Source organism: Typha angustifolia, chromosome 10 (genome assembly GCF_048772165.1).
Source record: "Typha angustifolia cultivar Huaian chromosome 10, ASM4877216v1, whole genome shotgun sequence".
NCBI lineage: Eukaryota > Viridiplantae > Streptophyta > Magnoliopsida > Poales > Typhaceae > Typha > Typha angustifolia.
This window is the reverse complement of record NC_133248.1, coordinates 4,366,029-4,438,117: the sequence shown is the minus strand read 5'-3', so window position 1 is coordinate 4,438,117 and position 72,089 is coordinate 4,366,029. Positions and strand designations below refer to the sequence as shown.

General features: G+C 38.4%; 2 protein-coding genes across 4 annotated transcripts; both read left to right on the top strand.

Moving 5' to 3' along the window:
- The first annotated feature begins 1,740 nt into the window (after positions 1 to 1,740).
- Positions 1,741 to 7,939, top strand: LOC140769039 (rab escort protein 1). 2 transcript variants are annotated; one of them, XR_012105834.1, is made up of 9 exons: positions 1,741 to 2,524; positions 2,601 to 2,723; positions 4,115 to 4,214; positions 5,665 to 5,703; positions 6,046 to 6,259; positions 6,368 to 6,443; positions 6,642 to 6,840; positions 7,264 to 7,403; positions 7,672 to 7,939. XR_012105834.1 is itself a non-coding variant. In XM_073109570.1 (9 exons), the coding sequence occupies exons 1-9, from the start codon at positions 1,821 to 1,823 to the stop codon at positions 7,759 to 7,761; spliced, it is 1,626 nt and encodes a 541-aa protein (XP_072965671.1). In that variant the 5' UTR covers positions 1,742 to 1,820; the 3' UTR covers positions 7,762 to 7,939. The 2 variants fall into 2 exon arrangements, 1 of the variants encoding a protein (XP_072965671.1); XM_073109570.1 differs by having other exon boundaries at positions 1,742 to 2,524; positions 7,264 to 7,344.
- Positions 7,940 to 46,238: 38,299 nt separating this feature from the next.
- Positions 46,239 to 71,426, top strand: LOC140768504 (protein BLISTER). 2 transcript variants are annotated; one of them, XM_073108797.1, is made up of 15 exons: positions 46,239 to 46,451; positions 46,522 to 46,938; positions 48,257 to 48,938; positions 49,042 to 49,595; positions 51,637 to 51,756; positions 56,470 to 56,535; positions 60,058 to 60,168; positions 65,003 to 65,079; positions 65,461 to 65,528; positions 65,811 to 65,924; positions 66,157 to 66,249; positions 67,020 to 67,228; positions 68,304 to 68,372; positions 69,981 to 70,136; positions 70,919 to 71,426. In XM_073108797.1, exons 2-15 carry the CDS (start codon positions 46,861 to 46,863, stop codon positions 70,997 to 70,999), a joined length of 2,478 nt encoding a protein of 825 aa, XP_072964898.1. In that variant the 5' UTR covers positions 46,239 to 46,451; positions 46,522 to 46,860; the 3' UTR covers positions 71,000 to 71,426. The 2 variants fall into 2 exon arrangements, with proteins under 2 accessions (XP_072964898.1, XP_072964899.1); XM_073108798.1 differs by lacking the exon at positions 66,157 to 66,249 and having other exon boundaries at positions 46,242 to 46,451; positions 70,919 to 71,425.
- Positions 71,427 to 72,089: the final 663 nt, after the last annotated feature.

Genomic DNA, 72,089 nt, shown 5'->3' with positions numbered 1-72,089 from the left:
AAGTCAGCCCAACCGGTAAATCCTCCACTAGGAATAACCGATCGATACCAATGCAATGTCGTTCCTTCGAGGTGAAAGCTTGCTATCTGGATCTTTGTGCAGCTAACTATCGAGACTTTGGGCTATCCAGCTGTCCCTTGACAATCAAAGTTTTGCTTCACTTGAAACACCTAATCTGTTGGATCACTACCTTAGAATTTTGGAAAGTCCAAGCATGCGGTTCTCCCTTAGCGAAAGAGAATCATTGACACTAACATGTTGCACCTGGACTTGTGGCATGTCGGTTTGGTGTGGTCCCACTACTGGTTCTTTTTGAGGCACCGATCTTCGTTGAGGAGATGACGAGGCCGATCGGTTCATGACATATTTCTTTAAAGCGTTATGATCATTCTGCATTGTGTCAACTCTATCCAGCAATTTTTGGAACCCTAAGTTCATCCGCCAAGCCCATATTCACACCCATGGATGTTGGTTGACTCGGTCCTACCGTCGTCACTCTATAGGAATTGGCCTCACGGTTAGGGTTATCGTGGGATGAGTCTTCCCTTATCCGTGTGCTCTCCATTGGTCCCCTTGTCGATGTCTTATTCCTTATTTCAACTATTAATGGAAGTCTCGCCTGGCTCTAATACCAATGATAGCTACGGAACAATTCCTCTAAAATCTGAATTTATTATAAGAAGCAATCCGCACAAACGAGGGAAAATATTCACCAAATATTCTCCCGTAGTCCAAAAATTACGAAACTAAGTGGAATCGATCCATAACTTCCTGATTTATGTCTTTCACACATTCGAACTGCAACAGGAACGAAATTATGATTTAGTGTGGGTGATGGTGGTGGTGACGGGTGGAATATAGTTATAGATGATAATGAAAATGAGGGTTGATGGGTGATGTTGTTTAAGTGATTCAGATAAAAAGGAAGAAGTGGTTGAGATCTCAAGAAAGAGGGAGGACTCGACAGACAAGAAAGATTAAAAGTTAGAAGAGACCTTGCCAACGGTGTTGACATTAGTATTAAGGTTTAAAGACATGTATTGACATTAGTATTAAGGTTTTAAAAGATTTTAAGTAGTAGACAAATGGACAAGTTCGAATTAGTACAGCTCGAGGAAGAAGGACTAGAGAAGGGGAAGCTTAGTGACGCCGAGCTTGAGGAGGAAGGACTGGAGGAGGCAGAGCTTGGTGCGGCCAAGCTCGAGGAGAGAGGGCCGGAGGAGGTGGAGCTTCGCGTCGTTGAGCTCGAGGAAGGACCGGAGGAGATGGAGCTTAGTGTCACCGAGCTCGAGGAGGGAGGACCGGAGGAGGTGATGTTGGTGACACCACAACCGGAGAGTTGATGGCGTCCGTGATTGGTGATAGCAATGAGGGATTTTAGATGGAGGCGGCTACAGACATTTGGGAATTGGTTGATTTGGGAGATATGAGAGGTCAGAGATCATAGATAAAAGAGGGAAGGGTTTATGAGTTGGATATTTATATAAGCGAATAAACGGATATCTGTTATTTGAATTTGTATCCGATAAATTTAGCTACACACGTATTTGTATTTGAATCCGGATTTTTTTTCTAAAAGGCTATTCGTATCTGGATCCAGATCTGGATATTTTAGTAAATGGCTATCTGTATTTGTATCCGGATCCGAATCGGGTAGCGGGTCGGATTGGGTCTTAAGTCCGACTGGTTTTCACCCCTAGTCGTGGATCGGTCGAGCAGTTGGTCTGGACGCGTGCTACACTTCTACAGAGGTTCCAACCAAAACAGGTGCGGGTGCGCCTGCCTGTCAAACCTAAATCCAAGGCATCCGATCTTTTACCATGGCCGAGACCTCCACCTTGACCACCACCCACGACTACCCCGCCATCGATCCGACTTCCTTTGACCTCATCGTCTCCGGTACCGGATTCCCCGAATCTCTCCTCGCCGCTGCCGCGGCCGCCGCAGGCAAATCTGTTCTCCATGTCGACCCTCACCCCTTCTATGGCTCCCACTTCGCCTCCCTCCCCCTCCCCTCTTTGTCCTCCTTCCTCTCCTCCCCCTCCTACCCTTATCCTTTTCCTTCTCCATCCTCCTCCTCTTCCTACACCGCCGTAGAGCTGCGTCACCACCTCCTCTACTCGGCGATCGAGACCTCCGGATCCCCTCCCGAACCCTGTAGAAACTTCGTAATCGACCTGGCCGGACCAAGGATGTTGTACTGCGCCGATGAGGCTGTGGATCTGCTGCTGAGATCCGGAGCAAGCCACCACGTGGAATTCAAGAGCGTCGATTCCAGCCTCATCTATTGGGAAGGGAGGCTGTGCTTTGTGCCGGACTCGAGGCAAGCCATCTTCAAGGATCGGACGCTCGGGTTGGCCGAGAAGAGCCAGATGATGCGGTTCTTGAAGCTGGTGCAGAATCACATAGCATCGAGTGGAGGGGAAGTGGTGGAGGATGGGGGAGTCAGGATATCAGATGAAGACTTGCAGCTCCCCTTCGTCGATTTCCTCCAGAAACAGCGGCTTCCCCGCAAGATTAGAGCGTAAGAAATCTCTTTCTAAATTCGCTTTATTTTTTGGACCTTAGCTTATTAATTTCTAGTTTATTTTCTCTCTTAGGATTGTCTTGTATGCGATTGCTATGGCAGATTATGACCAAGATAATGCAAACTCTTGTAACAAATTGGTCACCACAAAAGAGGGCATTGAGACTATTGCTCTTTATACCTCATCCATTGGGAGGTAATCTTCAAGTCTCAAATTTCATGGTATTTCTTGATAACGCGCTTTACCCTATATGTTTTTGATTATCTGGAAACCCTTTTTGAGATTATTGGTATGAATAAATTCCTTGTGATGACAGTGTGAAACTTCTGATGCTTATCTCTTAAGCTTTTCCTTTCAGAACATTATGATGACAATATTTCAGGAAATTAATTGTCAATTTCTTCCAACTGTGTTTCATGTTGAGTATGTTCCTTAACTTATTCTGTATTTACTTTGTTAATCAATTAAGCAAACAAAAGGAAATAATGATTATGGATTAGAACCATTAAAGGAACAACCTTCATACCTCAAATACTTGCACAAAAATGGTCAATTGAAGTCCTTTATGCCCTCAAATAATTATACAATCTTCATGACCTCATAGGGTCAAATGCATGACATGTCTAGAGTAGGCATTGGCATTGGTGGTTCATGGGCAGTCTTGCATAGCCTATATATGGCCACAAAATGTAGATGATTTTGTTAGTATCTAGTGGCCTGCATAGGCGGTTGGGCCACCTAGTCAGTATTTGCGGCCCTTGTAGGCTGGTCGGGCACCTTTAGTGTGTTTGTGAGCGACTTTTTATTCTAATAAGCCTCGATTGCACAAGTACTTTATGGAGGAAAAAACATATTCAAAAGCTTTAAGTTCCTAATTACTAATTAATCTCCTCACTAGAGGCTTTATTGAATTATTATGAATATAAGTTTTCAAATTCTTTTTGGTTGTATTATTCACTTATTTGTGTGCATTTGTATATACAATTAAGTATATTTACTCATGAATTGGTTTATTAGTTATATATTTATATCTGTATATTTCTTATATATTTTATTGTTAGGCCGCATAGGCACCACATATGCACCATACAATGCAGATGCTTTCTACAATATTGGTTTGTCTTTGCTTACTTTCATATATCACCTCTTCAATTTTAACTTCCTTTGAAACATCCTCTAATATGAGATTAAGGCAATGTGCAACATATGACGTCCAATACAGTTGTTGCCTTTTTTTTTTTTTTTTTTTGTGTAAGCAATGCTCTAATAGTCATATAATTTGCCATTTTATTAGTGGCCACTTCAATGTCTTTTTTCTTATCAACTTCTACTACATCATCCATCAACCTAAATGTTGCTTGCATCTTTGAGATAGATGGTAGCATTTATACACTTCAAAAATATTGTCCTCTTGTCTAGTAGACTAAGAAATTAATTAACTCTTACTGCCTTTGTACTGATCAAATATACCTAGTATATCAGTAACAAAAAAAATTCCTTTGACAAAGTACCATTACAAAAATTCTAGATAAATTTCTATTGAAATTTTAGTTTCTGCAGTTGCTTACTCATTGATCTTGTGTCAGGTTTACTAATGCTGTAGGTGCATTCATCTATCCTATGTATGGACATGGTGAGCTACCCCAAGCTTTTTGTCGTTGTGCTGCTGTTAAAGGCGCTCTATATGTAAGATTTTACGGACATAAACCACCTTTAGCATAGAGTTTGCAGTCTATATTGGGCAGATGATTTCTTAGATTAAATGAAACGAGAAAAGATTTGGTATGCAAATTTGGGGTGTAAACGAACTAAGCTAGAGCAAGCTAAGCCAACCTTGGCCCATCTCGAAAATACTGCAAGCCAAGCACAAGTCGAGCTTACAAAAGGTGAGATCAAGTTTGGCTCGATTAAACATCAGTCCAAAATGCATGGTATTTCTATTGGATGTGTGAAGCTATAACCAAGGCAGCTCTCTCATTGCTCAGTCTCCAAATTAATACTTTTATATGGATGTGTCGGACAGAGACTTTCAATACTCAAGCTGCTGACATATTGGACTAGATTAAAGATACTAATAGGCCAAAGCATAGATGCTTAGAGAAAGTCCGAGTGTGGCACTAAACAATTTTAGCCTTAAATAATAACCGCAACATTTCTTTTGTTGGTAAAGTACCTATTCTTTACAAATCCAAAGTCTGAACTTAGTTAAGACCATGGTTCGCTGGATTGGCCAATCCCAATCCTAATCCTGATCCAGGCCCAATTAGAGCTCTTTTTGTCTTTCACTCTTTCTTCTCGCTCTCTCTCTTTCTCTCTCTTTTCACTCTTTTTTCTTTTTTTCTTTCATTATTATATAGTCATTGTTTCTCTTATAGAGAGATCTAGCTCCGGCAAACTCCGACAAACTCTGGTATATAATTTTTTAATTTTATTTCTTTATTTTTCTTTCAGTTTTTTTCATTTCTTCCTCTCTCACCATTTTTTCTTCTCTTTTCTTCTTTTTACTTCACCATAGTTTTTCTTTCCTTTGTTTGATTTTCTTTCACTCACTCTCTTTTTAATCTCCTTTTCTTTTTAGTTTTCACTTCACTATAGTTCTTTTTTCTTTATTTTTTTATTTTTTTTATTTTTTCTGAAATTTTAGAAGTTTCTTGCATTTTTAAATAATATTTAAAAAATTGGGATGTAGGCGACCTATATGGCCGATATGGTCAATTCAGCCGATAAGATATCGTTGTTTTGTAAGGCCGATCCCAATTTTTCGAATCTTGATTAAGACAAAATTGCAACTTTAGTATGTCAAATATCTCACCACAAAGCTGAGCTTGAACAAGCTGATATCAGCTTGAGCTCAAAACCTGAGCTTGAACTTGACTCGCTTAATGAGCAAGCGAGCTTGATTGGCTCGCGAGCCATGAGCTTTTTTGGCAGCCCTATGTGCAACCAAACCACAACTGTTATAGTTTAGATAGGTTAGAGGTCTAGGATTCTCTTTTATTGTACTTATTTATCTCTATTCTTCACCAAAGAGTGAATATTCGTTACCGTTTTTTCTTTTATTTATTATTATCGCATGAATTGTTTCTCATTTCTACTGTTGTATGGCACCTGAGCCCATAAATCTTTGCTTGTGCAGGTACTACGTATGCCAGTCATTGCCCTCCTTATTGACAAGGTATGGATGTGCTTGTCACTAGTTTTAGGACTGTACTGCTGCTAATTATCAGTATATTAGTGCTATGAAGCAGTCTTAGGCTATTTATGTTATAAATTGAACCTCCTCAATAGCATCTTTCACTCTCCTGCCTTTAGCTGTGTTTTTATGAAGCCTTCATTTGATTGTGACTCTATTAAAATTACTGTGATATTGATTATCTTCATCAAAAAGCATGGAAATTTACCTTTCTTTAGCAGTCATATCACATATGTTCTTGTTTGTAGTGCTTGAACTTTGTGATTTTTTTTTTTTTTTTGGTATCATAAAGTAATGTAGCATTTTATTATATCGTTGAATCAGGAACACAAGCAGTATACAGGGGTTAGATTGGCATCTGGTCAGGATATCCTGAGCCGCCAGCTGGTAATGGCCCCATCTTATGAAGTTCCATCTTCATTCTCACCTTGTGATGGAACCTCGAACTTGTGCAACCATGTTGCTAGAGGAGTTTGTATAACCAGCAGTTCCATACAAAGGGATTCATCAAACATTATGTTAGTTTTTCCCCCAAAATGTAAGATGTGTCCTTCCATTGACATTTTTCTGTGCTGGAAATTAAGCCGATAAAACTTCATTTTAAGAGATTTTGTTGACCTATAACATTGGCTGTCTTTTGATGTAGCTCTACATTCAGAACAGTTGACAACTATTCGAGCTCTTCAGCTGAGTAGCAATGTAGCAGTGTGTCCCCCTGGATTGTGAGTGCTATTGATCCTTCATAAACATCTCTCAGCTTATAGCACATGATCTCTACCAAAGAATCCATATGTTATTTCACTTTTCTTTTCATTTAGTTTTCTGGTGCATGCGTTGCATGGATGTGGTATCATGGAGAAACATTAATACAGTGCTAATCTGAAATTAAGACCATTACTCATTAATGTTCTCTGTTTCAGGTTTGTGGTTTATCTTTCAATACCATGCACTGATGCCAGTTCAGGGAAGGGGTATATAAAAGCAGCAATGGATGTTCTTTTCACTACTCACACTTCTAATGGTTCTGAATGTAGCTTGGCAACAAATAATGGGGACCAAGAAAGAGAAAACAAGCCAACTCTAATATGGAATTGTTTGTACGTGCAGGAACTTACAAAGGTATATTATTTTCACCATCATACTTTAACATGGAAGCTAGCATATGCAGCCTTTTATTTTTCATGAAAGGCCTACATTATCACATCGATTATTCTGGTTTTTATATTAGAGGTTAAGTTATTTTACGCACATATGGTTTAACTTAATTTTATAAAACTCCAACTTAAGCATTTATCCCCTATGTGATTTGGCCAAATATAATTAAAAAGATAATGGTTACATTTTAGTCACAATCATAAGTGCTTAAGTTGAAAATATATGATGTTTTTGTAAAATTTAGACAAACCACACAGGTTAAAAATACAATTTTCCCTTAATATTGTTATTAGAAATTTTAGACACATTTTATTTTATATTTTTTATTGATTTTTTTTTAACTAATGCAATTTGATATATTTTTACTGAATTTGTGTACTATTGCAGGCTTCATCCGATGCAATATGTTTGTGCCCTATGCCTGATGAGAGTCTTGAATACAAAAATTTACTGGAGTCAACTAGAAAGGTCTGGTAAACTTGGAGGACTGATTTTAAATATGTACTTATTCCTGTGTAAGGACCTAGGTATTTTCTAACCATCACTCTATTCTAAATAGAGGTTTAATAATTATGCTTAGGCATTAGAAACCCACCATAATCTTCTGGTGAAATTCACTCGTAGAAATTTATTATCAATTGGTGGCTTGCTGAATACTTCTTTCTTCATAATTTTGCAAACTGAATCATTGCTGCTTCATTTCTGCGCTTACAGGTCCATTAGCTTACATACTAACTAGATTTTGTTTCCTGATGTTATGGTAGTTATTGATTTTGTTTCCTGATGTTGTGGCAGTTATTCACGAAGATGTATCCTAATGAGGAATTTTTAGCTCAGACTATAACGTCAGAAAATTTGGGGGATGATAATGGTTCATCAGACTGATAACCAAACTTTGGGGCACACAATTGGCAGTTGAAAGTATTTGCCCGGTGCAGAAAGTGCTGTTATATCAAAGTTTGTATAATTGATATGTATTGCTTCTTGACAGACTGAACAGTCGAGAATTATTTGCGATGATAAAAGAGTTGATCGAGCTGCTTTACAGTGTTGATTCTGCTAATTGTTTGCCGAAACGCATATATAGCAAGATATAGATTAAGCTAATAACTGGATCTCGGAGCATCAGAAATTTTATTTCTTTAAACCATTTTTTTCGCCTTCAAAATTAAGGAAATTGACTTATGTTGTCTCATTTGTACCAATTGTAACATGTAAAATCCTGTTCCTTAAAGCAGTGCTCCAGTCCCTCAGAACGTTCGTGAAAGAATTTGTTAGATACTTGAAACAGTTGTTAAAAGGCTCCCACTTCAAGATAGTCATGCAGAACCAGCTAGTTTTACTAATAATATGGTAGCAGAAGAAAATACCTATTGAAGCTTCGGTTGGCATGTAGTTTTTTATTTTACTTTATCTTTTAAAATCCGTAGACAATGTATATATAGTTTACTTTTTGAATTATGTAAATTAAAGTCTTGGATCCACATTTTCAAGTTTTGTCCTCCTTCAGAATGGCTGCCTGTTGAGGGGAGATTGCCGGCTTCTCTGTTGGCCTGAGTATTTCTCGAATTTTAAGAAGGCAAGTCACAATCAAGGCAAACATAATGGGTTATACCCCTAGCAGCCAAGAGGCCCTCGGTAGGCCACCAGGTCTCAACGCCAGCATCAAGAAGCCCTCCATTGGGTTCTCTAATAATCAACTCTGCACTACCACCAGGGAATTGCGTCCAAAGGAGCCAGCCATCCAAGTTGATTTTAATCCCCCATGGCCCATGGGTGGTGGCTCCCGTCGGAACCTAAAAGTGGACTTATAAAAATGGGCCTCCTCCTTCATGCCACAAGCATACTCCTTAGCCAGGCCAACAGCTTGCCTAGCCAAGTTAGTGGGCTCCCCACCAACTTGTTTTGCATTTGTAAATTTTAGATAGGCCAACCATAGCAGCTAGAGTGGCCGAGATGAGTTCATGGCCGCCCTACCCCTAAAATAGGTGATGGGCATTAGCTACAGTAGACCTTGATAGCATGTAGGTAAGCCTTCGTAAGGAGGCGTCTCCAAAACGGTTTCTAAAGGAATAGTCGTGTCCTTGGAGAGGTTGGGATCATTCACAGTATGTTCCACCCCCTTCAATTAGTTATCAAGGTTTTAAAAGACTGTAGGTGTTAGATGGACGGATAAATAAATAAGCAGGTGCATAGGCGGGCGCTCATAATTTAAGATGAATAAATTAATTAAGAAAAAAAAAGCTAAAATTAATAGATACAATCTAAATAATATACTAATGCATTATTAGTAAGTTATTAGAATCTACTAATTCATCAATACGTACAGTGATTTTGATACGAGATGCTAAGGTGGGTCGCCCAAGCGGGACCTAAATGTAGCCTATTTATATTCCACCTAATGTGAGAGCTTCAGCGTTAAGGCAGAAGCTTTTAAAACAATGTTACAAATAAATTGTGTCAGTGCTATTGTATCAAGGACGACCTGCAAATCTAGAAGAGAAAGTGTATCTAAATTTTGGATGCATATCACATGGGACTTATTGGAATAGTCAATTCTAATTATTTAAGATTATAAATGACTTGCATGTTGAAGGCAATATTTCCTTGGGCCTAAGGAATTGATACAGTCTTGTAAATATTGGCTCCAATCGCGATATTGAATTTATTAGGATAAGTCTATTTATCTAGTTGATTTTTCATTTAAAAAAATTAAAAGATTTTTTTGGAGGCGTTTGAACGTAAGGACCACGTTCGAACGGGCCATGCGAACGCCTGTACGCGTTCACAAAAATTGAGAATGCGATCAGGTGCATTCAAATGCATCTCGGCGAAAATTATTAGTTTGTTAGGATTGTTTAACTTAGTTGATGGGTCATAGAGTGAGCCTCTATAAATATGTGGAGAAAATCTTAATTAGAATTTATCTGATAATTAAAAACTACATTGTGCTTTTATCTCCTTCTTTTCTTGCTTTAGCTATTGGCGTCCTCTCTCACCTCCTTTCTTCCACTACCTAAATCTTTCGTCGGCTTCCTCTAATTCCTAATCCCCATCTTCTATAACAACTTCTCCCCCTTCATACCAAGGAATTAATCTAGCACTAATCTAGCCATTGAAGGGCTAACAAGCTAGGGTTTATCTGACCTTCGACAACTGTTCGGTCGATATTCCAAGATCTAGCCATCCAAACCCTACAATTTTGAATTTGTTGAAAAGCTTTTTTCAAGGGCGACAACATATCCAAAATTTAGGAAGATCAAAGAATTAGATTATCCGCAGCTTTCTCCGAAAGACATGTGATACATTTAGTTAGGATCTTTTCTTACTGTATTAGTTGTTTATTTTTATTAAAATAATATTCCTATAGGTTGCATTCGAACGTAAGAGGGGTCACGTTCAAACACCCTTGCGAACGCCTACATCAGATTTGCAAATACAGAGGACGCGAAAAGTGTGTTCGAACACGATCGGGCGAGTTCAAACGCCGCGTTCGAATGCCTACATCGCGTTCGCACATATAGAGCACGTCTTTTGTGTGTTCGAACGCGATCGGGCGTGTTTGAACACGATCAGCGGGATTGCACTAGGATTAGGGTTACTTATTATTATTAGGGCTTTTGGCTAGCCTTTATAAATGTGTGGATGGCAGCCAAATTCATTATACTATTGGATTATTAATTTTTTGCCTCCTATCTTCTCTCTATTCTTTCTCCCTCCTCCCTCTTCACTATCATTCTACCTTTACCGTTGGAAAGGTCTCTCCTAACTTCTAATCTCCCTCGTCTGTCAAGTCCTCCCTCTTCTTTGGGATCTCGACCACTTCCTCCCCTTCGTCTACAGTACTTAACTACATCCACCTTCATCTCCATAATCATCCATAACCCTAACATCCACTCCACCCATCACTACCACCATTAGCCGCGCTATTTCATGTTTTCATCCTAGTTGTAGATTAGGGAGTTATAAATCTAATGCACTTAGTTTCGTAATTTTTTGACTATAGGAGAATATTTGATGAATATTTTTCCACGATTGCGCGGACTGATTCCTATAATAAACCCAGTTTTTAAGGAATCGTTTTATAGCTGTCTTTTGGTACCGTAACCCATCAATTTGGTATCATAGCCAAGCGAACCTCAGACCTCCATTAATGGTGGAAACAAGGAAGATGGCATCAACAAGGAGACCAATGGAGAGCACACCGATAAGGGAAGACTCAACCCACGATAACCCTAATCATGAGGCTGATTCCTTTGGAGCGATCACGGTAGGACCGAGTCAACCAACGTCTATGGGTGTGAATATGGGCTTGGCGGATGATCTTAGGGGAATGTTCCAAACATTGCTGCATAGAGTTGATGCAATGCAAAAGGATCATAATGATTTAAAATAATATGTCATGAACCAATCGGTTTCGTCATCTCCTCGACGACGATTGGTGCCTCAAGAAGGACCAACAGTGGGACCTCATCGAACCGATACCCCACAGGTCTAAGTGCGACATGTGAGTGTCAATGATCCCCTCTTACCCATGCTGATACATATTGTTAGGATCTTTTCTTATTGCATTAATTGTTTATTTTTATTAAAATAAAATTTCTGTAGGTCATGTTCGAACGCAGGGGGGGTCGCGGTCGAACGCCCTTACGAATGCCTGCATTAGGTTGGCAAATACAAAGGATGCGAAAAGTGCATTCGAACACGGTCGGCCGAGTTCGAACACCGCGTTCGAACACTTGCATTGCGTTCGCACATACAAAGAACGTCTTTTGTGCGTTCGAATGCGATCGGGCACGTTTGAACACGATCGTCGGGAATCCTCTAGAATTAGGGTTACTTATTATTATTAGGACTTGTTGGCTAGCATCTATAAGTATGTGGATGGTAGCGAACTTCATCATGAAATTGGATTATTGATTAATTGCCTCCTATCTTCTCTTTATATTCTCTCCCTCCTCCCTCTTCACTATCCTTCCACCTCTACCGTTGGCAAGGTTTCTCTTAACTTCTAACCTCCCTCGTCTATCGAGTCACCCCTCTTTTTTTGGATCTTGACCACTTCATTCCCTTCGTCTACATCCCTTAACAACATCCACTGTCCTCCTTCATCTCTATACCCATCCATAACCCTAACATCCACTCCGCCCGTCACCACCAACACCACCCATGTTATTTCATATTTTTGTCCCAGTTGCAGTTCGAATCTGTGAAGGGCTTAAATACAAAAGTTGTAGAACAGGAAGTTAAAAATTTAATCTACTTAGTTTTGTAATTTTCTGACTAAAGTAGAATATTTAAAGAATATTTTTCTACGATTGCACAGATTGCTTTCTACCATAAATTCAGATCATAAAGGAATTGTTCTGTAACCTATCTTTAGGTACCGTAACCCATCAATATGGTATCAGAGCCAGGCGAACCTCAGACCTCCATTAATGGTGGAAACAAGGAAGATGACATCAATAAGGAGACCAATGGAGAGTACACCGACAAGGGAAGACTCAACCCACGATAACCCTAACAGTGACGCCGATTCCTTTGGAGCGACCACGATAGGACCGAGTCAACCAATGTCCATGGGTGTGAATATGGGCTTGGCAGATGAACTTAGGGGCATGTTTTAAACATTGCTGCATAAAGTTGATGCAATTCAAAATGATCATAATGATTTAAAGGAATATGTCATGAACTGATTAGCTTCATCATCTCCTCGACGACGATTGATGCATCAAGAAGGACCACACGCTTAGACTTTCTAAAATTCCAAGGCGGTGATCCAACGGATTGAGTCCTTATAGTGGAATAATATTTTGATTGTTAAGGGACAGCGGAGGACATAAAGGTCCAGATGGCAAGCTTTCACATCCAAGGAACGGCATTGCATTGGTATAGATCGGTTATTCATAGTGGAGGATTTACTAGATGGGCTAACTTTTGTAGGAGGATTACACGCAAATTTGGGACAGCGGCATATGAAGATTTGTTACCACAATAAACAAAAAGGTTCAGAGGACAATCGTATTGGAGTACCAAGCTGAATTTGAAAGAATTAATAGTCATTGTCAGCCACCTTGGCTTGAATCGACATTGATGAGCACATTCATTTCAGGGTTACGAGATGAGATACAGGCACTCTTGAGGAGGCTTTTGAGAAGGCCATGAAGATGGACCAAAAACATAAGGCTCTCAATATGGCAACGAAAATAACTTGGGGCAACCGAGATGGGCGGTTTGTGCCTAGAACGCTAGTAGAAAATTCTGCGGGTTCAAAGATAGCGGCTGTTAGTACTAGACCACGACAACCTTTGTGACCTTCTTCCGATGTTAGAGGAGGCACTAGACCCGCCCCCCCCCCCCCCCCCCCCCCTGTTCGAATTCTCACACCTGCCTAGGTGGAGGAGCGAAGAGCGAATGGCCTTTGTTTTCGATGCAATGAACGTTTCACCCCCGATCATCGGTGTTCCAAACCGATCGAGAGTGTAATGCTCATCGATGGTCTCGAGGATGACGATGAGGTTGTTGGTGATGGAGAGTGTTCAGAGGTTTTTGAGGAGGGCGCGGAGGAAGATATCCAAGCTGAAATATCGATGCATGCATATTCGGGTACTTCTGCGCCGAGGACATTACGGGTAGACGGACTCGTTAGAAAGCATTGTGTGCACATCTTCATCGATTCCGGAAGTACACACAACTTTCTAGATGAGAGGTTAGTGAGATTGGGTTTGGATGCTAAATAGACCACGAGGTTTGACGTTGCTATTGGAGATGGCATGATGCTTAAGGTGGAGAGCGTGTGTCGCCGGGTCGGTATACAGGTGCAAGGACACGACATCATTGTGGTTACAAAGCTTGGGATCCATCACTTTTGATTTTTGAAACATGTGGATGCAATTTAAGCAAGGAAACAAAGATGTGCGGCTTAATGGCGTTCGATTTCTGCCGATTCCTGTGATGCAGCCGATGGTGGGGCTGCCATGTGCGAGTTATTTGGCTTATCTTCTACAGTTAGGACCAGCAAAAGATGAGCATTAAATGAGTTTAGATAATACCATCGAGTTGTCTAATTTATTAGACAAATTTGCTGGAATGTTTGAGGAACCGATCAAATAAGTCCTCTATTTTGTTACCGCATGCAGAATTGGGTGCTGCAGCTCCTACGCCAATATCCGACGCATTACATTCCACAATAAACTCTTTGGTGAAATTCGGTAGCACTAAAATGGGTGCTGCAGTCATTGCTATTTTTAGTTTTTCAAAAGCTATAGTGGCTTCATCCGTCCATCTAAAAGAATCCTTCTTCAATAAAGAAGTGAGAGGAGTAGCGATCTTGCCATACCCGGCGATGAATCGGCGATAATATCCCGTCAGCTCCAAAAATTCTCTCAATCCGGTGTTAGTAGTAGGAATAGGCCAAGCGGTCATGCATGCAACTTTTTGAGGATCCGCCGCTACACTATCAGCTGAAATGATTTGGCCTAAATACTCCACTTGTGGTACTCTCCATAGGCACTTAAACTTCTTGATCTTCAATTGGTTTTGCGTCAATAAATTCAGCACGTCCTCCAAATACCGCCAATGCTCCAATTCAGTCCTGCTATATACCAAAATGTTATAAAAAAATACCAAGACATACCTTCGTAATAGAGGCTGAAATATATCATTCATGAGGCCTTGAAAGATAGTTGAGCATTGATGAGACTAAAAGGCATCACCCAGAACTCGTAATACCCGTCCGGAGTCCGAAATGCAGTTTTGTGCACATCCGCAAGGTGAACTCTAATTTGATGATATCCAGCCCTCAAGTCAAGTTTGTTGAATATAGTTGCCCCTGCAAGCTCGTCCAGTAGCTACTCTATAACCGGAATAAAATACTGGTCTTTAATGGTAATAGTGTTTAGTGCCCGATAGTCGACATAAAAACGTCATGTTCCGTCCTTTTTTTGCACCAATAGTATAGAGGATGAGTATGAATTATGACTTGGTTGAATGAGGCCTTGCTCCAATATTTCGGCAACCATCTTTGAGATAACTTCTTTTTGCACATATGGATACCAATATGGCTTTACGTTTGTTGGTGCAGCCCTAGGTACAATCTCCATGGATGGTTCGTGTTCTCCTCGGTGGCAACTCTTGTGGCTCCTCAAATAGTTCGGAAAAGTTATCTAATAAATTAGACAATTCAATAGTAGTACTTGAACTCATTTGAGGCTTATCTCCATTGGATCACCGCCTCGGAATTTTAGAAAGTCTAAGCGTGCGGTTCTCCCCCGAATAGCATTGTTGGGTTCACGAAATATTCTTGGTTCATATCTAAACCTTTGTGCAGGTTGATCACCTTCTCTAAATCCTCGAGCATGTCCATCACCATCTCCATAGGGATCAATCTCATCCTCATAATGCCAATCCTCCTCATCGACGAAGCGCACCAGTGCCGCACACCTCTTGGGTTCCACCACCGCCGGTCTTGGGTTTTGTATCGGAGGTGGAGGATAATGTGTAGGCATAGATAAGAGGGGATCATTGACACTTATATGACGCACCTGGACTTGTGGGGTATCGGTTCGATAAGGTCCCACAGCTAGTCCTTCTTGAAACTTCGATCGTCGTCGAGGAGATGATGAACCCAATCGATTTACGACATATTCCTTGAATTCATTGTGATCCTTTTGTATGTTATCAACTCTATGCAACAATGTTTGGAACATGCCCCTAAGTTCATCCATATTCACACCCATGGACGTTGGTTGACTCAGTCCTGCCATGGTCGCTCTAAAGGAGTTGGTCTCACGATTAGGATCATCATGCATTGAGTCGTCCCTTTTCGGTGTGCTCTCCATAGGTCTCCTTGTTGATGTCATTTTCCTTGTTAAAACCATTAATACAGGTCTGAGGTTTGCCTGCTCTGATACCAATTGATAAGCTCTGATATCACTTTGATTAACTCTAATACCAAATTGATGGGCTCTGACCAAATTGATGGGGTTCTTGTACAAAAATATCGGCTACGGAACAATTCTTTAATATCTGAATTTATTGTAGGAAGTAGTCCATACAACTGTGGAAAAATATTTGTTAGATATTATCTAATAGTCAGAAAATTATGAAACTAATTGATTTAGATCCATAACTTCCTGATCTACAACTTTTATATTTATGCCTTTCATAGATTCGAACTGTAGCAGGGATAAAAATATGGAATAACGTGGGTGATGGTGGTGGTGATGGGTGGAGTAGATGATAGGTTATGGATGGATATGGAGATGAAGGTGAATTATGGATGTGATTAAAGAAAGTAGACGAAGGGAACGAAGTGGTTGAGATCCCAAAGAAGAAGAGTGGCTCGACAGTCGAGGGAGATTAAAATTTAAAAGAAACCTTGCCAACGGTAGAGGTGAAAGGATGGTAAAGAGGGAGGAGAGAGAAGTCTAGATAGAAGATATGAGGCAAGAATCCAATAATCCAATAGCATTATCATCATCATACTTCAATTAGGGTTTCCTCCACATATATATAGAGGCTCACCCTAAGGACTCAATTAGGGTTTCCTCCACATATATATAGAGGCTCACCCTAAGGACTCATCAACCGAATTAAACAACTCTAACAAACCAACTAAACCAGTCTTCCTTATCTTCTCCGATTAACACTTGGATTAAGCTTTCGTTTTGTCGCAGATAGATTCCTAATATAGAGAAGTTATGAATATCATAGTTGTAGATATGGAGGTTGGTGACCTTATCCAACTAGTTGATATGTGTAGAATATTCTACGAATATTTTCCTAAAACTGCGTAGAGCTGGATTTAGCTAATTAAATAAAATCCTAACTAAGTGTATCAGGAGCACTCGCGATATCTTCAGACAGTACTTGGCTTATTACGGCAATACAAATTAAAGGCTAAGGACTCCAAATATTCATAGGGGCAGCAAAGGGTCAACTACCTGAGCCACATCCTATCTAAAGATGGCGTGAAAGCTGACCCTAAGAAGATCCAAAGCATGGTGAAATAGCCACTACCCAAGACTACCAAGGAGCTACGCGGCTTCCTCGGCTGAACTAGCTACTATCATCAGTTTGTAGCAAACTATGGCAAGGTTGAGGCTCCCCTCACGACCTTACTGCAAAAGGGTGCATTCATATGGATGGACAAAGCAAAGGAAGCAATCGAAGCCATGAAGAAGGTGATGATCTCATCCCCGGTCTTTGTTTTAGTAGATTTTATCAAACCATTCACCATTGAGTGCGACGTGTCCGGAGTCAGCATTGGAGCAGTTTTGTTACAAGAGGGCAAACTTGTGGATTACATGAGCAAGGCTTTTTCTGAGTGTTCACAACTACTATTCACTTATGAAACGAGATGCTCATTATCATCCATGCTATCACCAAGTGGAGGCCTTATCTTATCGGGTGAAGCTTCACGATCCGCACCGATCAAAGAAGTTTGCCATACTTCCTTAGGTAGTGCATACACACATCAGCCCAGCTAAGGTAGGTGTCCAAGATACTTAGATATGACTACGAGTTGGTGTACAAGAAGGGGACCGAAAATAGCGTTGCCAATACCTTATCAAGGCACTCGAATCCAGCCGAGTTGGCAGCGATTTCAGCGCCAGTTTTTCCTCTTTTCTAGTAGATGTGGGAGGCCTACAAGAAGAATTTGGATAGCATGAGGATGTTGGACGACCTTGCTGCAGATCCTAGCTGTATGCAAGGAGTTGTGGTGAAGGACAGACTCTTAGTGGACCAAGGCAAGATAATTGTTCCAGCTAGCTGCCACTTCCATGACACCCCTATGGCTAGACATGAGAGGGTGTTGCATACCTATAAACAGCTAAGCTAGAGTTGCACATGAGCTAGAATGAAGGAGGATGTACATGCCTACGTCAAGGCTTGCGAGGTGTGTCAAAGAATGAAGACGGAATTGGCAAAACCTGTCGGCTTTCTAGAACTACTTCCGATTCCAATGAAGGTTTAGGAGGATATCTCCATGGATTTCATTGACGGTCTACCCAAGGACAGAGGACATTCTATTATCACGGTGGTGGTGGATCGCCTCAACAAGTATGCACATTTTCCAGCCTTGGCCCACCCTTACACGGTAAGGAAGGTCGCGGAGGTTTATGTGCGCGACATGGCCAAGATGCATGGTATGCCAAAGTCGATTGTTTCATATCGTGATCCTATATTTTGGCAGGAATTTTTTACTCTCTAAGGGACTACCTTTCGTATGAATTCAGCCTATCACCCTCAGACGGACGGCCAGTCCCGAGGTGCAAAACTAATGCTTAGAGCAATATTTGTGGTGCTTTGTCAGTGAGCGATCGTGGCAGTGGATATCTTATTTGCCATGGGTAAAATAGTCATACAACACGGCCTTTCACTCGGCCATTGGCATGACCCTGTTTGAGATTGTCTTTGGTCAGCCGCCTTCGACCTTGCGTACATACTTGTCATTAGCCCAAGCTGACCAAATTGAGGTGAATGCAGTTTTGCAAGATCGTGATGAGGCATTGAGGAGACTCAAGATACACCTAGCAGCTGCCCAAAACCGAATGAAGCAAGTCTATGACCAACAACACCAAGCGAAGTCCTTCTCGATTAGGGATTGGGTCTATATCAAGCTCCAACGATATCGACAAAGCTCGGTTAAACCCATTCCTAATCAAAAGTTGGCTCCAAAATTTTATGGACCTTATCAAGTGACCAAGAGGATTGGATCTGTGGCATACCATCTAGACTTACTTGAGGAAGTGAGGATACATCTAGTTTTTCACGTCTCAAGCTTTAAGGCTTGAGTTTCCTTTGCCAAGCCGATTGGAGCTGTTCCACCCGAGCCAATAAGGGTTGATCCCGATGAGTCAGAAGCCAAACTGAGTACTCCTATTCCAATTCGGATCCTAACCAGATGACGCACTTGAGTCCAGGATGAGTGGGTGACTGAGATTTTGGTGGAGTGGAGTGAACAAACAATGGACGAGGCGACTTGGATGCCCGAATTCGACTTCTTGGACCGCTATCCAAAGCTGACACCTTGAGGGCAAGGTGAACGGAAGCGTGGTGGAGTGATACGACTCGTCCATATTGGCTCCACTTACGACATTGGGTTCATTGGGATGAGCATATTTATCTAGTTAAGATTTTACTTAAAAAAATAAAAGGATTTTTTCGAAGGGGCATTCGAACGCATGGACCACGTTCGAATGGGCCATACGAACGCCTACACGCGTTAACAAAAATAGAGAACGTGATTTGTGCGTTTAAACGGGCTCGGGTCATTCAAATGCGATCATTTAAACGCCTGCACACACTCGCAATGATAGAGAACTATAATTCTGCATTCGAACACGATTGAGCGGGTTCGAACACATCTCGACGAAAATTGTTGATTTGTTAGGGTTGTTTAACTTAGTTGATGCGTCCCTAGGGTGAGCCTTTATAAATATATGGAGGAAACCCTAATTGGAGTTTATCTGATAATTGAAAACGGTATTGTGCCTTTATCTCATTCTCTTCTTGCTCTAGCTATTGACGCCCTCTCTACCTCCTTCCTTTCGTCACCCAAGTCTTTGGTCGACTTCCTCTAACTCCTAATCCCCCTCTTTTACAATACTTTCCCCCCTTTCACACCAAGGAATTAACCTAGCACCAATCTAGCCATTGAAGGATGATACGATCTCCCCATTAGGCTAAAGCTCGATCTATCCCGATTTTCAGATTCGCAAATACATCAGGTTCGCACATACATCAAGTTAATTCCTTGGTGTGAAAGGGCGAACATGTGAACGCCTACATTAGGTTCGCAAATACAAAGGACACGAAAAGTGCATTCAAACACGATCACGTGCGTTCGAATGCTTGCATCACGTTCGCACATATAGAAAACGTCTTTTGAGCGTTTGAACGCGATCGGGTGCATTCGAACACGATCGGCGGGATTGCACTAGGATTAGGCTTAGTTATTGTATTAGGGCTTGTTGGCTAGCCTCTATAAAGGTGTCGATGACAGCCAAATTCATAATGCTATTGGATTATTGATTTTTTGCCTCCTCATCTATCGAGTCTTTTCTTTTCTTTGGGATCTCGACCACTTCTTCCCCTTCGTCTATATCCCTTAACCACATCCACCATCCACCTTCATCTCCATTATCATCCATAATCCTAACATCCACTCCATCCGTCACCACCACCCTCACCCGTTCGTGTTTTCGTCTTAGTTATAGTTTGAATCTGCGAAGGGAATAAATACAAACATTGTAGAACAGGTAGCTGTGGATCTAATCCACTTAGTTTCATAATTTTCTGACTACAGGAGAATATTCAGTGAATATTTTCTCACGATTGCACGGATTAATTCCTGTAATAAACCCAGATCTTGAAGAAATCGTTCCGTAGCCTACCTTTTGGTACCGTTTCTCATCATAATGGGGTGACACCAGTGAGTAAGTGGAGATGGAAGGATTACGAAGAATGGAAGGAGTTAGGGCAAGGTGATAGAGAGATTGGAAGAAGGGGGAGGAGTGAGTGGTTGGTCGAGGGAGGTTAAAAGCGGCGACACCGGAGAACAAGAGAATGAGAGAGAGGAAGATGAAAGAGACTAGGGCAAAACTCAATTAATTCAATAATGATTCCATAGTCCCTAAGGGACTAGGGTGAGTAGCTGGTCAAGGGAGGTTAGAAGCGACGCCGTTGGCAAACGAGAGAACGAGAGAGAAAAAGATGAAGGCGACTAAGGCAAAACTCAATTCATTCAATAATGATTCCATGGTTGCCATCCACACCTTTAGAGGCTAACCAAATAATTCAAAAATGCCAATTATTAACCCTAGAAATAGTGGTCGTCGATCGCGTTCGAACGCACATTTTGCTTTCTCTGTATTTGCAAACCTGATGCAGGCATTCACAAACGCGTTCAAACGCACTCCACCCGCGTTCAAATGCAACATACAGAAAATATTTATTTTTTATAAAATAAACACTAAAATAAGAATAAAAGACACCCCTAAAGTGTATCCATATTCGGGACGACATCGGTGAAGTCCGAATCATATTAATCCACGACGCTTCTGCTACCTTATCCTTAAGGTGACTCGAGTCAAACTTGCTGTGTTCGGTGGGTCATCCTTAGTCGAGCTTGGATACTTGTACTCCTATTGGACCAAGGTGGGATTTGACTGAGGATGATCCACCGAACACAGCAAGTTTGACTCGAGTCACCTTGAGGACAAGGTGTATGGAAGCATGGTGGATTGATATGATCCAGGTGAGCTGGGTCAGTCTAAAAGATGGGCTTTAGGCCAATTGAACCACTCAAAGGGTATTGGGCTGGACTCAATACAGTTATCTACTCTATTTGCTTATTTACTTATTGCATTTACTTTAGTTTAGTCCCATATTGGATAATGAGCTAAGACCACTTGTATCTCCCTCTTATAAATAGGAGGGCTGATCTTCACTTGAGAATCATGGATAAAATATTATGAAACTTCTAGCTTAAGCCCACTTCTTCCTCTTCTATCATTCTAGGACTTGACTCATCATGGTTTTGTCCCTCTCCTCTGTATTCGACTAGTCGTTCCCTCTTGACCTTAAAAGCCGACTCCCTTCCTCATCTTCTCTGCCTTGCGCAACACCCCGATCTACCCACACTATCTCATTCATCTCCTCCATGTCCTAAGGTCTTCCCCACGCCCATACGCCTTCCACCATCCATCGACAACCTCCATCCCATCGATCTGTAGGTTCCACCTTTCACGTCCATCTCGCAACCATCTGACCTTCAGTAAATATTTTCACCATAATGGGCTAAGACCACTTGTATCTCCCTCCATAATCATCCTCCATCTAACCAAGAATAGATGGTTGGATTCGATACGTTCTACGAACACCGCAATCCGTGATCGTATCAAAGGGCTAACAAGCTAGGGTTTATCTGACCTTCAGCTACTATTCAGCCAATATCTCAAGATCTAGCCATCCAAATCTTGTAATCTTGAATTTATTGAAAAGGTCTTTCAAGGGCAATAACTTATCCAAAATTCAAGAAAATCCAATGGCTAGATTATCTACAACTTTCTTCGAAAGTCACGTCCCTAAGCTAGTCCAAAATTGTTTCAAATCGGATCAAGCTGGTTCGTAACAAAAACTCTATGGAGTATCTGATGGATTCTCGTACCAAAGATAGGCTACGCAATGATTCCTTTAAGATCTGGATGAATTACAGGAATCAATCTGCGCAACGGTGGGAAAATATTCGTCAAATATTCTCCGATAGTTAGAAAATTACGAAACTAATTGGGTTAGATCCATAACTTCATGATCTACAACTTTCTTATACACTCTTCAAAGATTCAAACTGCAACTGGGACAAAAATATGAAAGTTGTATATCAGGAAGTTATAGATCTAACCCAATTGGTTTCGTAATTTTCAGACTACCGGATAATATTTGACGAATATACGATTGCACGGACTGATTATTGTAATACATCGAGATTTAAAATGAATTATTGCGTAGCCTATCTTTGGTATGAGAATCCATCAATTTGGTATCAGAGTAGGCGAACATCAGACCTCCATTAATGGTTGAAACGAGAAAGATGACATCAACAAGGAGACCTATGAAGAGCACACCGATAAGGGAAGACTCAATCCACGATGACTATAACTGTGAGGCCAATTCCTTTGGAGCGACCACGACCAAATCGAGTCAACCAACATCCATGGGTGCGAATATGGATGAACTTAAGGGTATGTTCCAAACATTGTTGCATAGAGTTGACACAATGCAAAAGGATTACAATGAATTTAAAGAAGATGTCGTGAATCGATTAGGTTCATCATCTTCTCGACGACGATCAGAGTTTCAAAAAGGACCAGCGATGGGACCTCATCGAACCGATACCCCATAGGTCCAGGTGCGTCATATGAGTGGCAATGATCCTCTCTTACCTATGCCTACACATCATCCCCCACCTTCGTTATAAAACCTAAGACCGGTAGTGGCAGAACCCGAGAGGCGTGCAGCATTGGGGCAATTTGTCGATGAGGAAGATTGGCACTTTGAGAATAAGGTTGATCCTTATGGAGATGGTGATGGGCGTGCTCGAGGATTTAGAGAAGGTAATCAACATACACAAAAGTTTAGACCTGAACCAAAGATCTTTCGCGAACCAGACAACGCTATTCGGGGGAGAACCGCATGCTTGGACTTTCCAAAATTCCAAGGCGATGATCCAACGGATTGGGTGTTTCAACTTGAACAATATTTTGATTGTTAAGGTACAGCGGAAGATGCAAAAGTCCAGATGGCAAGCTTTCACCTCCAAGGAACTGCATTACATTGGTATAGATCGATTATTCGTGGTGGTGGATTTACCGGATGGGTTGATTTTTGTAGGAAGATTACATGCAAATTTGGGACAGCGGCATATAAAGATTTTGCTACCACATTAAGTAAAATGGTTTAGAGGACGACTGTATTGGAGTACCATCCCTCATGCTATTGGTGTAAAAACGGGACGGGACATGGCATTTTTGTGTCGACTATTGGGCACTAAATGCTATTACTGTCAAAAACCAGTATCTTATTCCGGTTATCAAGGAGTTGCTAGATGAGCTTATAGGGAAGACTATATTTAGTAAGCTTAATTTGAGGGCCAGGTATCATCAAATTAGAGTTCACCCGGCGGATGGAGTGCATTCGAACGCGGATGGAGTGCGTTCAAATACGCTTGTGAACGCCTACATCAAGTTCGCAAATATAAAGAACACAAAATATGTGTTCAAACGCAATTAGACACGTTCGAACACGATCGGCGAAAATCTACTATTTTAGGGCTAATAATTGTCATTTTTGAATTGTTTCGTTAGCCTCTAAAGGTTTGGATGGCAACCATGGAATCATTATTGATGAATTGAGTATTTTGTCTTGTCTCCTTCGTCTTCCTCTCTCCTGTTCTCTCGATCCCCGGCCCACTCCTCCCCCTTCTTCCAATCTATCCCACACTTGCCCTAGCCATTCCATCACCCATAATTCTTTCACCGCCACTTATTCACCGGTGCCACCCCATTAACGTCGATCCACCACCAACTACCATCATCAAGGATCTCGTGCCTCTATCTATGGATCCTAAGACAGCCTTCGTGACGTTCGTCCACTAATCGAACGATATCTCGAGATCCTAACGTCCGATTCGCTTGAAACTTGATTTGCTGGAAATCTTTTTTCTAAGGCTACAAAATATCAAAATATTAGGTCAATCCAACAGCGACATCTTTTGAGATCTATTTCTAAAATTCTATGTCAGATTTTGTCCAGATCTGAAAATCGAGAGTAGATCGAACCTTAGCCTAAAGGGGAGATTGTATCAGGATTTCATAAGGGTCTTCTGCTGGTATGTGGTTATTTCATTATCTTTTTTATGGTTGACAGATTGAGCAAGTATATGCATTTTTCAACATTGTCACATCCATTTTCAGCCAAGTCGGTGGCTGAAATTTTTGTTAGAGATATTGCTCAGTTACATGGCATGCCACGCACAATTATCTCGGATCGTGATCGTGTATGATATGATTCAGACTTTACCGATGTCGTCTTGAGCATAGATACACATTAGGGGTGTCTTTATTTCTTGTTTTAATGTTTAATTTCTAAGAAAAAAAAGTATTCTATAAGTCGCGTTCGAACACGAGTGGAGTGCGTTCGAACGCGGTTGTGAATGCCTGCGTCACGTCCAGAGAGTGTGAATTGTGCGTTCGAACGCGCTGTGAATGCCTGCATCGCGTTCGCAAATCCAGAGAAGTGGGCAATAGGTGCGTTCGGACACGCGTTCAAACGCCTGCATCGCGTTCGCAAATCTAGACAAGAGCAAACTCAGTGTGTTCGAACACGATCGGGTGCGTTCGAACACGGTCGACGAAAATGTACTGTTTAGGGTTAATTTTGAATTGTTTGGTTAGCCTCTAAAGGATATGGATGGTAACCAAAGAGTCATTATTGATGAATTGAGTTTTTAACTTGTCTCCTTCGTCTTCTTCGTTCTCGTTCTCTTGATCCCCGGCGACGCCACTTCTAACCTCCCTCGACCGGCCAATCACCCTAGTCCTTAGGGGTGGCCCTCTCCTTCCCCTTCTTCCAATCTATCCAATAGTTGTCCTAACCCTTCCATCAACCATAACCCTTCCACCACCACTTTTCACCGATGCCACCCCATTAACGCCGGTCCACTACCAACCACCATCATCTAGGATCTCATTGCCTCCATCCACGGATCCTGATCAGACCCCCCTGATGTGCATCCACTAATCGGACGATATATCGAGATCCCTACATCCGATTTGCCTAAAACTTGATTTGTTGGAAAGCTCTTTTCTGGGACTACAACATATCAAAATTTCTCATCGATTTGATGGCAGCATATTTTGAGATCTATTTATAAAGTTTCATGCCAGATCCAATCCAGATCTGAGAATCAGAAGAGATCAAACCTTAGCCAAAAGGGGAGATCGTATCAATGTATTTATGAGCGACTTTTGGATGAAGTTTTTTAGATTGTAGAGGACTCGATTGAACTTTAGTTCTGCCTACCATCCATAGACGGATGGCCAATCCGAGGTGGTTAATCGAGGCGTTGAGCAATATTCGAGGTGCTTTGTTGGAGAGATACCGAGACGATGATTGGAGTTGTTACCATGGGCGGAGTGGTCTTACAACACCGCCTACCATAGTAGCATTGGCACGACTCCATTTAAGGTGGTGTATGGACGCACGGCTCCGATGTTATGCGCTTATAATCCAGTGACATCTGCAGACCGAACGAAGATGGACTTAGCGTTGATAGATAGAGACGCCACATTGAGGAGGTTGCGTGCTCATCTTAAACTTACTCAAAACTGTATGAAGCAAGTTTATGATCATAGCCATAGGGAGTAGGAGTTCGACATCGGCAATTAGGTGTTTGTGAGGGTGAAACCGTATCGACATGTGACCTTACGTTCGATGCATAACCAAAAGTTAGCACATCACTACTTTGGTCTGTTTCGGGTGTTAGAGCGTATTGGTCCAGTTGCATATCATTTGGAGCTACCGGATGGGTCAAGAGTACATCATGTCTTCCATGTTTCATTACTGAGGGAGTGCATTGAAGATCATGAGATCGTGGGATCAGTTCTACCAGAGCCATTGGAGGAGATAGAGATCGTAGAGTCAATTTATGTACTTGTTAAACGCCGACGACGACATAGTACCAGATTGGAGATGGAGATTTTAGTTGAGTGACTCGGCAAGCCATCCGATAAGGCGACATGGGAGTTGGAGACTGATATCTTGGAGCGTTTCCCTGATTTTTCACCTTGAGGACAACGTGGGGGAAGCGTGGTGAGCTAATACACTTAGTTAGAATCTTTTCTTATTGCATTAATTGTTTATTTTTATAAAAATAAAATTTCTGTAGGTTGCATTCGAACGTAGGAAGAGTCGCATTCAAACGCCTTTGTGAATGACTACATCAGGTTCGCAAATACAGGGAACGCATATTGTGCGTTTGAACACGGTCTGGCGAGTTCAAATGCTCGCGTTCAAACGCCTGCATCGCGTTCACACAAACAGAGATGGATCTTTTGGGTTTCATATTATTTTAGGACTTGTTGGCTAGCCTCTATAAATATGTGGATGGCCTATTAGAAATTGAATCTACCCTATCTAAACCTGCGCAAATAGCTCAACCTAACTGTAACACCCTCGCTCGATGGCCACATGTCCACATGGCATGCACATAGCACGCGATAGGACTGGCAGGGCTGTCACACACTAGATACACCTAAGCTCACATCATCCAAATCAAGATAAATTATGCTATCATTCAAATAAACATGTTAATATATTAATATTCAAATCCATAAAAATTATTCTAGACTAGTACATAATCTAATAGGACCCAACTTGTACAATATTTTTTATTACACAAAACACGATCTAATACAATAGAACACAAAAATATACATGGGTACAACTCAATTTCTAAAATAAGGTAACTTTTATACTATCTTACATCTAGCTCACCCTATCTTTTCTCTATAATGTCTCTTCATGATATCTCAAATCACTATTAGGTGCTTTATATCTAGGGGGTTAAAAAAGAAAATAAAGTGAGTCACGAGCTAAAAACTCAGTAAATAGATCTTACCCCCAAGTTAGTGATGCCAAATAGAAAGAAAATCATGTATTGGATAATATGAATAAAAAAGGAGCATAATGTCATATATGAGCATGTATATATGTATCTTTAATAATATATATATATATATATATATGAAATTAATATTATATCATGAATGGGCATATTATATCTTCAACCAAAAATATAACATCACTCAATATAACAACATATAATATATAACAATCATGATCAAGTGATAATACTCTCATTTGTAACAATGCATGATGCGTCAACCACTCGATTATCATATATGTTAGAGTCAAATACAGACTCTCACTATCTTAGTCAACAGTCTCAACTCTAAATATCATCTATCATACTAGACCACAGCACTCGGCTCCAAACATGATACATGTCATGTCATCATGCCACAAACTCAAAGCATACCCTATCATACGTTAAGTGTATCTTTGAAGATAATTATACCCTATCACACACTGATGGGTTCTTGTACCAAAGATAGGATACATAACGATTCCTTCAAAATCTAGATGTATTACAGGAACCAGTCTGCGCAATTATGGGAAAATGTTTGTCAGATATTCTCTGATAGCCAGTAAATTACAAAACCAAGTGGATTAGATTCATAACTTCTTAATATATAACTTTCATATTTATGCCTTTCGTAGATTCGAACTACAGCTAGGATGAAAATATGATATAATATGGGTGATGGTGGTGGTGACGGGTGGAGTGGATATTAGGGTTATGGATTGGTATGGAGATGAAGGTGGATGGTGGATGTGATTAAGGGATATAGACGAAGGGAACGAACTGGTTGATACACTTAGTTAGGATCTTTTCTTATTGCATTAGTTGTTTATTTTTATTAAAATAAAATTCATGTAGGTCGCGTTCGAACGTAGGAGAGGTCGCAATCGAATGCCTGCATCAGGTTCACAAATAAAGAAATTGTTTCGTAGCCGACCTTTTAGTACAAGAACCCATCAATTTGGTATTAGAACCAGGCGAATCTCAGACCTTTATTAATGGTGGAAATAAGAAAGATGACATCAACAAGGAGACCAATAGAGAGCACATCGATAATGGAAGACTTAATCCACGATGACCCTAACCGTGATGCCGATTCCTTTGGAGCGTCATGGCAAAACCCCCGATGTTTGTCCACTAATCGGATAATATCTTGAGATCCTAATATCTGATTCGCCTTAAACTTGATTTGTTGGAAAGCAATTTTCTGGGGCTACAACATATCAAAATATCACATCAATCCGATGGCGACATCTTTCGGGATCTATTTCTAAAGTTTCATGTCAAATCTTATTCAAAGCTGAAAATCGAAGTAGATCGAGCCTTAGCCAAAATGGGAGATCGTATCAAGCTAGTATCAGAGCCACCGTTCCTCGAACACGCGCTTCCTATGATGACAACCAGAGCCATGGCTGCACGGCAAGACGAGGAAGAAGAGATTCTCCCAATAAAGGAGAGGGAAACGGTTGTGGGGACTTCCACCCACGGAACCGCCCAACCAAATTGGAATACAGAAGAGCCTAGCGTTCAAGCCATGTTGGGGTCTCTTTTCGAACAAATGGCCATCAACAACTAGATGATGATAGAGATGATGCAAGAATTACGGGCAACAAGGGAAGTCATGGTGAACGGGAATGCACCATTGACCCCACGATGCGAGTCCACTCCCATGAACCCGCCGCCACCGATTCAGAATCTGCAACGACAAGAGCCGCTGCTGCCACCACCCTTTGGGCAGAGACAAGCAAGGATGGTTCCACCAGGCCCAGTTGTAGGTGAACCCATCCGACGAGTGAACCACTATGGAGATCACCTTGGAGATCTAGATCTGTGGGCGGGGCAATACGAACCGGAACCACAGTGAGTTAATCAAAATCGAAAGAGAGATCATCAACCATTCATGGTGCATCCTCCTCCGATTAGACAAGGACTTGGATATGATCCTGATCGAGACAACAGCATCCAACATGTATTGGGTTTTCTGATCAGATGGTAAGTAGTCTTATCCCTTAGACGTCTTTCTCAAATTAAGTTATATTATATATTATGTACATGCATGTTTTAGCCTCCAGTATAATTATATGACTTTATCTAGAGATGATTACAGTCGAGCATATTTTTTTTTATGCATATAGTTAAGTTGATCTTGGATATGAGTATAATGATAATAAATAGAGATGATGACAGATGATTATACTGTTATAATTTTATGTCTAATTAATCTGTAGCATGAGTATGTAGGTAATAGATTAGCATGGTTATACATGTGTTGGCTACATGGTTAGAGACTATATTGCATTATTTTTTCTCTTGATTCCTATGTCACATAAATTCCTGTTATGCATTGACTTATTATCGTACTTGATATATGCATATGATATGTCATTTAGAAGGAAAGCATGAAATGTGATTGATAGGATAGTTGATAGAAAACGTGAGGATACCCGAGTGGGCGCGAAGGTTAGGACGTGCCTAGAGATGATTGATCGCTCGACATAGTCACGATCATGTTGGTCTTACGTCTGAGGTCGTTAGTCTGTGTGCGCAGTAGACATTCGGACACATACCATTCGCTAGGGCATATGTGGTGAGTTATCCTCACAAGGTTTCTATCAACTAGAAGGGTGCTCGGTTTGGATGGATGTTGATACCCTAGTGGGTGGCGGGGTATGGTTATATTTGAAATACTCTTACAGGTGGCGGAGTATGTTCTAAGCCTTCGGACATAATGTTGAGATCGGGTACCGGGTGTTGACTGTGCATAGTGGTCTAGTATAATAATATACAAAGATGATATTAATGACTGAGATGTTGAGAAATGCATATGATTTCATTTTTATCTGATTATTTGATTATCAAGTGGTCAATATATATCATATATGGTTATATTTGATATCATAGTATGGTCGTAGTCGACATGCATCACGTGTCATATTTGAGAGAGAGTTATGATGATAATATGACATGGAGATTTGTTTATTCACTGTCGAAAATTATATACTTTTATCAGTTATGACATATTATTTACCTTTCATTTATGTATTATTGAGAACACATTGATATACTCATTCATGAAATGATGCTTTTTCTGATTCATATTATCCAGTACATGATTTACTTATGACTCTCTTTATTTCTTTTCTAATCCTCTCAAATATGTGGTACGTGATAGCGACTTGAGATATCCCGAGAAGATATTTTAGATTGATGAGGTGAGCTATAGGTGCGTGACAGTATAGATGATAGTTTGTATAGAAATTGAGTTGTATCGTTGTTTGTTATATTTGTACATTATTGTATTAGACGATAATTTGTATAGTACATGTCAGATTATAGTGCACTCGGGTATCAGTTGTTTAGTTATATCTTAATAGTTTGTTGTGGCCTATGTGGGTCCTACCAGATTAGGTAGTGATCTAGTGTATATTATTGTGGACTTAGATATCATATGTTAACAGATTTATTTGGTTAATAATATGATTTATTTAGTGTTGTATTATGTGAGCATAAATATGTTAGCATGTATTATTTGATGATATCATGATTATATGTGCATAGAGGTGTATCTGTGCGTGACGGGCCTCGCCTATCCTGTCGTGTGCGCGCGTGCCGTGAGAACGCATGGCGGTGGGCGTGCACATGCCTATGCCGGGCGGGGGCGTTATAGAGATTATCAAATCGGAGGCCAACCCAAACTCACTAGTTGGAACTTCTCCGATAACCTCCACGGTCAACTCAGATCTGATCAAGATATTCATGGACATGATGGAGACACAACGAGCCATGCAAGCATCAATGGAAGCTATGCTTGAGTCCTCTTAGGCTCACCAAGGGGTATGACAGCAGCCAAGTTACCAACTTGAGTCCAGGCTGCACCACCGATGGAATCACATTTTCGACAAAGGACACTGCCTCCACCATTCCGTACTAGGTAGGAGGAAGATCATGATGACTTTATGGGTGGTTACGCCAGGAGACCCTTGCTGCCTACGCCAGCCAAAAGGCGCAACGTACCACTGCTGACTTTTCACCGCGACTGAGCACTAGATCCACCTCACCATGATGATGATGACAAATGTGTGGATTATGAAGAACCAACGACCCCTCGATATCATCCTAGGGATGCTAGATTAAACCCAAGGGAAAGAAGACCCAACCGACATGAAGAAGAAGAATGCGAAGTCCGTGTGGGGACTGTTCGCCTCAACTTTCCATAATTTAATGGAGACGATCCACTCGATTAGGTCTATCAAGCAGAACAATTTTTCAAGTTCCAGCAAACACCTAATGCATAAAAGGTGTTATTAGCATCATTCCACCTCGAAGAGATCGCCATCCGTTGGTACCAAGCGACAAACCGAGCTCAGTCTTATCAAACGTGGGAAGAATTTATCGACGCCATTTGCATTCGTTTTGGACCTTTCGAATACAAAGACTTTCAAGCCGCCCTCACCAAACTGACCCAAAAGACTACAGTGAGGGCATACGAGGTTGTCCGAACGTGTAAGCAATAGAGTACGAGATTGAACAAATTCCCAACTTAGGAGCAGGTTTGTTAGCAGCCTTCGGCGAGACATCCAAGCTGAGGTGAAGACAGTTAGACCAGCTACCCTTCTCAAAGCTTTCTCTACTACCCAGGTGATGGAGGAGAAGAGAGCTTCGGAACACATCAAGGAGCAGCTGGACAGAACCGGAGGCAAAGGATGCACACTGGTAGCCTACAGCAACACCCATTGTGCCGATTGGCTTATTGCGTACAGCGGGTATTTGCCCCCTTCCATGGATGATTCCAAAGGTGAGGGGACCTCCAAGAGCCACGTTGGGACACAAATGTGCTCGACCGACGGCAACGGTGATGGTGTTAGATGACGTGGATGCAGATGATGTTGCTAAACTGAAGAAGGAGGTTTTAGATTGATAGGTTACGGAACGATTCCTTCAAGATCTGAATTTATTACAGAAAGCAGTCCACGCAATTGAGAAAAAATATTCACCAAATATTCTCCTGTAGTCAGAAAATTACAAAACCAAGTGAGATCAATCCATAACTCCCTAATCTACGTTTTTCTTACACCCTTCACAGATTCAAACTACAACTAGGACAACAACACAATATAATGCGGATGATGGTAGTGATGACGGGTGGAGTGGATGTTAGGGTTCTGGATAATAATGGAGATGAGGGTGGATAATTTATGTTGTTTAAGGGATAAAGATGAAGAGAAGAAGTGATCAAGATCCCAAAGAAGAGGTAGGACTTGACAGACGAGGGAGATTAGAAGGTGCGAGAGACTTTGCCAACGAAAGAGGTAGTGGTGAAAAGGAAGAAGGAGATTAGGATAGAGAGACTAGAGAGAAGATAAAGAGGCAACAAAACTAATATTCCAATAGCATTATGATTTTAGCTGCTATCCACACCTTTATAGAAGCTAATCAACAAGCCAAAATAATAATTATTAATCCTAATTCTAGTGGACTCCCGCCAATCGCGTTCGAACGCATAAAAGGTGCTCTCTATTGATGCGAACATGATGCAGATGTTCGAACGCAGCGTTCAAACGTGCCCGACCGCGTTCAAACGCATATTTTGTGTTCTTTATTTTTGCAAACTTAATGTAGGCGTTCGCAAAGGCGTTCGAACGTGCCCCCAACAGCGTTCAAACGCGTTCAAACGCGACCTACAAAAAATTTATTTTAATAAAAACAAATAACTAATGAAATAAGAGAAGACTATAACTAAATGTATTATAGATGAAGAGATTGCTGACCAAAGACCTCTTAAAAGCAGCGAAGAAGTCTAAGCCGAAATATCATTCCATGCTTATGTCGGATCCACCAACGACTACTCTCAAGGTTGATAGCACCGTTAAGGGCTATGTTGTGCAGATACTCATCGACACTGGAAGCACCCATAACTTTGTTGATGAGAGGCTGGTCCAGAGGATGGGCTTGACACCGTAGCCAATCTTAGGCTTCGACATGATGATTGGAGACGGCACGACCCTTCGAGTAAATAACGTGTGTCGACGAGTAACCTTGAAGGTCCAAGAATATGCCTTGGAATTGGATCTTCACCCATTGGCTCTTCGTGGAGCGGATGTCGTGTTAGGTACTCAATAGCTCTATGGCTTGGGTCCCGTTACAAAAGATAATACTAGGACAAAATGGTTATTTGCTAAACTTGATAACTAATAAAGGTTCTAATAAAAATAACGAGGTAAATAAAATTTAGGGATAATTCATTTTCCACAATGATCCCTTAAATTTTTTTTTTGAACTATTAGAATTACCTCACTCCTTGACGTTGTTAATAGAATCTATGAATTGACCAAATTACTCCTCCATTTATAATGATAGAATAGTTAAAATGGTTTAGCTAATATTAAATATTTTAATTTTTTTAAATTTCCTTCATTACCCCTAATTTCGATTTCTCATTCGAACTATTTCTCCCATCTTCCTTCCCTTCATCGTCTTCCTATCCAAACCTACGACATTTGGAGAGATAGAGAAAGGAGGGCGACAGCGAGCTCGGAGAGGAGTGTGACGGTGATGCTGAGCTCGGAGAGGAGGGCAATGGGCGATGGTGACGCCATCTTCCACACCCATCGTATCACCTCCTCCACCAGTCATCACCTTTGCCCGCCATCCTGCCACTCCAAGCACAGTTGCAGAAGCTCGCCTATGTGCTCCACCTTATCGTGCCACCTCACCACTAGCCAATCGTGCCACGAGTTGGAGATTCCTTCTCTTCTCTCCTTGGCTGCATCGAGACAATTGTTTAGATCTCTATGACTTCACCTTTCTCTCTTCTTCCCTAATCTAGAGTGCAGGTCTATTTTTTGCCCATATGAAGGAGCTTCCGCTAGATTCTTGCAAACTAGATGTGCTAGAGGATTTTTGAACCATTAGTAACCCATTAGACATCAAAGAGTCCCTAATTGGAACAAAATTTTGGTGATTTGCATCAATCTATCAGGCTCCCTATCTTAGCCTTAGCGCACGAGATTTCCCATCCTCCTAAGGAGCCCTCCGCTACTTTCTTCCTTCAACAACAATTCTAGAGTGTGCAGTAATGGAATGGCATCAGCTTTTTTATGCCTCCAAACAAAACTTTCAATGTCACTACTATCTACATCTTCTATATTGCTTTGTCCTCTATGATATCACTATTGTGTTGCAGCAATCCATTAAGCAATCCATTAAGAAAGTGGTTGGGCTAAAATTTTGGTTTTTATTGTTGGATCTGGAGTAGGAATAAGGAGGGAATAGGAAATAATGGCAATGGATTATGGATTCTAACAAGAAATTGAAGGAATTGATAGTAATGGTAGTGGATTACGGATTCTAACAAGAAATTAAAGGAATTAATAGTAATGGTAGTGGATTGTGGATTATTATATGTTATGAACCAGATCTGGACTAATCTGGATGTAAGAAAATTATAAAATTTTGGGTGATGGTAGCCTCATGAGATAGAGTTATAATGGTTTTGATTTCACGTTAATCGGATATTTAGATGAAAAGATATAATTAAAATAGTGGAACAAAGTTAGAATATAACAAAACGGTAGATATCTGATATTACGGCGGTCGTCGGAGGGTGACAGATGGCCAAGGGTGGTGGTGGATAGTCATAGGGTAGGATGGTTGCTAGAAGTGATAGTGGCTATGGGTTGGAGTGATAAGGATCTGATACCAAATTGATAGGCTTTGATACCAAATTTATAGGCTCTCATACCAATTGATGGGATCTGAAACCAAAAATAATTCTTTAAGATCTAAATTTATTACAAGAATCAGTCTGCACTACCGTGGAAAAATATTCATCAGATATTTTCGGTAGTCAAAAAATTACGAAACTAATTGAGTTGGATCCATAACTTCTTGATCTACAACTTTTGTATTTATGTCCTTCACAGATTTGAACTGTAGCAGGGACAAAAACATGGAATAATGTGGGTGATGGTGGTGATAACGGGTGGAGTGGATGTTAGGGTTATGGATGGGTATAAAGATGAGGGTGGATTGTGGAAGTGATTAAGGATAGTAGACGAAGGGAATGAAGTGGTCGAGATCCCAAAGAAGAGGGGTGACTCAACAAATGAGGGAGATTAGAAGCGAGGAGAAACCTTGGCAACGGTAGATGTGAAAGGATGGTGAAGAGGGAGGAGGGAGAAGTCTAAAAAGAAGATAGGAGGCAAGAAATCAATAATTCAATAGTATAATGAAGTTGGATGCCTTCCACATATTTATAAAGGCTAGCCAACAAGTCTTAAAACAATATGAAACCCTAATTCTAGAGTATTCCCGTCGATCACGTTCGAACGCGCCCGATCGCATTTGAATGCACTCAAAAAGCCCCATATCTAGATATGCGAACGCGATACAAGCGTTCGAACTTTCCCGACCATGTTTGAACACACAATATGCGTTCTTTGTATTTGTGAACCTGATGTAGGCGTTCACAAGGGCGTTCGAACGCGACCTACAGGAATTTTATTTTAATAAAAATAAATACCTAATACAATAAAAAAAATATCATAACTAAGTGGATCAGCCCACCACGCATCCCTCACCTTGCCCTCAAGGTGAAAAGTCAGGGAAACGCTCCAAGATATTAGTCTCTAACTCTCATGTCGCCTCATCAGATGGCTTGCTAAGCCACTCAACTAGAATCTCCATCTCCAATTTGGTACCATGTCATCGTCGGCGTCTAGCAAGTACTCGAACTGGTTTTATGATCTCTATCTCCTCTAATGGCTCCGGTAGAACCGATCCAACAATCTCATGATCTCTAATGCGCTCTCTTAACAATGAAACATAGAAGACAGAATGCACTCTCGACCCCTCCGGCAGCTTCAAACGATATGCAACCGGACCAATACGCTCCAACACTCGAAATGAACCAAAGTAGCAATGTGCTAACTTTTGGTTTCACATTGGACGTAAGGTCACCTATCGATACAATTGCACCCTCACAAACACCCAACTGCTGATGCCGAACTTCTGCTCCCTATGGCTATGATTATAAACTTGATTCATGCGGTTTTGAGCAAGTTTAAGATAAGCACGCAACCTCCTCAATGTGGCGTTTCTATCCATCAATGCTAAGTCCACCTCCGTCCGATCTGCAGATGCCACTGGATCATAAGCACGTAGCGTCGAAGCCGCGCGTCCATACACCACCTCAAATGGAGTCATGCCAATGCTGCTATGATAGGCGGTGTTATAAGACCACTCCGCCCACGGTAAGAACTCCAACCATCGTCTCAGCATCTCTCTAACAAAGCACCTCAAATACTACTCAATACCTCGATTAACCACCTCGGTTTGGTCGTCCAAAAATCGCTCATAAATACACGATCATGATCCAAGACAATTGTGCGTGGCATGTCATATAATCGAGCAAAATCTCTAACAAAAATTTCAGCTACCGACTTGGCAGAAAATGAATATGACAATGTCGAAAAGTACGCATATTTACTTAATCTGTCAACCACCACAAAGATAACAAAATAACCACGTACCAACGGAAGACCCTCTATGAAGTCCACAGAAATGTCCTCTCAAATACGGTTTGGTATAGGTAAAGGGTGTAGTAATCCGGTCGGTTTTAATATAGTTGCTTTAGCCCTTTGATAAACTTCACAAGCACAGACAAAACTCCTCACATCCCGTCTCAATTCTGGCCACGTGCAACTCTAAGATATCCTCCTATATGTCCTCAAGACACCCTCATAACCAGCCTCTGGAGTTTGGTGCAAGTGCTCCAATAATTTCTACCGCAATTCTTCATTTGCGGACACTCAAATGCATCCGCGGTCCAGCAGCAAACTGCCTCGATTCTCCAACTCACGATGGCGCTCCGGATCATCCATCACCACCTACAACAATCTCAAAATATCTAGGTCAGATGTACATGCATACCTCAGCTCGTCAAAGAAGGGAAAGGTAGGAGATAAATAGGCTGCAAGCTCGGTGGTATTGGGTTAGTGCGATAGTGCATCCGCCACTCTATTTTTCGTTTCCTTCTTGTATTGAATTTCATAATCATACCCCAGCAATTTTATTACCCATCGCTGCTGCGTCGGAGTGTATATGCGCTGTCCCATAAAGTATGGAAGGCTCCTTTGATCGGTTTGGATAATGAATCATTTACTGATCAAATAAGGCCTCCACTTTGTCACCGCATACAGAATTGCTAATATCTCCCTCTCATAAGTCGATAATTGCTGAGATTTTTATGATAAAGCTTTACTAAGATAGATAATGGGACGTCCTTCTTGCATTAGTACAGCTCCTATGCCAACACCTGATGCATCACATTCAACAATGAATTCCTTTGTGAAGTCTGGTAGCACTAAAACGGATGCCGTCGTTATTGTTGTTTTCAATTTTTCAAAGGCTGAAGTGGCTTCATCCGTCCATCTAAAAGAGTCTTTCCTCAACAAAGAAGTGAGAAGAGCATTGATCTTGCCATATCCGGCAATGAAGCGTCGATAATATCTAGTCAGCTCTAAAAATCCTCTCAATCTAGTGGTAGTAGTATGAATAGGCCAAGCGATCATACATGCAACTTTTTGAGGATCCGCCGCTACACCATCCGCTGAAATGATGTGGCCTAAATACTCCACCTTTGGTACTCCCCATAGGCACTTGGACTTCTTGATCTTCAATTGGTTTTGCTCCAACAAATTCAGCACGTCTTCCAAATACCGCCAATGCTCCAATTCAGTCCTGCTATACACTAAAATATCATCAAAAAATACCAAGACATACCTTCGCAAGAGAGGCCGAAATATATCATTCATGAGGCCTTGAAAGGTAGCTGGAGCATTAGTGAGACCAAATGGCATCACTCGGAACTCATAATGCCCGTTCGGAGTCTGAAATGCAGTTTTATGCACATCCGCCAGGTGAACTCTAATTTGATGATACTCGGCTTTCAAGTCAAGCTTACTAAATATAGTCACCCCTGCAAGCTCATCCAATAACTCCTCGATAACTGGAATGGGATATCAGTCCTTGACGATAATAGCGTTTAGTGCTCGATAGTCGACACTAAAACACTATGTCCCGTCCTTTTTTCGCACCAAAAGCATTGGGGATGAGTATGAGCTGTGACTTAGTTGTATGAGGCCTTGCTCCAACATCTCAACTATCATCTTTGAGATAACTTCATTTTGCACATATGGATATCGATATGGCCTCACGTTCGCCAGTGTAGTCCCGAGTACAATCTCTATGTGATGGTCTGCCGCCCTCCTCGATAGCAACTCCTGTGGCTCCTCAAACAGTCCAGAAAAGTTATCTAATAAATTAGAAAATTCAATAGTAATACCTAAACTCGTTGGAGGCTCATCTCTTGCTAGTCCTAACTGTAGAAGATAGGTCAAATCATATACACAAGGCAGCCTCACCATAGGCTACATCGCAAGAATCGACGCTCTAGGTGCAAACCGCCCATCTCGGTTGCCCCAATTGGTTTTCGTTGCCATCTTTAGAGCCCTATGCTTTTGTTCCATCCTCACGACCTTCTCAAAGGCCTCCTCAAGAGTAGTAGGACATAGAGCACGAATATCTGCTTGTATCTCCTCTTGCAGCACTGAAATAAATGTATTCATCAATGTACGTTCGGGCCACGGTGGCTTACAACGACTACTAACTCTTTCAAACTCAGCTTGGTACTCTAATACGATAGTCCTCTAAACCATTTTGCTTAATATGGCAGCAAAATCTTCATATGTCGTTGTCCTAAATCTGCGTGTAATTCTTCTATAAAAATTAGCCTATCCGGTAAATCCACCACCACGAATAACCAATCTATACCAATGCAATGTCGTTCCTTGGAGGTGAAAGCTTACCATCTGGACTTTTGCATCTTCCCTTGTACGTTGACAATCAAAATATTGTTCAACTTAAAATATTCAATCCGTTGGATCACCGTCTTGGAATTTTAGAAAGTCCAAGCGTGCGGTTCTCCCCCGAATAGCATTATCGGGTTCGCGAAAGATCATTGGTTTATGTCTAAACCTTTGTGCAGGTTGATCACCCTCTTTAAATCCTCGAGCACGTCCATCACCATCTCCATAGGGATCAACCTCATCCTCAAAGTGCCAATCCTCCTCATCGACGAAGCGCACCGGTGCTGCACGCTTCTTGAGTTCCACCACCGCCGGTCTTGGGTTTTATAATGGAGGTGGAGGATGATGTGAAGGCATAGGTAAGAAGGGATTATTGACACTCATATGATGCACTTGGATCTATGGGTATCGGTTCGATGAGGTCTCATTGCTGGTCTTTCTTGAAACTCCGATCGTTGTCAAGGAGATGACGAACCCAATCGATTCACGACATATTCCTTGAATTCATTGTGATCCTTTTGCATGTTGTCAACTCGACGCAACAATGTTTGGAATATGCCCTTAGTTCATCCATATTCGAATCCATGGACGTTGGTTGACTTAGTTCTGCCATGGTCGCTCCAAAGGAATCGGCCTCACGGTTAGGATCATCGTGTATTGAGTCCTCCCTTATTGGTGCGCTCTCTATAGGTCTCCTTGTTGATGTCATCTTCCTTATTTCAACCATTAATGGAGGTCTGAGGTTCGCCTACTCTAATACCAATTTGATAAGGCTCTAATACCAAATTGACAGGCTCTGATACCAATTGATGGGATCTGAAACTAAAGATAGGCTACGAAATAATTCTTTAAGATCTGAATTTATTATAGGAATTAGTCCGCACAACCATGAGAAAATATTCATCAGATATTCTCCGGTAGTCAGACAATTATGAAACCAATTGAACGCACAATATGCATTCTCTGTGTTTACAAGGGCGTTCGAACGTGACCCCACCTGCGTTCGAACGCGACCTACAGAAATTTTATTTTAATAAAAATAAACACCTAATGTAAAAAGATCCTAACTATGTGTATCATAGAGATAGAATTTGAGTTTCTAACTTAGATATACTCCTGCGAAAATAAAAACTATCTAATAGCTACGATAAAAATGGTAAATGCAAGAATAAGAAAATAACTAAACTCAATTGATTCGCAATGCTTATATGCTTAGATAAATAAAACCTAGCCCCTTTATATATAGAGTTCAGATATAATGAGTCCTACTCAGACTTAGCCCTAAAGGCTTATATCATTCAAATTAGGTTTTGCCTTAGAAGCTTACATGAGTTAATTAAACTTGTCTTAGAGGTTTATATGACTTAATTAAACTTATCTTAGTGACTTATATGACTTAACTAAGCTTGCATTTAAGGGTTTACATCAAAGATAAACATGACTTAGCTAAATCAGCCTTTTTTATCCTTCTCAGAATGTTTCTTTATTATGTCACAAATAGAGTCCTAATTTAGAAAAATCTTGAATATGAAAGTTGTAGATCATGACATCTTCAATCTTCTCCAAGTGGTCTTATAATATTCGATCAACTAATAAATATCTACAGAATATTTTCCTATAACTATGCAAAAGTTAACGAACTTAGCTAGTTAAATAAACTCTAACCTACTTAGACCCTAACTAAACTACATAAGCAGAATAAATAAGATAAGTAGACTCGATCTATTGAGCTCAATGTCCTTATGATGTGATGTGATGTGATCTGACCCGAATTATATCATATAAGAAATTGAAGGAATTAATAGTAATAGAAGGATGAGAGGTGAGAGAAGAACGCGAAGGAAAAATGAGATAAGAGACGCATAGTGGCCAGCGCCGGATGAGAGAGGAGGAGGAAAATGAGGGAGTTGAGGATAAAGGTATTCTCTAAGAGGAGGAGGAAGAAGAGGTCGACAATATTCTCTAAGGGTTTTTTTGGTCATTATAAAAGTTAATTTTACGTTGTCACATACATATAAGGGTATTCTAGTAATTTAGTTGTCATATGACCAGCACATGATAATTTATGGACGAGAATGGATAACGAAACTCTAACGAAATGGGTCTAATAGGATATTTTTAATAGTTTAGGGGGTCAATATGTACCACAAAAATAGTTCAGAAGGCCATTATGGAAATTAGTGATAATTTAGGGGATGAAAAAAAAAATTTATCCCTAAACTTATCGCATTCTTAACAAGTTAACACTGATTTGATAGCAGTTTTTGAGAGAAAAAAAAGACATTTACACAAAATAGCCTTTCATCTAGAGGATTAAGGGTCATTAGTAGAAAAGATTATTAAATTTTGATAATAATAAGATTAGATTTTGAAATTAAATAATTTACTTTTTATACAAGATGCATACCTTTTATAATAAGATACATAATATTATTAGAAGACGCACACAAAAGTTGATTTTTATTATTTCAAAAATCAAACTTTTTTTTGGGTTATTTGCACGAAAAAGTAACTCGGTTTTCGATTTAGCGAGGCAGGGTCAATTTTAGTTTTCCTTGCACTTGAGGTTTTTTCTTATTTTTCTTCTAATTTTGTCATTTCTATCATTTAGTACATCATTAAATATTGATGGGATACTATAAGAGAGATAAATGGCTCCGTACTCATCTTCTTCTTCATCTTCTTGATTTTTTACTTCATATGTTGGCGTTAACTCTTCTTCTTCTTATTTTTCTTCTTCTTCTTCTAGTGCTAATCATTTTCTATCTCTTAATTCTTTTCTTTCTATTCAAGTTTCTCTAATCGCTCTTCAATTAACAAATAAGATATTAATAGTAGATAGTTGTTGTAACACCCAAATCCTAAACATGTGCATGGCATGAGCCCACACGGCACGTGGGTAGCATCTGACAATTTGGTTAGTTACTGACAATCAAATAAACCTGTATCAACATCATAATTTTATCCACGACATCTAAACTAAAAATAACTTAAGTCTAACTATCAACAGCGTACAAGTAACCCTACTTGGGCCCTACACAGGCCATAGCACATCATCAAGAGCTTTTCACAACTATATATACACAAAGGTGATATATACATAATTATACAAGTACAAAATCACATGTTAAAATATAAGACAAAGATACAGACACACGTTGGAGGATATCCACTAATACATCAGATAAGATAACTCATTTAGTGTATAACACTAACCACACTCTATCCTTCACCCACTGGCAAGACTTCTAAACAAGAATCCTGCTCCACTCGTTCACTTAGGTTTTTGGAAAGTGGAAAATAAAGAGAGTCATGAGCTAAAGGTAAAGTAAATAGACCTTACCCCGAATTAGTAAAGTCAAATAGAGAGTAAATCATGTACTGGATAATATGAATCAAAAAGCAGTATAATGCTATATATAAGCATATATATAAGTATCCTCAATGACATATATATAAATGAAATCAATTCTCATGAATGAGCATATTATATCCTCAATCAAAAATATATCTCATAATGAAATTACAATATAACATCACCAAATATAACAACATATGATGTATAACAATCATAATCCAATGATACTAGTCACATTAATGATGATGCATGATGCATGCCAATCACTAGAAAATTGTATATGTCCGAGCTAGATATAATCCACATATCTCTCACTATCACAATCATCCATCATGTTGGACTACGGTACCCGACCCCAAACTCGATACATATTATGCCACAGCTCAAAGCATACTATGTCATACGCTAAGAGTATCTCTAGAGATAAATCATACCCTGCCATACGCTAAGGGTATCTCAGAAGTAAGCAATCATACCCTGTCATACGCTAATGGTATATCAATGATAGTTGTACCCTGTCATATACTAAGAGTACAACCATCAGCCATCACCATACTCTGCCATATGTTAAGAGTATGTTCAGTACCAGTCCGGACTAGATATTGTTCCAACCATCACATCACATACATAAGTGTTTTCATGATTTCCTATACGTAATAGATTATATGCATATATCTAGTACTACAATAGATCATGCAACTAAGGAATTTAGGTGGTAAGAAGCCAAGAGAAAAATGATGTAATGCCGGCTCCAACCATGTATCTGACACATACATACTCCTGCTAGTCTATCACATACATATTCATGATAGAGATCATCTCGACATAAAATCATAATAGTATAATCATCTCCAATCATCTCTATATATCTTATATCCCAGATCAGTTTAATCAAATACATGATAAAATATGCTTGACTAAAATCATCTCTATATAAAGTTATATAATCATGTTGGAGGCCAAAACATGTAAGTATATAATATATAATATATCCTAATTTGAGAAAGGCGTCTAGGGAATAAGACTACTCACCACCACAATTTTTACCAACAACCACTCGTTCACGCTGTTACGACAACGATCAAGCCTCGATAGCTAAGTCCATGGGTCTTGAACAGGGGGGGTCGAGATCTAAAATTATTTATAACAAATAATGTTAGTCTTTCTATTAATTAAAATTAACCCGGCTAAAAGATAATTTCTTGTTGTAATCATGTACTCTTCATTTCTATATTTGTTTTGTTATTTATTAACCATAATTATATTATTTAATAGTGTATTTAAAACATAATTATCTATCTATTATTCTCTTTGATAGTTAAGAAAAATAAGAATTAAGTTACTACAAATAATTACGCAAGAATATACGTACATAACCCTAATAATTACTATTACCTATCTAGGATTAAGGTATTTTGCTAAACATGATATAATTAGATTTAGTTCATATAAATTAAATACATTAAATTAACTAAACTAATTAAATAATTAATAATATAATCAAATATAATTAGTAATCAATAATATGCACATATAATATATATTAAAACTATACACAGTGCTGGGCCGGCCCAGCACCTCACTACAGTATTACCCGAGAGGAGAAAGAAGGGAAGGAGGAGGAGAAGAAGAAGAAGGAAGAAGAAGAAAGAAGAAGAGGGTTGGGCCATAGAGGAGAGGTACGGCCGCTGGTGGCCACTCAGCGATCAGCCTCTTGCTAATGGTTCAAACCTCCGATAGTCTCGAGAGGAAGCTGACAAAGAGAGAGATATAGAGAGAGGAGAGAGAGAGAAAGAGAGAAGGAGAGAGAGAGGCTCATCGGTGGATAGAAGGGCCGACGACGGCTCATCCCAGCGATTAATGACCATTGGTGCACTAGAGGGAGAGAGAAAGAGAGAGTTAGAGAGAATGCGGGGAAGTGAAAGAGAGAAAAAATATTAGAGAGAGAGATAGAGAGAATGTCACGCAGTGGCGGCGGAGTGGCTGGTGGGCTGGGTCCCACCTCCACGCGTCGTCGTGGCGTGGAGGAGAGTGGCTCGATGGAGCTGTGTGGCACCTCCACCGTTGCCACAGCATGCAGGGCATGCTGGGCACGAGGCAGGCCATAGCGTGGCCGGTCGCATCGTGCTCAGCAAGTTTTTTTTTTTTAACCCTACTTGGGTTATTACAGTTGTAATATAATTAGGATTAGGTAAATAACCAAAAACATAAATTTGCATGATTATTTTTGTTTTTGTGTAAATTTGAATGGTTAAATATGTAAGAGATTATTTTTCCAAAATTATGTAGAATTAGAATTTCGTAGTTTAAGTATGAAATTCATAGTTTAAGTACGAAATTTATAGTTTAAGTCTAAATATAAAAGTTCTAGATCATGATATTGTAGATTTTATCCAATTAATTCCATAATTTTTGGACATCAGATGTAGGAGTGTAAACGGTCGATCCTGAGCGAGCCGACTCTGACTCAGGCTCAGCTCGAAATGAATTTTGAGCCTTAGAATTGAGTTCAAGCTCAGCTCAACTCAACTTGAGCCAAGCCCAAGCCAAGCTCTAGTCTGAAATGAGCCAATTATCAAGCCTCATTCAAATTGAGTTGGATCAAGCTAGACTAAGTTAGATTGAGCCCAAGCCGAGCACCACGACTGTTTGAGGAAGACAGGGTGGCCGGTAGCTTGAGGAGGAGGTCGGCAATGTGGCATCACCGCTTTTCGAAACGTCGATCCAATCATCCTCATCCCCCCCCTCCTCTATTGCCATTATCACCTTGGTAGCGAGCCAGTTCCGAAACGGATCCATCTCAATGGGCAAATTGAGGAGCTCCTACATCCTTGTCACCACTAGTGTGGCCCGATCGGCGCTGCCTTCGTTGTTGGAATTTCCTTCAAGCTTGGTGAAGAAGGACGAGGCGGTCGGCACCGCGATGGCTTGAGGAGGATAAGCTCACGAGCACGAGTGTCAAAGGAAGAAGATGGGGTAGAGCTTGGCGAAAAACTGAAGGAGGAGGCGGTCGACACCGCGGTAGCTTGAGGAGTACGAGCTGATGAGCCCGAAGGAAAAGGAGGTAGGCTAGGGATTTGGGAATGGGGTTTTGTAAGAACCCTTTTATACTAAGCCTATCGAGCCGGTTTCGACAGCTTAGGCTCGGCTCATCTCTAATAAACCGAGCCGAACTCGAGCTGCTGAGTAGAGCTCGAGCTACTCTTTATTTTGACAGCCCTAATCAAATGATTATCTTTTGAAATTGTGCAGAACTGAAAATTTATAGTTTTAGTACGAAATTTATACTTAAGCTATGAATTTTACACTTAAACTACATAATTTTGATTTTGCATGTTTTTGGAAAAATAATCTCTTACATATTTAACCATTGATTTACATAGAAACAAAAATAATTATATAGATTTATGTTTGGTTATTTAATTAATCCTAATTATATCACAGCTATCTTATATTAATATCTTATTTTATTAATTAAAGAGCGATTAAAATACTTGTATAGATAAAAAAATTAAGAGAAAAAGGAGCAGCAACAATAGTAGAAAAAGAAGAAAAATTAACAACAGCATATGAAATAGAAGATGAAGAAAATAATAAAGAAGAAGATGAAGAAAATGATAAAAGAAGAAGATGAGTACGAAGTCATTTTTCTTTCTCTTATGGTGTCTAAATAATAGAAAAAGTAAAGTCATAAGAAAAATAAGAAAAAAAATTTTAAGTGTAAGAAAAATTGAAACTAACTCTATCTTGCTTAATTGAAAATCAAGTGAGTTTTGGATGCAAATATATATTCAAATGCCCGGCAACCAACCGGGCCAGCAAATACGAACGTGTCTGATTGGTGGCGTATGGACGCAGGCTTTCCTCGAATCGACCGGAGTCCATAACGATGGGATCCACTGGGCTGGCTTTCGTGACGGTTCAACTTCGACACAATCGACCGCTTCCAACCCAACCGGACAAGTAACAGCAGAAAGAAAAATTGAAAAAGAAGGAAAGGAGAGAGAAAGGAAAAGAGGGAAGAGAGAAGGAGATCTAGAATTAGGGGTGTTCGTCCTCCCCTCCCCTCTTCTCGTCGCCGCCCTCCACGGGCTCCGCCACCACCTGCTCCCCTCCGCCGTCGAGTTCCTCCCTCAACCAGGTACTCTTTTAGGATTGTTGAAAACAAATTAAATAATGGTAAAAATCTGTAAAATCATTTGTCTACCTAGATTTGGCTGGCGAGTGCTTGCCGGGATGATGCCACGTTACTCCCGATGGTTGCTGTCTGTGGATTGATAGCCTTGTGGTTCTCTGGCATGAAGAGAGAGAAGACGATCTGGAAATATGGAATGGATCGTCGTGCTCTCGTAAATCCCTCGCAAAATTAGAGCTTTTCCTCGTACCCTCTTTTACAAGATCTCGGTTTTTGATCCTTCGCTTCGAGTACTTGCTTTTTCTTCCATTCGTTTATTTCTCCAGAGATCGAATCTTGTCACCCTTCGCTTTGCTGATTCCCTCGCCGAATTTGAGATTTTTAAGAGGGGCATTCGTCGAGGCTAGATTTGGGTATGGCTTCGGCGCAGGTTTTGCCCAATTCGGTGGCGTCTTCACGCAAGCAGGGTCATCTTGAAGCAGGGAAGAAGCGGGTACCATCTCAATCTCTTTTCCATTTGTTGTTCATCTCTAGAATTAATTTTTACATGGGACATTCCGAATTAATTCCTTCGGATGCAAATCTGTGTGTCTTTGTGGATCTTTTGGTGTTTCCCGAAAAGGGTTGGCGGGCTAGGTTTCATTTAACATTTGTAGGAGAAGAATAGTAGAAAGACATAATTTGTTTGAATGGTATGATAGACTTTTTTTTTCAGGAAAGTTGCACAATCTGTGGATGTAATTTAGTACACAATTTTAAGGGGATAGTTCTCTGTACTTCATCTAGGACTTGCCATATATTCAGCATGACCAAATGTGAATTTTGTACCCCACTACAGCTTCACTAGGAAGTTGCTATTTCCAATGTTGCATATGGTCCATTGACAGCTGCCAGGAAAATGCGTCCCTTTGGACCTTGGCATGGTCAACCAATAGAATGAGTTTGCAAGTAAGAATCTTATTGTCCCACATCATTGGCAGATATAAGCAAGTTAAGTTTGAAATATACCTAAATAAATATTACCAACTTGGATATTTTAGTTTTGATTTTTCGTGACTTCAAAATGAAACTCTCTGTTCTTGCATTAGTTTTCTTGAAACTTATGATATGATCTTTATTATGCTACAATTTCATACAATTACCTTAAAGTAAATCTGATAAGATTTTGTATTTCTCCTTTTATTCTTGATTCTGTTATGCTTTCCTTTTGACTTATTATGTACCCCTTTACTAACTCCTCATATTAAACATTGGCTTGTTGGGTGATGTGGATAATAATAAATAGAAAGTATTATCCTATTCAAGAAAAATGATTTTTGTGAGGATGACTCACCATGTTTCTTATATCTACCTTTTGATATTTATAGTTCACTAATACTTAAATATTAAGTTGGATATGTATTATTTGAATTATATATACTAGTTTAATTGTTTTATTGCTATACCGTATCTATACCAGCATATGAGGTTTCCTGATTGCTTGCTTACGAGGGGTGCTTCTCAAAACATTGGCTGTTTGTTGTGGCATTCTAGTTTGTTGTTTAAACATTTTTATTGATCATTTATTCTTTTAGCTCTAATATTGCTGTTGTATAAAATACTTTTTGTTTGTGCATGCATCCATGCCATGCATATTACTTGAAGCATAATTATGTTAGCTAAGTTTCTGGCGTATTTTTGAATGTTGCTGTAGAATGTGCATCTTTGCATAAACAGGGAGTGGCGACTTTCCTACAATTTCTTGATCATCTTGCTTTTAATTTTGGCAATTGTGAAGGAACCCCTGAATTTTATGTGCTTAATGCTTTCAGTTGGAGGAGTTCCGTAAGAAGAAAGCTGCTAAAAAGGCTTCATCTGCAGGACAATTACCATCAGCTGATGCGGACCATTATGAGAAACTCTCTCAAAATAATGGTAACATGGTTGATGGACCTACATCTACTATTGATTCTGACATTGTTATGAGCCCTCCAGTGCCCATCGGCCCTGATGAAAGGAACTTTATTGATTCTTCTCAAAACATTGAATTTCGTTCCTTTGGTGGGACATCTGCTACTTCTACTGCACAGTTTACCAGAAATTTTGAATCTTATGATGATTCATTACAAGAAGTTGAGAAGAATGAGGTGCATAAATTACATGGAAATTCAGGCTTCTCTAACGTGGCTAATGGTTATTATGACAATTGGAGAGAAAACAATGAATTTATTCCTAGTATGGGAAACAATTTTGGTTCACCTTCTAAAGATCAATATCTTGCTATTGATATGGTTCATTCAAAAACAAGCATCGATGAAAACATCAGCACTTCAGGTTTCCCTACCACTGAAGTCCTGCCAGATGGAAACAGAAATTCTTCAACAATTTATTTGAGCGCGTCTGATCCATCTAGGTCATATCACAACAGCAAACTTCCTGAGAAGTTAGAAAGTAATTCTATGCAAAATAGAGTTGGGATTGACAGTTCTTCTGCTCAAACATCTGGCAATGAAGGTAATGCCACATTCTAATTTTCTTGGTGTGGAGTTTTGATGATACAGTACTTAATTTAACTATTTATGTGGTTTTGTTTCTATGGTTCAACTGTCATATGAAGACTCTGCATCTGTACTGGATAACTCCAAGCTTGGTGGCAGCTTGAGCTATGGAAATACTTCAGGTACTGTTAAAGGAGGAGCGGAGATCGCTAATGCCATCAATCGCCACTTGAAAGTTAATAGTGAACATTGGCAAGCATCAGAGCCTTCATCTACAGATTTTAGTGCTACGTTTAAGGGCTCTTCTAATGTAGTCTCTTCAATTAGTTATGGAACTACTTCAGATCGATCTCGCCCATCTTTTCTTGACTCTCTTGGTGTTAACAAAGTATCTAAATCTCAAATGCCATACAAAGAGGCTAGAAAAGCTAATTCAGTATCATCATTTGACAATTCAAAGGACGAGGAATTATTTTCCCAGTGGCAGCCATCTTTAGAAAACAACTCTGTGGATCACTCCAACTTGCGAATTCTAGATATTAATAGTGAAAAGGAATCATTTATGAATTCCACAATTCCTCTGAGGAATGACCAGGGAGTGAAGCATAACATGGAATCATACCAGAACTTTCCACCTCACGGCCAAGATGAAGATTTTGCAGCCCTAGAGCAGGTGATCATATGTGGTACTTTATTTTCTCTCTTTTTCACTTTGATACCTTACTTGTTTCAATTGGATATTCTATGTCCTTGTGCAGCATGTATATTCAATTTGAGAATGGCATTAAGAAATAGGAATAGATAATAATACATATAATATTTTTGGTGATATTTTCATTTCTTACCACTTTCTCTCTATCCCTAAAGGCTGACAAAACTTGGCTTAAGAGGAAACCAGTCAGGTGTTCTCAAAGATGAACAGAAGATCCAACTAAATCTTGTTTTCAAAACTCAAAAAGTAGTAAATGACATATCATAGAAGTGCATTTATTTATAATAGACAAAAGAATGCTTGAGAGTTCATTTATGAATAACATGAATTTTAGGGATTGTATGATTTACTTTGTTTAATCAACTATGATACATGAAAGTTCAATGTAAGGTTATAGCTATAATAAGTTCCATGCCAACCATGGGCATGTTAGAGATAAAGTTAGTCAACCTATCCGAAGATGGGTAAGTTTTCTTCTTAACGATCTTATCTTTCTTTGGCTGATACATCTTTGACATCTAGTTTTATTCTAGTTGATTCTGAGACAAAGAAATACATGTCTACAACTGTTGCATAAAATAACTACTTCCTACTAACAAAATGGGGTTGGGTGTTCAAGGGGCAGGGCCGGGGTAGATATGGTGCATTCTGGAATTTCCATTAATCAAGCCAATTCTCTGTGTCTTCTTTTGTATCCAAATCAAAGCATCTTTCCACTAAATGAAACATGCAGTTTACCAATCTATGTAAAGCCACAAAGAGGGAAAGTGTACGATGCATCACCAAATATTGGGATGTTTGGTTGATTAGTATTCGATAGACTTGGTACAGTATGGAGGACGACTGTAAGTGCCAGTTAGAGACAAGGCATGAAGGTGAGGAAAGGAGGGAATAAGGTATAAAGATGAGACAAGTGGTTTGAATAGTATCATGAAACTATAAGGTTGTTACATAGGCATAATAAAACTAAAAAATATATAGAGAATTAGGAAGATATAAATATATAATGTGATTATTGCCAATTAAACCAGACACATTGGTAGTACTTCAATGCTGATGCTTGCCAATTTTTTTTTTTTTCTGAGGTATGACTATCAGTATGATAGTTTTGTTGGGTCCCTTGTTTGACGAGCAACTTACTCTTTGATCATTGACCAATTTTGCTACCTAAGGCTACTAAATATTAATTCTTTGTTTGAACTTTAAACCAATTCTAAGGAATCTACTTTTGCATGACTTGTTCTTCTGTTATATGAACACATACGCATATGCATACAAACAAAAATGTGTATATAGTTTGTATATATGTACTTGTATGTGTCTATATTAATGAACAAACCAGACATGGCTGAAGAAGGCCTAGGCAACTAGTTGTGTTTGTACAGTCAGAGTGAGTGTGTTCATTATTGAACTGAGGCAGTGGCTCACTCTAGTAGATGGCAATTGAGAAAGAACCAAGCTTCAGTATATGGAGATAGTTCACATGCTTGTCAACTGGAGTTATGATTCAATATTGCTCATATCCTATCAAATGTTAATTAATTTGTTGGAAGTCAGTTGTCTTTGTTGTTGCTTTTGGTAGAAAGAAGAAATACCTTTCTAGCCGCTGCATTCTTTGAGGTATGAACCAATGTAATCTGCATGTAATTGATTTGAGCCAAATAGCAGTATATTGGTGGCCTTTAATAATTGTTTGGTGTAACATAAATAAGTTTTTCATAGGTTCTGGTTCTAATTAATGAATCAGATCATTCTCTTTTGTTAAGTACTTTACTGTACTTGCCCTCTGTGTATTAATTTGAGCCAAGCAACCAATATATATTTGGCCTTGAACAATAATGTGGTGTCACATAAATAAGTTTTTTTTTTACATTGGTTGTGCTTCTAATTAATGAATCAGATTTCTCTTTTTATTAATTGTACTTGTCCTTTATTTGTATCATATTTGCTGCATGATGAATTGTTAAGAATCATTCACATATACTCATATTGTTTATGTCAGCACATTGAGGATTTAACACAAGAAAAGTTCTCTCTGCAACGAGCACTTGACAAATCTCAAATGTTAGCTCAGAATTTAGCTGCTGAAAATTCTTCTCTGACTGAAAGTTATAATCAGCAGGTACGTCCTCTACTTATTTAGCAATACATCCTCCAAGTTAGAATGCCAAAGTTGCTTTATTTCACAATTATTTTAATATTAACACCTGATTATTGCCAATTAAACCTGACATATGGGTAGTACTTCACTGCTGATCTGTTTTGTTGTTTATGATTGATGTGAGATAGATGCTTTTTTACATGATTCTTGGTAAATGAGATAGTGATTGAGAGGACCTAGACAATGGTTAAGATGGCCAACGTTTTTGTTAAATTATACTATTCGATTTCGATAAAAAAGTAACATAATCCCTTAGTTGGAGAGGGTCGACATGAGAATTGAGAGGCCCTATACAACTAAGGGGATTAAATATTACATTTTTATTGAAATTGAGTAGTGATTGGGAACAACCATACATTTATTTTGCTAAACCAAGGAAAGAGATAAAATATTATTGTTATTTCTGAGTCATGTACAATTGTCTATCTCATGGGAGTATAATGGAAAATGCTCATATAAGAGATGATGTCTACACACACATCCATCAATCACTATGTTTATCTTATTCAAAGAGGGAGTCTTTAACTTTTAATATGAAGATGTGTAAATTAAGCTAACAAAAACAAATATTTTTGAATCTGTACTTACAAGAGGGAGTCTCTCTCTTTCTTACCCTTGATGACCACCCTTTCTTTGCGATGCCCTCTCTTTATCCCTCTCTTCGTCACTCTATTTTCCTTGCTGCAGCTATACATGATCATCCGGCCAGCCCACCCAAACCTGGCCCAAACTTGCCGACTTTAATTGGGCTTAGTGGCACGGGCTAGGGTAATCTCACTCAACCCAGCCCACTATGCTCCCTCATAGCTCAGCTTGTTATGCTCATCCATTCCTATGGTTTTTAAGTCCAATATCGGATGTTTAATTTATTGGAGGCCACCATATACATATTTTTCTATGAAAGCTAACTAAAATATTTTCATTGGCGGCTTATTACATTCGGCCCGCTACAGTATAATATTTTTGGTAAACCGGCCCGTTACCTATCGATCTATTGTGCTCGGTTTGAACCCGATATCTTACAGGCTAATGGGTGGTAATATACTATAACATTCTAGCCTAGCCCGAGTGATTGGTAGATCAGGTTGCGAATGGAGGTTTAGCCCAGTTGACCTAAAAAGCCTAGCCCTAGCTCGACCCGGCTTGCCCAATGATCATTTCTGGTTATAGTAGCTTTTCAATGACTACAACAAAGTAAGAGAGAAAAAATGGATGGAGAGAGGAGATAAGAGAAATAGGATAGACAGAGTGCAATAAGAGAAGAGAAGGAGAAAGTGAAAGAGGAGAGAAGAGAGAGTGTTGGCTAAGTGGCTATACTTGAGAGAAGGGTAAGAGAGTAACGAGTTGGAGAATAATCCAGAGGAAAAGGAAAATTGTTTTATTTTTTTAGTTTTCAGTCTTTTTGAGAAAGATGGGAAATCTTATTGACTTCACATAGAATAATTTATATTATCCTAATTCTTAATTTTTTAATTTTTAGGATTTTCCTATATTTCATAAAATTTATCTAATTAAAAACTAGTTCGATATTGAAGAGGGAGATATGGCTAGACGCGATCATCGGGTGGCCGAATCGGGTTCGGGTCAACTGGGCTTAAATATTTGTTCATGGTCCGACCCACTAATCATTCTAGCCGAGCTAGGTTCGGGCCAGGCTAGAATATTTTAGCTTGTATTGCTCACTAGTTCATTAAATATTGGGCTTGGATTGGGTATAATGAGTCTAACATAATAGGTTAAATATAAAAAATATTATATCTTATTGGACCGAGTTTAATGGGCTTATATGAAGACATATCTTTCAGAATATACTTATATATTAATATATAATTTACTAAATATCTAATGTGGGAGTAAAAAAATTATAGGAATATGCATGCATTATAAATTGAGCCATAGATGAGAGTAGTGGATCAGGCTTTCATACCGGGTTGAGCGAGCAAAAGCTTAGCCCATGCTGCAAATTACCATTTTGGACTTGGGTCTGGCTGGGCCTAAATCGGGCTCGGGCTGAATTTGGGCGGGTTGGGCCTAATGATCATGTCTAAATACGATTGATACTGCTAATCCGTATTATCTTTTCGAGCAACCGATCTAAATCTCGATCCTAATTTTCAAAACATTGTTTAGTAAGGACAACCTAATACATATGTAAGCCAATAATCCTTAATGATGCAAGTATAAGGGTCAATAATCTATCTGGAAGCCCACTCAATGGTTTCAGCAATAAAGATGTAATAAACAGTGGAATCAAAAGTTTTGGATAGTTTCAGAATTTCCAGTTTTGATTTTACACTTGTAATCTATAAGGATTGCAAAAAGAGGCCTATTAGATGGTTTAATAAGGAGATATTGGATCTAAGAAAGCTGACTTGTAGATGGGCTGTTGTGGGATTGCTTGTGGTTGGATATTGGTTTGGTGCAAAAGTTTAATATAGGGTTTTGAGGACATTAGATCTGTGAACAAGGTTTAACAAACTATTGCAGGCAGAGTTTTGTTGTGTTTTGCATTAGTTCCAGAATTTCAGCTTGCAGAGATTGGAGAGAAAAGGGTGGGTTATACGCTTTTGGGTGCTTGGCTGAGGGCTGTTCAGGCTTTGAATGCGGGAGTTGCATATTCAGTGGTTCAATTGATGTAGATATGCTGGTTTAAATAGTTTTGGGAGAAGTTGAACAGGATTTAGGAGGATCAGGGTAGACTAATTTTGTGCCAGACTACCAGGGATGCTGATTCACTTAAGGAAACATCTGCTGTGACCAGAGAACAGCAGCGAAGAGACAAAAGAAAGAGAGGAATGGAATATTAAATTGAGAAAGGATAAACAAGATCATCCTGGGAGAGTGAGAGGCTTGCTTGGCAGTGCTTCACGTGAAGAAGGAGAAGAAGAAGCCCCTTTCCCATGATGTTTTCACAGAAACAAAGTCTCCTGTACAGAGGCGCTAACTTAGCTTATTTATAGGGAAGAACATTTTTGGATGATCAGTCCTTGACATGAACCCGATCTTAACATATCCAAATCAATTAAAATTTGTTTCAAACTTAAGTTTTTTTTTATCCAAACTGAAAAAATTAAGAAAATAAGGCCAATACAAATTTGATAAGCTAAAGGTCACTTCAGATCCAAAAGGAATTGACTTGATCTCTGAACACTAAATTAGTTTCTTCTATATTTGCCTGGCATGCCATTCAAGTCATCACTCATCCATAGACTGAAGTGCTCTTTCTAACATCAAACATAGATATAGAAGTCATCATAATGCATTCTTTGGTTTCCATCTATCGAGATACTAAATAACTTTGGTATAGTAGATGCTCTTGTGCATTTAGATGTGTGATATTGGTCAGTTGTCTGGCATTGTTGTCATTTACTTACTATCAGCATGAAGATCCTCTTTGGCTGGTCTACATGTTTATAGAACATCAGTGAAGTGCGTACACTTGCTCGTATAATCACAAAGTTTGCATTCATTTTAGGCTGTTTCTTTAGTTCTTTCTTGGTCCATGCACTGACAATGTAGAGACATGGGTTTGTTCAATTCTGTTGATTTCACATTTGTTGCTAAAAGTGTAATCTCAAGTTCTCAACATAGTGTAAGTCTGGTTATATACGAGTCATGCTTATGATTCCTGCATGTTCATGTCCTGTTACCCCCGTTCATTCCTTATTCTGAAATATAACCTCTTATTTTAGAATAACTGTTAAACATTATAATAATTTTATTATATAATATAAATACTATTCATTAAAATTACATATTTTACACATATTAACTCAGTTACTAATTTATTTTTATTATCTATCCTATGAATCTATTTTGTATCAAATTAAAAAATATTTATCATAATCTCATGAAAGACAATAATTTTTTTCTATCTTTTTTTTTTACTTTATATCATATCAAAGATAATTATTACACACTTATTTTAAAATACTAATGAACATGGATGGTCATACCGGTGGCATACCGGCACATGGCACGAGGGGTGCCGTACAGCACCTCTCCTAATAGTTCCGCCGCTCGCCGTCGAGCTACCCGTTGTCGATCACCGTCGCCGTCGCTGATCTTCGTCGCCACTCTCCGTCGCCCGAGGGAGAAGATGAGATCGAGAGAGAGAGATATAAGGTTATCGGTCGAGCGGCGACGGCGATCGGTAACGGTAGGTGAGCGGCGGTCGGCGACGATGAAGGTGAGTATCTCGTTTTTTTTTCTTCTCCTCTTACGGGCCATCGTTGCTGGTGAACATATGAATAATTATTTTTAGAATAAAAGCTTATTCTGAAAATAACAAATAGTAATACATATTTTAGAATTACCCTTATTTCAATAGTGAAAGAAGCCTTAGTGTTTAGTCTAATATTTCATTTGTATTATTCAGAATTGCAGCATATCCTTTTCGATCTCAAATATTTTCTTTATGCTGCATGATGGCTTGTGTACTTCATATATACATTTGTGTGTTGCAACATGAATAAAAACTTATCAGAATGGTTTTTCCATCTGCATGGAAAGAGATCTGATGAGATTTGGCAAAATGCTTCCGTGGTTGTGATATTTATAGGAAACTTAGTTTTTAGTTTTGATTGCATTAAGTTATGAGTATCATTTAAAGGCTTCAGTTTCTAATTTATATGTGAATTATTCTCATATTTGATTTTTGGTTTGTGATCTCAGGGAAAAGTTATCAATCAGTTAAAATCTGACATGGAGAAGTTACAGGAGGAAATCAAGGCTCAATTTGTTAGTCCCTTTCCTTAGCATTCTGCACTTTTCTCTTATATGTAATGAAATTACATCTATAAATACTTGCTTCTAATATATCTTTTCTGAATGGGACATGTGCTATTGTTTTTAAAGAAAATGAGTAAAGAAAAGAAAAGAAAGAACCAATTTGTGATTTAGAAGTTGGAGGTGCCAAGATTTAAGAAGGCATGGCAATATCATAATCTTTAGAGAGTGCAAGGAGAAGCATCATGGTATTAAAGAATTAAGAACATTCTTGAAAATAGGCTGGTAGAGAATGAAAATGATATAGATTTGAAGTGTCCTTTTCAACTATTACAAATGCAATATGTATTGTCAGATTTTTATGTGCTAACTATACCAAATTGCTTGAGTAAGAGTCTCGATTCATTTTATGGGTTAATTTCATATTTTTCTAATTTTCTTGTTTTATAGGCTTTTGATGCCTATTTATAGACTTGTAATCTGGTGAACTTGATAGTTGAAAACCCTACTCCATTATTCTCTGTTGTCTTCTCCTTCTAAGTTCATAGCATTCTGAATGAGTCTGATCGGAAGAATTCCCTTCATCCCCTTCATTCATATGAGCAATATCAAAGCCTAGGTCCTTATTGGTGGTGTCTTTAATGCTCACTTTTAACAGAAGAAGAAGAAGAAGAGTGATTCTCATGTTAATGTAGAGGATGATGTGAAGAATCAATTCTTAAAAATTAGAGCATCTGAGTAGCAAACCTCTGACCTCACAGCTATATGGTAGCTCAACGTAATCTTCTTGTTTGAGTGGTGGGATTAAGGAGTCTTTGTCGAGGTAATAAATTAAGTTGGATGATGAAAACGATGTAGCAAATGATGATGTGCTAAAACAGCATCAAACTATGATTGAGGATTTATGGAGTAACTACAGCAGATTCAGAAGCCTGTGTGGAACCCATGCACTTGGATAATAACTAGCGAATCTTGGTGCTATCTTGGATCCTAGTTACCACAAAAGTTTTATTTTGATGAATCTGGTATGTAAGCTAGGGCTGTTGATAGCTCCATATCCAGGTTGATTCAATACAAGATAGAAAAGTATGCTCTGCTCCTTTTTCATTGTTGATTCAAATAGGAGATGAATCACTGAAGAAGGGGAGCTGTAATCCAGTTGAATCATTGGACTGACTCGAACAAATAAGCAGACTACAATCCACACAAGGTATACATGAGCTTTGATCTAGGAGGGTTAAGGGGACCAATTTGAGCACCAATCTATATGAATCAAGAGAGGCTAGATCATTGTGGAGTTATTTGGCCATATTGGTATGACAGATAATATTCAGGAGCAAGATTGACAGCATTCGAGTGGAAGCCACATGCCTAAATTTTACAGGTTGTAACCAAGTTTCTAAGTATCGGTTTTGGAATCAAGATCGGGTGCTTAAAAAAACGATATGTATTGGTGGTATCGGCTGTATTGGCCTTCTGTTTCATACTATTCGGAGTGGGGATCGACTAAATCAGTCATATCGGCTGATCCATTTTGGCAATACTGATCCGCCGATACTTGAATCTGTGATCATAACTTTTGGGATCTCTGGTCATGATGATTCAAAAACCTATTTGGATTGCTTGATGAGCCTTACAACGTTTGACTACCTTTTGCTTGGCAAAACCATGAAATGAGGTCATTTGAGATTGTTTTGGGCTTTTGGCCTTTCAAATTGCTGTGACAAACTTATATTTATTAAACTTCAAAGAATTAGGTGTCCCGGAAGGATTAAAAGATGATGTAAGAGTCCATAGCTATCTCCTAGATTAATATCATATTTGTCTGGTTTTCATTAATTCTTTTGAGCAGAGGAATCTACCCGGCTTGGGGAACCTCTACACTTATTTATGGACCTTTAATATGTTGTATTTGATAGAAGAAAGGTAGTGTAAATAGAAGAGGAAAGAAAGGTAGTGTAAATAGAAGAAAGGGTTGAAAGTTGAAACCGTACTTTTTCACCATTATTCTCGTCTTTTTTTTTTTCCAATTTGTAGCATTCTTGTGTGGTAAACTGAAAGAATTTATGTCCTCTCCATTCGCATCATAAACATGTGCAGAAATGCAAATATTTGGCAGTCCTTTAGTTGGCTTTAAGTAATTTGATTGCCTAATATTTATTTTTGGATGAAATAGCTAGTTTTGACTTGAGAAAGGCCTTTTTCTTATGATAGGCAAAAAGAAGGTTTCCAGGTGCTTGTCATGATGGAGGCTATATAGATGCCGATAGAGGTCTATTATTCTATAATATACCATAGTCTGTAAACATACAAATTTTGATAGTAGTCAATTCTTGAAGTAGTTTTAATTTATCATTTTCACATCTCATAGTGACACTCAAGGATAATATTTAGGTTTCTATACATGTTTTTAGTTTGAATGTATATATTAAAACCTACATGAGAGTCTTTTATCCTTAGATAATGTTGTCATTGATCTATATTATTAAAAATATAGTAATAGTTAAATAGGAACATGATTAAATATATAATATGATTGATATGTTTTTTAATTGACAATAGTTCAATAATTAAAATCAAAACTTAGTTGGATGTAGTTAATCGTATTTATATTAATTTTGTCCCAATTTGAATGAATTTGACATTAATTTCAGATTTTGTGAAATTTGGGCAAAAATTAATTATGCTGAAATTTTAGCTAAAAAATATTAAATTTGGGTTTAAATCAACTTATGTAGAGTTAATCTAACATGTTTCTATATCAATTTTGACTAAATTTGAATGAATTTGACATATTAGTTTCGGATTTTTTAAAAAATTTTGGGGAAAAATATCTGGGGATCAAATTTTCCCATTTATTTATAGAGCTAGCATCAAAATGCTAGTCCTATGGAGAAAAGCCTTTACAAATAATAGAACTAAAGCTAAATCTATCATTTATACAATCCAAATTAGTTTTTAAACTGTAAAAAAATCCCATATTGATCGGCATAGGTTAGTACACCCTGGCATCAAGCTGTCCCATTGGCATAACCCGTGCTGGGTATCGATACTTGAGTGGAATGGGGTGTGCCAAGTGGCATGGCCATCTTTTGTTAGAAGTTTGAAGTTCGAATAATTACCTTGCTTTCCCTTGCTGGTACTTTTAGTTGCTTGCTAAATAGATGATCTCACATTATTTTCCCTCAAACATTGACCAATGGATATCTGAGTCAGAGGGATTTTGTCTCTTTACAAAAGTTATGACTTCTAATCTATACCTCTGAAATGCTGCGTATTTTCTCCCAAATATGTAGTTTTTATTATTTTCCACATCAACTATCTGTTAAAGGTGAATCATGTTGTAATATAATTTTCCTTATTTTGAGACTCATTACTGTCATCTAGATTGAACAGCATTTCCAAATATATTTTTCCTTTAGCCCATAACAGTAGTTGGGTCTGGTACTGATTACTCTTGTGATTTAAGTATGTGATAACCAGGAGAGCAGAATTTTCTCACATCAATTTCTTCATGATTATCTTGTACAACAGTTAGCACTTGATTCTGTTCAAATGGAGTATGCTAATGCCCAACTAGAGTGTAGTGCTGCTGATGAAAGGGCGAAAATACTTGCATCTGAAGTCATTAGCTTGGAAGAGAAGGTAAGTCTCACTTAGTTTTCCTTTTTCTTTTCTTATGAGCTAGCCTTTTTCTCTATTGATGTTAGATCATATCTAGATTATACTTGATTAGAAGTAAGTCAATTTTTTTTGCACAAGCTGTTTCTTTTATATCATTCTGTGTGTCAACAATAGATTTCACCTTTTTCATCTTAGAAGATTTAGTTATTTGAGAGGAGGATTGCATTTTAAATATCAATAGAGCATATATTCATAGTGAAGCAAGTCAAGGAATTTGGAGAAGTTTTTATTTACTAATCTTCATACTTAATGTGTTGTTTTTGGCTCTTTTAGCTTATTTCAGTGTCACTTTCTTTTGTCTGGATTCCATATATCCTAAGTTTCAAGTCAAGCTTCTCGCTTGCCTGTTTTGCATCCTTCACGGGGTGCTTTCTAGATATTTCATAGGAGGTTGTCAGCAAATTACATAATTTGTTTACTGTACTGGATCTTTCTTAAAAGTTGGATTTGCTTTAGCCACCTCTTGGGTAAAAAGTGGAGCATGGATGAATTTCAACTGTTTCAATTGGTATGCTATGTAATAATTCAGAAATTCTATTGATAAGAATTTTGTTCTATATAAGGCTGTAATAACCAATAAACCAATTAATCATCATAATCATTATTTAAATTACTATCATAATATAATGTGGAAAGTCCTAGTACTACTCTTCCAGGTTATTATGGAATATGGACACATGTGTGATTTGCTATTAAATCCATTGCTAGATTTTTATTGGCATCAATACCATTAGAGGTTGTTAATTGTAAAACTTCAACGAGATATTTAGAATAACTTGAGAAACTTAATATCAACATACAAATTATTAGCGAGATTTTTGTGTTTCCTTGGAATTTAACGATTTTAGACAAACCAATGTGGTGTTTGGTTTGAGGCTAAAGATTTTCCTTGAAATTGGTTAGAGACCACTAACCATATTTAGTAACCAAACAGTGGTTTATCCCTAACCAAGTTCAAAAGGTAAGATGAGAGAAAAATAAAATGGGTCTAAGTTTAAATATTCTCAAATTACAAATTTACTCTTAAAATACCCATTATTTATGTTTTAGAAATTTAATAATTATATTTTGGTATTAACATCATTAATTTTCCCTAAAAATAAATATTTTTCACTTTTTAATGTCACATCAAATATGATAATGACACCTTTATATTCTCTCTCATATATCAACAATTTTTTTCCAAAATGAATACTTTTGTTGCTCTAATACGGACATCATTGACATATTACATGGGTGCATGTATCAGTGCAATTATTCTTGCAAAAAATTACTCCTAGGTTAATTAGTTTTATTATACATTTGTTATTTATGATGTTTAAAGTTATTTTTTTTGTAGTTGTTTTGGATGTTATTTGTTTATTGTCATTGTAAGGTTTCATTTCATTTTGATATTAGAGTAATAGTTTTTTAGGGTTCAAATCTATTCCAAACCACTTTTTTTGCTTCTATCGCCCACTTATCTATCCGTGCTATCCATCTTCTTCAACCTCGTCACAATTTCCATCGTGTATGGACGGCCTCGCCTCTCGGGTTCTATGTTGCTCTGCACTTGTTCTTTGTTTGACCATTTGCGCAACGAACACCAGATCATCGCAAACTCTGCCACATGTCGAGTAAGATGATTTTTGAATCGCATTAGGAGATTTCATGTTGTAGACAAATGAGAAAAACCTATCATCATTATGAAATCACAAAGCAAGACTAGACGACCACCAAATTAGAGTCTTCGTGCATCATCCCATAGTTTATCATCACCTAAATTAACCTTTTTCTCCGTCGTAGCATATCCCAAAGTTCAAATTTTAATTTTTCTTGAAAATATCAATATTTCCTTTCTTTTCTCCCTTATCATATCTACCAAAATTTCAAATATATTCCCTTTGCAAAGTACCAAAATTATCTCCTTAATCAACCCATTAAAGCCAAATCCACTCCCACCTAAACCTAAATCAACTTAGCTCACCAACTCAACTCTATCTAAATCCATTAGCAGCTAACCCAATCCGACCCGTCAGCCTTAACCCTAACACTTTCTCCACTTGTTAGCCTTAAGTCACCTTGAACTTCAACATATCTAAACCTACGCTAACTCTAACTTGACTCCTTTCACCAAACTCTCTATGCTAGCAACTTCTCTATCGATACTATCACCGCTTGTAGTGCTCTCCATTGACGCCATCATAGCCAGTGTCGCTCTCCACTTGCGTCGACATCACTAGCACTGTTCTCCACCACCGCTGATGCCATCTTCTCTGAACTCCATCCATCTCCTGCTCATAGCCGCCTAACCTCATCCGCCACCGCCACATCCCTATCAACTCCTCTTGTCCCTATGATTGGTGTCCTTTTGGTAACCGAGGATAAGTCTTGACATCAACAAGATTTGGATATGAAATTTTATGTTGAGAGTGAAGGTGTCAAATTTATCCCTAAGCATAATGATACTTAGCTTGATTGAAGTGATTTGGAATGAACTCAACAGGTTAGAACAGTATGAGGAAAATCTCTGTCCGCTGCTTGAAGTCATGGACAAGTCCTATTATCAGGAAAATTTGGGTAAACCCTAGCTTGAGGGTGGTGTGAAATCTATCACTAAATTTGATGATAGTTGGCTTGATTGAAGTGACGTGGAGTGATAGGAAACCATTGGGCTATAGAAGTATGAGTGTTGTAGGAGACACATTTAACAGAGACGAGTTTTTTTCTACCTAGGAGTATAAACGAGCCAAATTGAGCCTATTTTTAAACCAAACTCAAGCTAAGTCGGATCAAGCCTTGCCTAAGCTTGAAACTAAGCTATTTTCAAGCTGAGCCTATTGAGCCTATATAATATGGTTATGGATCTACTTATATATAATATTAATAAAAAAATTTATGAGCCGAGTTTGAGCAAGCTAACTTAGGTTTGAGCTTAAGCTCAGCTATAAATTCAATTCAAGCCCATAAATTTATTTAGGCTCGACTCGGCCCAAGCCAAGCGACTCATTTATTTTGACACCCTTACTCTTAGTCGTGGAGATTGATGTGGACATCACTGATGTGTTACATGAGCACATGTATTAGTGCAATTTCTCTTTGAGGGAGTTAGTCTTGAGTCAATTATATTTATTATACATTTGTTATTTATGGTGTTTAGGATTATATTCATTTTTTTGTAGTAGGTCGGGTATTATTTGCTTATTGTTATTGTAAGGTCTATATGTAGGCCAACTTTTTACTCACATGGGATTAATGAAGAAGTAAATTTTCTTGAGATTTATCTCCAATATGAGTTTTAGATATGAAACCTTAGTTTAGGATGGAGATATAAAACCTCATTCATTTCCTCTTTCTATCCATCATCATTCGCTGAACCCTAACGATCCAGTTATTTCACATTATTCATTTTCATATCACATTAAGGGTAAGTCCACAACCACCTTTGTAGGTAAGCCTACAACTATACAGGCTTAGAAGTTCTTATTCATCTTAACCATCCATTATACTATGACTACGTCTATCACCATTGATATATCTTTTGACAATTGAAAGCTTGTGAGATCCATCAGATTGGCACGAGGGAGAGAGAGATGAGAATGGATGTATCTTCTGTTCAAGCCTGTAGTTCCTTCTATCCAGGCTCCTTTGTGTGTGGAAAATGGTCTTTCTATGGTCCCCCAAGGGGGAGCTTCAAGGGACTGACAATAATGGACAAAAGACATTGTAGCTTTATTTGCTTTCTTGAGTTGATCATGAGAGAACTAGACCTTCTCTCTTTCTGGATTTGTTCCCTTTCACTGCTTGAACTGAGGGCACATGATCCTTCTACCTGAAGCTTGAAGCTTTCCAATATGTAATTCCTTGTCACAAACAAAGAAGGGAATATCTCTGTGCTTGGTGGTTTGAGGTAAAGAGTTTTGTGACGTGCGGAAGGGGCAAGTGCCTGAAGTTCAAGGTCCGTTAGAGATGATTGATAAGCTACTCAGATTGAAATAACCTCAATTAAAATTTTTTGACTGTCCTAAAATCATCTTCGTTAGGATAGAATGCCTTAACGCTGTTTAGGGAATAACTAATAACCTGCACTATTAGCTGTGAGCCTTATAGTATGTAATGTGCAAAATGTCTTTGTGATCGGTTAAAGAAGGTTGAGGAAGAAGAAAATCGATGGGTCAGTAAGAGCCTTTCCTTCTTTTTTCTCCCTCCCTCCGCAACTCCTGTTGCTGCCTTAACATCTCTCTCTCCCTCCCTCTGCAACTCCTGTTGCTGCCTTCACATCTCTGTGTGTGTGTGTGTGTGTGTGTGGCTCGCATGTGTGTGCACACGTGCACCCATATTGACACAACTATTATATCAGTTGCATGGGTCATGTTGATTGGCATGCTTGCAATCTTGGCTGTAGGTTGTTGACACTAGTTGTGCTGGTACCAGAAGAATCCTTGGATTAGTTACCGATTATTCCACATACTTCCCAATCTTAGGAACTTGCTTCTTTTTTGCATAGTTTTCTTTCTGCATTCATATAATAATTTGTGAAGCTTTTGTGAGGAATCACTGTTCAAAACTGAAAAACAGAATCATGGACCGGTGTGTTGCTTATGCTTTTTTTAAAAAAAAAATTAATTGGTGATTTTATCTTAAGATTAATCTTTTGCGAATAGCAAATTTAGTAGATATACAAGTGAATTTGCCAAAACAGAGTGCAATTTAGCCTGATTTCACTAGCAGTATGGTTTTCAATTTTGAGACTTTATAATATTTGTCGCCTCTTATTTTCGGGTGATTTTATGTAGCTTGTGTATGTAATCTGTAGGCTCTTAGATTGAGATCAAATGAGCTAAAGCTTGAAAAGCAAGTGGAGAACTTAAACTCTGAAATTTCTTCATTCAGGTGAGTCACCTTCACTTTTTTTTTCATGATTTCATATCTTTCACATTAAATTCAATTAATCTAAGATGTTTGCTATTCTATTATACAGATTAAAAATTTGTGAACTCTTTTGCAAACTAGGAAAAATGATTCTTTTATGGTGATAGTTGTTTCATGCTTAACTGAGAGTTTTATTGCTATGGTGATTTTTCCAAGCTAATTAGGAGTTTAAATTGCAAACTCTATTGTGAGGTATCAAGGAAATTAAAGATCTCAGATGAACACTGATTTCAACTCAACTTGTGATGGAGGGCTGCAGTGACTTATGAACTCAATTCTAAATACTTTAAAATTTTATTAAATGATACTTTATATTTGTAATTTAAATTTTTCGTAATGCAGACGTAAAGTGTCTATTCTAGAGAAGGAGCACCAAGATTTTCAATTCACTATTGATGCCCTGCAAGAAGGTCTTATTCTCATTCTCTACTGTGTGATCAATTTTTGTATTTTTAGATTTTCATTTTTCCTGCATAAATTTTATAATCTCGAGTCTCAACAATGTATATTGTTTAGTCACCATTTTTGCTCTGTATTTTTTTTAGTTTTTTTTTTTTTGGGTACATTAGATTTTAGTTGTAAAAGTATCTTTGTGTCCTCATTTCTTTCTCTCCATATTTGATGCTTGTAATTGTAATGTTACATATTTTGTGTCACTATCAACTGGCCCTGATTTAGTTTTATTGTAACAGAGAGGAAGCTCCTGCAATCTAAGCTAAGGAAAGCATCAGTGTCTGAAAATGGCAATGAAGAAAAGAAACCTTACTCTGATAGAAGAGATGCCGCCACCTTAACCGAGGACTTGGGTACGAATGTGCTCCTTTTATGATAATGCACACCCTCTAATATCTCATTCAGTTTCACATTTTCTGTTAAAGATGCTGTTTGTCAGAAACAAAAAAGCACTTTTTTTTTCTAGAAAGATTAAAATATCTATAATATGTTCAATATAGTATGCCTTTAAAAGATGTAGGAATAATTTGCATACAAAAAGTCATAAGTTACTAGTTTTGTGATTTTATATTGGTTTGAAGACAGAATTACAAAATGAATTGTTTATGAAGAAAAAAGGCTTACTACCAGCAAAGGTGTCAACTGTCAAATGGCATGCAGCGCATGATGAGTTCCATGGTAGGTAAGCTATATTAGACTTAGTGTAAGTAAGAGGCATTTGAAAGAATATTCTTATAATAAGTTATTAGATGAGGAAAGTATTTTATACAAGCTAAAGATGGTATTAGAGACAAAAGCAATACTAATTCGAACAATGAAAATTGATAGTATATAAAATAAATAGAGAAAATATTAGAATATAAGAAATCTTTATACATATATAACATCAATGAGATAGTAAACTACATTACGAGTTACAGAGGGCTAAACTAGATACCACTAAATAGGCTGATATATTCATTATACTGAATCCATGTAAGTATGTAACACATATTTCGTGTGGCCAATTTTCTTCAAACATGGCCATGCCGTGAAACATGGCAGCTAAACTTGCCATTGCAGCTATCATGATCATTTTCTTTCAAATAATTTGTAAAAGTAGGCTTTGTGAATGGAAAGCATACATTTTTGTTGACAGAAATGAGATTCATGATAAATAACTTCATTGAGTTAAATCTACGAGCAAATTTACGAAATTATGTATTAATTTGAATTTGATAAACTCAAATAATGAAGAAATATTTGGTAATGAAGTTATAAATGTATTTTGCATCTTTGACTATTAAATCAAGAGTATTAGTAGTAAGGAAAAAAAACTATGGAAATGGTTGTAGTGGATTCCTTATTTGTCTCCTAAATGTTTTAGTTCTTCAAACAGAAGATGTTGCTGCTTATTTTCTAGTTTTGCTAATTTTATCTACTATTTGATCCTATAAAAATTTCTGCAGGTGCTGAGCATTTGGATATGGCTAGAGGAGAGAGCAGTTTTCATGAAACAATGCTTGATAGTACCTTAAATACATCAGAAGATGTTGGACCATCTGTGTCTCTGGCCAGTAGCACTTCTGGTACTTCTGTCATTTATGAAGATACATCTGTTGGTATTCCACAGGATCAGATTAGAATGATTGGCAATATTAGTTCATTGATATCAGAGGTATTATCTTGATTCTCAGCAAAATTATTATTAATGTAGATGATATTTTCTTTTGGAGAAAAGGCAAAAGTTTGCCCTCCTTCATTTCGAAACTTAAGATAAAATTTCCCCAAAGATAATAATAGATTCTGTTTAAAGTTTTACACCACATTTACCCAACACATTTACTTAAACCAACTTTTGACTATACACCATCAGAGCTTGTCCTTCAGAATTTAAAATACAAAACACTACCCTCCAATATAAGCTAAAACAAGAACCATCCCGGCAGATACCTCTTCCCAGTTTTGGATTTTGATGTGGACTGAGCCCTTGGCAGTATTACCTTGTAAGAATGGCCTAGCACTTTTGCATGGCTCCTATCCTTGCTTTCCTGCCCAACATAGGAAGTTTGAATTAATAGCAGATGCCAAATTCATCCAATTCCTAACCTGAGATTGTTGAAATATCGTATTCCTTGCAAGCCATAATACCCACATAAACTATTCATCCAAATCCTCTACTTTTTTGAACTTTTGCATGCCTCCTATCCTTGCTTTCCTCCTGCTCCCCCACACCTTAAGTAACTGCTTCAGTATAGACTGAAGACCAAAACAGACTTCATCTTTAACAAATGAGAGACAGATCTCTCCTTTTCACAAAATAAACACCTGGTGTCTGTTACCCAACCTTTAATCTCTTATAATCTTATAATACCTCTGCTTTAGTACTCTAGCCCACAGCTAATGTTTTGACTGCAACAACTGCCACTGCCTCTTGGTTTAAAGAGCCAGATTCATATACTGATATCTGAAATTCTCATTCCTCCTGCTTGTTACTTTTACAGATCTTTCCACTGCAGACCCTTTCCACAAAGATTTATGCCTTATTTGATCTATTTTCTTCCTGAACCAAGCTGGTAGTAAGAAAAAGAAGTGTTTCCTGTTTAACAAAAAGTTACACTTTATCTGATCTGTTTAATGGAGATATATTAACTTGTGCTTTTTGTTACCATATCATGATTTAGTACTTTCTTTATTCAATTATGAAGTGTTGCCTATTTAACATCTAATTTGGAGTGCATTTGCAATTACAGTTAGCAGTGGAGAGAGAAGAGATGATGCGGGCCTTAAAAATCGAGTCCTCTAATTGTTTCATGTTAAAGGTACTATTAATATTAAGAGTAGAAGACTTGTTGATTCTTAACTTGGTTTATTTTATTCATTCATGGTATGAAATGGCTGGCAGAAATACCATTCAGAATGTGATATTTACAATTTCATACTAAGTTTTTTTTTTTATAGTTATGCATACCTTTCTTAAGATAACTACAAAGGAACCTAGATATTGCATTCTGGATGAAAGTTAGACAGCCATTTTGTATCACAATATGTTAGTGTACTTTTATCTCTATTTTTTATGAGGATCTGTGCTTTTTTACTTACATCATATTGCTGGTCACTGAATGGTCCTAGGATAATTTCAGCATAAAGAACCAGATCCAGTTAGAACTTTGCGGTTAAGCTTGCTTTGTAAGTAATATGATGAATGAACCCTGTACGACATCACAACTCTCTTTATTCTTGTATGAAGAAGACTTTGGTAGTAATCTAAATAGGAGATTCTCATTCAGAATAGAGCAGAATAGGGAGGAATAGAAATAGTAAAAGCTAATTTGTTATTATTAACATGAGGGTTTTATTATAGGAATAACTATTTTCTATGTTTATTTGTATTCTGGAATAAGAGTGTCATTATTATCTTTGATGTGATATAAATTAAAAATTAAAGAAGGAAAAAAATACTGAAATACCCTTTATTTTGATTTAAAGTAGATTGATGGAATAATGATAAATAAACTAATATATTTTATGTATGTAATGCTTAGTTTGCTTTAGTTTCTACATTTTAGAGAGTATTTTTCATACATCTAGCACTAAAATGTTATATCTATGTAGAAAGACTTACAAATAATATATTTAGTAAAATTAAATTAGATCTTAAAAAAAAATGAAAAATAAAACACCCATCCTGGCTAGCATGGCTCACGGGGCTGTTCCACTAGCACAGTCGTGCCGGGTGTCGTGTCCTCATTGGCACAGTAAGTGTCAATTGGCATGGAGTATGCCGATCGGCATGAATAGCTTGGAATATTGCTAGATTTGATACGGCTTACGTATCCATTGAAACAACTTATTCCTTTTTACTTTGGGTCATATTTGGGTTGTATATTGTTGTATTTTCCGAATCCTTCCTTGGACAAGATTATTCCCTTCTCTAATTCTCCTTCTCTCCTTATGTGTTAACATTGTTATTCGACCAATCATTGGCTAATTTTACAAAACAAAGATAGATCTAACTATCTAGAGGGAGAGTGACCCAACTTACTTTCTTCATAAATTCACAACTTTTAACTCGTTGAGTAATTTAAATTTTATTATTTCCTACAATTTAAATATTATTTTATGATTTTTCTGCATTTCGTATTTTTGTTTAGAATTTGAAAAATAGCTCGATACTGAAATAATGGATACAGTGGTCAATGCATTTTATCAGGCATATCTGCATTGCCTGAAATTAACAGAGTATTTCGGGTTTCATACCAATATAGTTGCCTTTCCTGGTTAGATTTTCTGTGGTGGGGAACATTTTGGGAGAATCATTGTTTAACTTGCTTGTAACTAGATAAGAGAAAAGGTTATGCAAGAATATGCAGATCTTTTCTCCATTGTGGCTTGTAGGTTTATTATTTATTCTCCATTTATTGTTGAAGGACTTGAACAAGGACCTAACGCAAAAGCTGGAGGCTCAGACGCAGAGGCTAGAGCTTTTGACTGCTCAACAAATGGCTAACGAGGTTGTCCTGACAAAACCAATCGACATGCACATTATAAATGATACAACACAATATGCTGATGAAGGAGATGAGGTATGACAATAGAGTACTGGCTTCCATCTAGAATTTTCTAGTTTTGATAAATTTTTATCTCAGTTTAAGAATGTTTCAAGTTTTCTTATTCACTGAATTGCCTGTTGAAGCAGGCAAAATACAGTTAAGGTGAATTGATCTACTTTGTTGATAGAAGAATTATTTGCGGTTGTTTCCGTTGTCTGTGTTCTGTCCTGTTTTCCTTTAATATATCATATTGGATCTTCAGTTGTAGATTTTCTTGATACTGTGAGCAATAATCCTAAATCTGCTAGTCATCCCCATGGGCTTTGAGTATAAGATATCCCTCTAAAATTTCAGCTAGCAGAAACGGCACAACTAATATTTTAGTTGATGCAAAGATTCTTTTGTTCAAACAGTCTTTTGTTATTTTTTTGTTTTAATTCAGTAAGTCAGATCTTTAAGTGCAACGGATAACCTATATGTGGACATTGATTATGTACATTTTACTTTACACTTGTCATAACAAATTATATTTTTTAAGCTTCAAATTTCTGCTACCTAGTTATTGTTGAGTCTTTTTCACCAAAGTCATCGTTTGTTTACAATTTGATCAAATTCATTATTCTTTATTGAAACTTTTTCTTGTTTTATGGTATTCTCATTATTTACCAAAGCAGCTAATTAACTTTATAAATACTACTTTAATTTGCTAGTGATTTTTTATGATGAATGCTGGTTTTCTTATTTTCTTGATAAAGCAAGAAAACAAATCAAAGCTACAATGCTCCAGAAAGCTGATTTAATGATTTTGAAACTAGGTGGTTGAGAGGGTGTTGGGCTGGATAATGAAGCTTTTCCCTGGAGGTCCAGCGAAGCGCCGCACCAGCAAGCTTCTGTAATGGAAATAAAGGAAGAAAGTTTAATATACGGAGATAATCTTCAGTAATTTTTTGGTGATAGCCGGCTTCTCCATCTGTATATCATTCCCTTGACTTCTGTCATTATTTTTTTCTATAGAAGATGTAATAGCAGGTGTTGTTTCCATAAAGCAATGTGGAAGTACACCCTTTGTTGGGAATAAACGAAACGCCCCCAATTATTCTTTTTTTTTTCTTTCTTTATTTTTAAGCCTTTGCGGTCTTCAAGGGGGGTAACGCATGTTAAGTTGTTATCTGTTGTATTCATGGTGTTGCATGTTCCCTCAATCCTTGGTTGCACTGTAATTTGTAGCCAAAAGTTTCAGTTCTTAGCCTGAAAATATCCCTGGCTTTCTTGTAGATGCTGTCTGGTTTAGCCAATATTCCGAAAATTTGATTCTAGAATGCTATCTGGGATGATAATGAAATCTACTTTATATACAAGAATGCTGGAATCCCTATGGGTAGTTTTGCACGACGCCGATTAGATAATATTGCATCCGCAGTTCCTTATATTCATACACTGTAGATAGTATAAGCATCTGCAGTTCCTTAGGCTGCGCTCACTTGTTGAATAGAGAATAAATACTGAGCTCCTGTTCACCTGTGTGGAATAAGAATAAGCTTATTCTAGAGTAAGTCTCCTTATTCTGGTATTATAATTAAATAATATTTAATATTTTAATATTAAATTTATATCACATTAAATATAATTATTATTTATTATATAATATTAAACTAAATATTTTAAAATAATTTAACCCTTCGGTTATTTGTGGAATAAGAATAGGTTTATTCTAGAATGAGTTTTCTTATTCTGATATAGTAACTAAACAATATGTTATCTTATTTTAGTATACTAAATCAACATTCTCTTTTATTTTATTCTAAACAACTTTTAAAAACTAATTTATTAATACCTTGAAATTATTATTTTACCCTTATGAGTTGATAACATTAAATTTCGGTCTAATCAGCTAGTTACATTTCTCTCTCTTTCTCTCTCTCTCTCTCTCTCTCTCTCTCTCCTATTTCTCTTCTGTCGAAAGGCAGCCATGGCCTCCTTCATCGA

What these genes read in the sequence shown, in the direction of transcription:
- LOC140769039 (XM_073109570.1), top strand. Translation starts at nt 1,821, where the DNA reads ATGGCCGAGACCTCCACCTTGACCACCACCCACGACTACCCCGCCATC. An exon ending in TATACCTCATCCATTGGGAG is followed by an intron (nt 2,724 to 4,114) that starts GTAATCTTCAAG and finishes ATCTTGTGTCAG; the next exon opens with GTTTACTAATGCTGTAGGTG. An exon ending in GCAGTGTGTCCCCCTGGATT is followed by an intron (nt 6,444 to 6,641) that starts GTGAGTGCTATT and finishes TCTCTGTTTCAG; the next exon opens with GTTTGTGGTTTATCTTTCAA.
- LOC140768504 (XM_073108797.1), top strand. Translation starts at nt 46,861, where the DNA reads ATGGCTTCGGCGCAGGTTTTGCCCAATTCGGTGGCGTCTTCACGCAAG. An exon ending in TCAAACATCTGGCAATGAAG is followed by an intron (nt 48,939 to 49,041) that starts GTAATGCCACAT and finishes TGTCATATGAAG; the next exon opens with ACTCTGCATCTGTACTGGAT. An exon ending in TCTGAAATTTCTTCATTCAG is followed by an intron (nt 65,080 to 65,460) that starts GTGAGTCACCTT and finishes TTCGTAATGCAG; the next exon opens with ACGTAAAGTGTCTATTCTAG.